Source organism: Vanellus vanellus (genome assembly GCF_965231255.1).
Source record: "Vanellus vanellus genome assembly, chromosome: 3".
Lineage (NCBI taxonomy): Eukaryota > Metazoa > Chordata > Aves > Charadriiformes > Charadriidae > Vanellus > Vanellus vanellus.
The window spans coordinates 117,917,003-117,989,091 of record NC_138907.1 but is presented as its reverse complement, the minus strand read 5'-3'; the positions used below and the strand labels follow the sequence as shown (position 1 = coordinate 117,989,091).

Genomic DNA, 72,089 nt, shown 5'->3' with positions numbered 1-72,089 from the left:
ATAGTACATGATGTCCACAGACGATAGGTGTCTTCCCATTCTCTCCACACTCCATCTGCCCATGAAGACTCTAAGGGTTGCAGGAGACATGATTCTCCCACTCTTCCCACGACAGATTCTCTTCCATCCTGTCATTTACACTTACAGCCTGACTCCGAGCCCGTTCATAGCCAGAGAAGTCTTTTCATTGACTTCTGTGGGCTTTGAATCAAGCCTTTATAAGCCACACATGTACCCAACAGGTATTTATTAACACGAGCTGGCCATGTACTCTATGCCATGAGTGTGGAAAAAACTAACAATAACTTTACAATTACCCACCTAAGCCCTCTAACAGGCTCCAAAGGCATGTCTCTTCGCCAAGCAAGCATTGAATCAAGTTTGACATTTCTAGGGTAAATCATTTTTGTGTTCTAAAAACCAAAAAAAGGGTTAGGAAAAAGTCCAAAGAGTGAGAACATCCCCATTTTTGGACAATAATATCATCCAAATGTCCTATCCAAATGGCTTCAAATGTTCCAGAAACAAATGTGTATTCTGGGATAAGACCACTGACTGCTAGGTAAAATTTCAGGTGGGTCTGCTTGAGGTTGGCAAGATTAAGCAGGGGTTAAAATGAGATTAACAGTGCTACTTTTTTTTTTTTTCTTTTTAATTACCCATGGAGATATTAGTGTTATTCACAATCTTTCCAGAGTGCTTAGACAGCTCTGGATAGTAATGTCTTTATGTATTGACTTTACATTCTGTTACTTCAATTCTTTCACAGGCTTAGCCTAAATGTATCTTATTTTTGAGTTGCAGGACATGAAATCAGATGTTATTTTTTGGTCTCTGCTTGAATTGAGTGGATGGAGCCTGTACTGTCAGAGAGGACAGCCCAGCGCACTTGGAAAACCCTCAATCCACTGTGCGGGTGAGGTGTCACAAATGACTTTCCACACTTTTATCAGAAAGCAGCTCTAAGCCAAAAAGTTTGGATCCAGACCTAGATAAAAAGTGCCTCCAAGGACAAGTCTGATGAGCTCAAGGGTTTCCATCCAGGCCAATTTCTAGCTGTGATGTAAGACAAGGTTATTTCCCCGAACGTGTAAGTTTTGCATCATCCATTCTCTCGTGCTTTTACTTTTTCACTTTCTGCAGCAAATCAATCATTATAATTCTAGAAAAATATTAGTTTTGTTTTGTACATGTTATAGCTCAGTTGGGTTTGGTTCTGGTGAAATATACATCTCTGAGAGGGAGACAGATGTCTGCTAAAAAGTAGTTTTGTCTTGTTCACAAAGGCCAAATTTTTTTCAAAGTAGATGTCAAAATTGGAGTTTTCTGAGTCCTAAACAAGCATTTACATGAGTATAAGTGTCTTGCTTTTTAAAAAAAAAATGTTCAGTTACCTTGTGCCCATCTTTAGCAGTTGCTTTTGAAAGTCATGGCTGAAATATGTCATAGTGTTGTCCATAGATCTTGGTCACCTTTTCTTCACTGACTGCCCCCCCCCGCGAAGGCACATATACCTTGGTCATTTCTTCTACTGTTGCTTTAGTAACTCTATAGTTGCAAGGGTTAAACACAAGATCGTACGTTCACAGATGCGAAAATACATATTTTTTTGGCAGGGCAAATGCACTAGGCAACTTCTGCATGTTTGTGCTTTGAGTAAGGAGGCCACCTGCTTCTAATGTTACAGGAATATGTTGGCTAGTGGAAAGGCAGACACCATTTTTTACTAATTGAATAATCTGTGTATCTTATCCAAACGCCAGGAGATTACTTCTATCCCATGATTAGCTTGGAGCTTTGATGACACATTTAAAAAAAAAAAAATAAAAAAATAAAAAAATTTACATTCCAAAGTCAGTTTCCTGTTTGGTCCAAATCGTTTTATTCATAGTACGGAGTGAAGGGAAAATGGGTATTGGATGAAAGAAATGGTAAATAGGAAACAATCGTTTGCTTGGATTGCCAAGTGAGTTTCTAGGTAGGGTACTGTTTGGTGGGTAGGCATATTCCACTGTTTGGCACTCGCGCATGGAATAGCAAACACATGTAGCAGCTAAAATCAAGCTTGCATTAATGATTTCATTGCCTGAACTAAATTTGTAATGTAAATCATTCGGAGGTGCTCTAAGGCATTTCTATTCTTAGAAGAAAAGTCACAAACTGGAAAGTACGTCACCTTTGCAATCAGCACCCCCTTTAGCCTGTAATGTGGAACACATGGTGGTTGAAGAGGTTACAGTGTTACAGAAATGTCATTACAGAATTTCTCTGTGTTAACATGTATCATCTGTCACATAATTGTTTGTTTTACAACCCATACCTATAATGGGCTAAGTGGGGACTATTTATATCAGTTAACAATGAGTGCCTTTAATTAGTATTTCATGCAACTGGAACATGTTAAAGATTCTGACACAAATCTGGCTTGGGTTGCTAAATTCCATATGAATTTCATTATGAAATTGCTAAGACATTACAGTTGCGCAGGTATTGAGGTTTATAAGTGCACTTCATCTGTTACAAAACTAGAGTAAGTCATACGCGTGTTAAAGAAAAATCTTCAAAACAAAAGCTTGGTATCTGACAGCTGAATGAGAGTTTAAAGCAGGAAAGAAGAAAATCTTTTACAATTTGAAACGTGCCTGTATTCGCTCTAAAACTGCAAATTTACTAACATCTGCACAGCTAAAGCACTGTATAGAATGGAAAAATTATAACAATGGGGAACCCTATTGTACACAAAAATGATAATGAAAATTTATTGAAAATGGATCAGTCAACAGAGATATTCGCAAGCTGTTGCTAGACTGTGGAATGAAAAGATGGTCTTTCGCTGATGGTTGAGACCGAGTGGTTACAAACATATGTCCTATGCTTTCTGAGTGAACTTAATAAGCCAAATATTGAGACTGAGATCCTCACTCCCAGCCCAGCTTCTTTTCAGTGACTGAGGTGGTCAACAGAACACTGTGGAGCCATGGTTCACACCAAAGCAGACCCCCGGCCCCTGCGGGACTTTCCTCCATAGGCATTCGTGACTTTGCAGCATGAAGAATGTGCCAAGGAGCAGTGTAATATGCAGGGAGTGATGTGAGAGGAAAATGTGCCTGAGGTTACTGTTCTAAAATTTGGGTAGTGTCACGGTCCTTAAGACTGATCGAAAGAACATGCTAGAATCGGGTTTATGTCAAAATTAGAACAGTTCAGGAGATTAAGAGTGGGAGAGCAAAGGATGACAGGAAATCCCAACAGCTTCATGCCTCCACATTATTCTTCTCAGATGTATGGGCAGAGGCTCCATCCCTCTGTGTGCCTCAGTTCCTGAACCCAACACTATCTTTTTTTCTTCTGTGCCTATTATTAGACTTGTAAATTTACATAGTAATGACACACAAATTCAGCAACTGTCTCTAGAACCTGTCTCAAAGCTTTCTTCAAGATATCGAGATGCTGAATTAGGAAAGGGAAGAAGCTCAGGATGTCTTTTGTTTCCCTGCTTCCATCTGTATCAGCTACTTGTGACAGTACCTGGCGGATGTTATTGCTAGACCACTCTCCATCGTCTTTGAACGGTCATGGAGAACAGGAGAGGTGCCTGAGGACTGGAGGAAGGCTGACATCACTCCGATCTTCAAAAAAGGCAAGAAGGAGGACCCAGGGAACTACAGACAGTTAGTCTGTACTACACTACAGTGTTAGTCTCACCTCTGTCCCTGGGAAGGTAATGGAGTGACTCATTCTGGATGTCATCTCCAAACACGTTGAGGAACAGGAAGTTATTGGAAGTGGTCAACATGGATTTACCAAGGGTAAATCATGCTTGACCAATCTGATAGCTTTCTATGATGTTATAACTGGTTGGCTGGATGATGGGAGAGTCGTGAATGTCATCTACCTTGACTTTAGCAAGGCTTTTGACACTGTCTCCCATAACATCCTCATTAGGAAGCTGAGGAAGTATGGGCTAGATAACGTGACAGTGAGGTGGATTGAGAGTTGGCTGCGGGACAGAACTCAGAGGGTCGTGATCAGCGGCACAGAGTCTAGTTGGAGGCCTGTAACCAGTGGTGTCCCCCAGGGGTCAGTACTCGGTCCAATTTTGTTTAATATATTCATTAATGACCTGGATGAGGGGACAGAGTGTATCCTCAGCAAGTTTGCTGATGATACCAAACTGGGTGGGGTGGCTGACACCCCAGAGGGCCATGCTGCCATCCAGCATGACCTGGACAGGCTGGAGAGCTGGGCAGAGAAGAACCTAATGAGGTTCAACAAAACCAAGTGCAGGGTCCTGCACCTGGGGAGGAAGAATGCAAAGCACCAGTACAGGTTAGGGGCGGACCTGCTGGGAAGTGGCTCTGAAGAGAAAGATCTGGGGGTTATGGTAGACAGTAAATTATCCATGGCCCAGCAATGTGCCCTTGTTGCCAAAAAGGCCAATGGAATCCTGGGCTGCATAGGGAAGAGTGTGTCCGGTAGGTCGAGGGAGGTCATTCTCCCCCTCTACTCTGCACTGGTGAGGCCACAACTGGAATACTGTGTCCAGTTTTGGGCTCCCCAGTTCAAGAGGGACAGGGAACTGCTGGAGCGAGTCCAGTGAAGGGCAACTAAGATGATTAAGGGAGTGGAGCATCTGCCTTATGAGGAAAGGCTGAGAGAGCTGGGACTCTTTAGCCTGGAGAAGAGAAGGCTGAGGGGAGACCTTATTAATGCTCACAAGTCTCTAAAGGGTGGGTTGAAGGAGGATGGAGCCAGGCTCTTTTCAGTGTTTCCCAGTGACAGGACGAGGGGCAATGGGCACAAGTTAGAACACAGGAAGTTCCGTTCAAATACACGGAAACACTTCTTTACGGTGAGGGTGACAGAGCACTGGCACAGGCTGCCCAGGGAGGTGGTGGAGTCCCCTTCTCTGGAGATTTTCAAGACCCGCCTGGATGCAGTCCTGAGTAATGTGCTCTGGGCAATCCTGCTTTAGCAGGGGAGTTGGACTAGATGATCTCTAGAGGTCCCTTCCAACTCTGAAAATTCTGTGATTCTGTGATACCTACAATTTTCTGTCAAAACAGTTTCTGACAGGTAGCTACATTATCACGAAATTACTTTACAGATAACTTTAAATGGAGCTCTGTGGGTTATATCTGATCTATTAATTAGTATACAGATTAAAACCAGAAGCTGGTAGATTATTCTAAGTAAACTCACCCTAACTTCTTGTGAAATTACTAATTCAGAGTCCACCAACTACTCTCACAGTACAGCTGTTCATTTATCTTCTATTTTAATAGACAGAAAATCCCATTTTTCATTTTAGTTTTTCCACACAGAACATGCTAGCCATCCTGTCTCACTGGAGTAGACCTGGCAGTAGTAAAGATCTTCATGGTTTGTTACCTTTAATAAAAGAAAGGATCTAATTTCTGAAATGTGTTGTCAGTATTACAGATAGCAGTAAAGTAAGTCCTGCAATGCCATCTCTGATCTTTTCCTGTTAATAGTTTTTATCATTCTTTTAATTTATTTTTTTTTTTTTACTAGCAATTTGGTGCTGGAATTGCATTGGTTTTCTACTATGAGTTCTACAATTTGAAAAGCTGCTGTTAATCTGCAATCAGATTCTTCTCCTCTTTCTATTCACCTGATTCCTTATTGAATGTTTCAAAGATTTCTGTCACTCTTACTACTAGCAGTTGGGATAGTCAGAAAATATTTTTAACAAGAAATTACAAACAATGGAAAAAGAAAGAGGGATTCCAAAATCCTTATGTGATTGCCTTTGATACCCTCTTTTGCTCTGTCAGACTTACTTAAAGTTAATCCTTGGTTAAACTACATTTTTCAAGAATAATTATAGCAAGGTGTCTTACCAGGAGCCTCAGGCATAGGACATCATAAGAAAAAGTATCCAGGCTGTGTGTGCAATACATAGAAGTAGATAGGAATTTAAAGAACATCAGCTGCAATGATAGGACATATCAAAGTATCTGAAATAAAATATTCTGAATTCTGTGCATGAGACATTTTTGCTAGGTATTTACACTTATGTCCTCCTTTATTCTCTTCTCTGTCCTCTTCCCTCCCAAATAATTTTCTCTCAAAACCTTTTTTTTTGGACTAATTTTCTCTGTTACTCTGGAAAACAATAAAAAACTTCTAGACGTTTATGAAAGGAAAGTCCCTCCTCTGGAGAATTCTGGAAAACACATCATGATAAAAGACAAATTTTAAGGAAATGGCAGGGACAACAGACAATTCCAAAAAATATATAAATATCTATTTCTATATCTGTGTATAATTTCAGTAGTGTTTTTAAAAGCTTAATAACGAAGAGACATAAACTGATACTGATTAGCTGATTTTTGGATACTGGAAAAAATATTTCCCATAAAGGGTCAATTTGGGTACAGTACATTGAAGGAAAAGTGATCATAAAAGAAACTGGTGAGAAATCATGCGGCTGACTTACAAGAAAGGATTACAGACCAGCAGCAAGGCTTGCTCCCTCTCAATCTGATGAAGACTATGAGTGAGGAGGAACATGCTTGTTCAATAGGGATCTCAGTGTAAACCTTGAAGGGAGTTCCACCGGCAAAAAATAATTTCTGGACCACTGGGGGCTTTTTAGAGTTCCCTGCTGGTCACAGAAAAGCATTTGTGCTTTAAAGAAAAACTTCAAGATGTGATTCACCACCACGTGTTATAGCGCTTTCACAACGCTGTCACCCCTAAGAAGATCAGGATTTTTCCTAGCAAATGAGCTGAAATTGTACGGAGGTATCTAACTTGTTGATCCCAAGGACTGTCACCCAGTTTTAGCTGGGCCTTTGTGAGTGGCGGTGTGCTGATTTGGAATAGTATAGCGTAAGGCATTTATGTCCTCCCACACTGTCTGCTCTCTCATACATTTTTTTTTTTTTTTTCTCTTTTATGTGTGTGGTTACTTCGGTTTTTATACCTCTGATTTGAACACACACCCTTCCACGCATCTCAAAAGCCACTGGAAATATAATGTGCACAGTAGTTTGTAAATTAAATATGCTTAAGTAGCAGAAAACTGCAGTAACTAAGGCTGATATATGGACTTGGAAGACTAAATCTAACTTTGTGGATTCAATTATAATTACAGCTGTGTGAGCTGGCGCATTGGCAAGATGAACCTGCCAAGACTGGCTTACTAGAAACCGTAGGAAGGCTGACCACATCATCAAAGAATAGCTCTCTGATGACATAGTACCTGCAGCTCTCCAGCTGATGGCCCACAGGTCCATCTGAAGACACTGGCTGGTTTGGTGGGAGGCAAGTGAAGAGAAAGGATGATGGTTTGCTGCCAGGGTCAAAGGTAAGAGGGATGTTTCCTCTTAGAAAGTTCAGGGAGAAAACCTAAGTCTCCAGAACAAAGAAGGGGAAATTACAAAAATATATTGGATTTTGGAGGAATTTGGATAGCTGAGGTGTGTCAGAGCCAGATTACAGTTACTTATTAGGGAGGAAAGGTTCAGAAACGCAGTGCTTAACACTCTCTCCAGCTCTGCTAAACTATTTATGAAGAGCTAACTATAATTAGAAGTCCAAATTTAAAAAATAGTAAACCAAAAATTTACTTTAAAAAGTGGGCAGATAGCCAACTATTTTTACTGGGCAGCACTGGAATGTTAATGCGGAACATACGCAAAGCTGTTATGAAAAAAAAATACACCTCTTTAATGCTAATATCCAAATAGAATAAATGATAATTGCATTAAGCACCAATTGGGACTCAGCACAGGTCCCTGAGAACTGGAAACCTACTATATGTTACAGGATAAATTGTTACTGACAGAGCTAGTTTGAGATATTTTTCTGCACGAAAAAAAAAATATGAAAGGGAGGATGGAACACAATTTCTGTTGCAGAATGAATGAAACTGTTTTGTCAGTTAGGAGTAATCAAAATAATACCCGTCTAATTTTACCATTTCTAAAGTGCCTCTGATCTGGATTGCATGGGATGTGTATAACCTCATACCAAGTAGTGGAAGTTGTGAATAATCTACATAACTGCTTTCCCAACCTGGTTCATCCATTTGGTTAAGGTTTAAGAAAATAATCACCTAAATCGGCAGCCTGATTTTGTCCCTTAACACATACCCACATGGAACCACGGGGAGAATTTATGGTGGGTGGAATGTAATTATCTGACCTGGAATTTGCCCAGAACACATGAGGTCAATAACACGAGGCTTTCCAGGCACATATTTCAATTACCAATCACTATTTCTCTATGGTGGTCTTGATGATGGGTAAGCCAAAATCACTAGGGTAAGAATTAATGTAAAATATTTCAAAACCTGAATGCAAAGCTTACTGCCATATTTTGGCAACAGCCACATCAGAGCGGCTTGGGCCGCTTCTGGCTTCTTGGGCAGTGGTTTCTCCCGAGCGAAGGGGATCCCATTACAAAGAGTTGTGGCACAAAGCCCAGAGAGAAAAGCGCTGCTGGAGCTATGCTACTTCTCTCCAGAACCAGCCTGAGTGTCTCTGCATCCTGCTCCTAGAAAGGGCAACTGATGTGAGTGACTCTGGCTGGAGTCAAGCAGGTCCGGCCAGTGCATTTAGCCCTCTCTAAGCACTGATGTTATTAGAGCTAAAAGCAAAGCTGGTTATGGCAAGGACAAAGAGGATCTGTGTGAGTGGGAGGAAAGGAGAAAATGGAGAGGACATGCTTGTCGGGTGAGTCAGGAGAACATCAAGTCAAGAGCTAAAGGGAGAGGGGAATCAAGCTACAATTTATTTAAAATGAACTGGTGACACTCGAGCTAAAATATTAATCTTTGGTACATCACTCAATAAATGCACAGTGCATTCACATCTTTAATTGTATTTAGGTCTGGTGCTGCATCCACCAAAATCCATAGTAAAACTAAGGAAAATACAAAATACAAAAAAAAAAAAAAAAAAAAAACAGAAGTAATCAGAAATATGGAACAGTAACCACATGATGAAAAACCAAACCTTGAAAAAACTCAGCTGAGAGAGGACATAAAATCCTGTCCTATGTGAAATTTAGGTCAATAAAATGATGCATGCTGTAGAAGAGGGTTTGTAACTGTATTTCACAAATAGAGGTATCGGATGACACTGTCAGGTAGGAGATTCAGGACAAATATAAAGAAATTTTTTTCTAATGCAATTCACAATGTAACAGTGGAACTCAGTCACAGGATGCTAGACATGCCAAATATCAAGCGGGGTTCAAAAACTGGTGAGGCTCATCCGCTGAAGAAAATTACCAGGAGGGCTATTAAAGGCAAAGGTGTTAGCTCTAATTTGGGAAGTTCCAAATTCTCTAACAGCTGGAAGCGGGAGTGTCCTGCACGGGAAAGAGCACTTTGTGTTGCTCTGTTCATTCTCTTTTCTCTAGACTTCCTCTACTGTCAGAGGCAAGCTACTGGGCTGAAGATACTTTGGTCCAACCAAAAATTACCTTTTGTAATGTTCTCACTTTGATATTTCAGGGCAATGTGCGCACAGGCTGCTTGGGAAGGTCCAGTGCTGGGAAGTAGTAGACCTACTGTGCTGTTGTAGAGTGACTTTGGAGCCATTAAACTGAATACTTCCTATAAATAAAGGCACAGGCAGCTAGTCATCCCCACACGTATTTCTGGATATATAGCAGCAGAGTTGGAGATATCCAGCTAGTTAGGGCTACCAGCCATAGGGAAATCCCAGACAAATATATAATCCCCTCCCTGAGTCTGCCCAGACAAAACTTTCTGGCAGAGCAAGGAAGAAATGTCCAGGAAACCCAGCCTAAGGGTAGCCCGAAAAGTTATAATGTACTTAAAATGGATTAGTGAGCAAAAGGAAAAAGGAGGTGGTGATCTCCACCCACCTGTTTCTATGCCACATGCAAAAATAATCCTACGTGCTACTAAATCCATGCCCTTACAGGAAAATCACAGTGTGTAGTACCCAATCGACATGGGAAAGTGAATGATAGGTTTGTTCATGATCTATTGCACGCCAGAACAGAAGTGAGACGTCTTATCCTGGAGAACTTTAACACTTTTACTGGAAACCTCATATTCTCTGTTTGTAACACTCAATTTTTGAAAGTAAGATGTAATAATAAAAAAAATCTTGCATTCAAAAGGGAATTACCTAGTTCTCATCTTTCCACAAACCAAGCAAGCCATTGTAGAGGTAAAATCTAATAATTGCCTTGAAGTAAATATTCATGACTTCTTTCATTTAGGATGTGGCTACAGACTGGTGTTTCGGGAGAATTAATTTTACAAAGAATGAGGAATGCAAATGACCTGTAGAAAACAATGTTAAAAAAAAAAAAAAGAGATAATCAGGAAGTGTTTAAAAAAGTTTTCTCTCACTTATCCCACATTCACAACCCTAGAATTATAAGACATTTATGGTGATAACATAAAATAATCTAATGGGGGGAGAAATAATGGCGAATACAAAAATGAAAATTCTTCTAGAGGGAAGAGGAATAGAGTGAAAACCAGCAGCAAAGTACAGTAGTAGACAAGGAACTATGGCAAAAATTACAAAAGAAGCCAAAGTATGCAAGGAGGAACACTTTGCCAAAGCAGAGAAGTGTAATAGCACCAAAGAAAACCTGTGAGTGTCCATGTCATTACGTAGTTGGAAATATTATTCCAACTGCTACTAATGACACAAAGGAAGCAGTGTTCAATGGGTATTTCTGCTTTTTATTCAGGACAGAGCTGGAGGACACATTCTGATCAAAGAACAGTGCTGAAAATATTTCCAATCCTACAGCAAAGCGGGAAGCTGTTAAATCAATAGGTGAGGATTCTGGCATCTGCAAGTGGGAAGAGAGGAAGCACATCAGCTGTCTGAGCCACTGAAGAAACTGCAGAGATGTAGAAGGCAGTTACAACTGTTGTAACATTGTGAAAGCTTAACCATAAGAATGTCAGCTTTGGCATTAGTCCCTGGCAAAATAATGTAATGAGTTGTTCATAATTTCTTTAATAGAGAATTAAAGAACAATGTAATGAATATAAGAATGAAAAGTTAATGAAAACAGAGCTTGTCTGGGGTTTTTTTTTTTTTTTCATATAATGTCTGTACTTTCATATCTTTGATGAAATTAAGCATTTCAGTGATAATAATGTTGATATGGATTTCTGTAGGGTATCTGACTTGGCATTTTCTTTTACTTTGACCAAGAAACATATATGTTGTAGATTCAGAGTATCAGTCCATCAAATGAAGCACTGGTTAAGAAGCCATATGGAACTGTGAACAAGGAATCACTTGTGAGACATCTCTGATGGAGTCCTACAAACTTTAACTCATGGCCATCTGCTACTTAATGTTTTTATTGATTAACTGGAGGAAAACACAGATTTGTTATATGTAATATTTAGAGATGACCTAGATAGGAAAAAAATGGTTAATAACAAAGAGGATAAATCAGTTACATTGAATAATTAGGATTCTGTGGTCAGCTGCAGGCAACCGAAATGGTTTTCAATATAAGCAAACCGTATTTACAGACCAGGGAAGAAGTAGCTCTGCGAATGGCTTGTGAGTTGTAAAGGATAAACAGCTGAGCTCTAATTCCCAATATAGCACTGAAACAAAAAGGGTAATACAGTTCTTATATATATGAGGAGACAAAGCTGGAAGAAGCTAAAGGATGCTACATTGTCTCTGGATGCATTGATGGGAACAACTAGTGGGATGCTGTGCTCTGAGTTGGACCTTAAGTCCTGTAGCGTATCATGGAAATAGAAAGAACTTGGACATGAAATTATAGGATGGCAAAAGATATTTTACAACTAAGACCTGGGGACCCTACTCTGTCTGCAATATTTGTGGACAAGATTGTTGCCAAGAATCAGGTTTGGTATGAGCTGATGAACAGGCAAAGGCTGGTGACTGAAAATAAATACAGTCAAATTCAGCCTCAAAACAAAGTGGGAATTTTAGCCTTTTGTGAGTTAATCAATCACTGAAATGACTTACAAGGTTCAGTTTGTGTCCCTGGAAAGCATTAAATTATGAAAATAAGGGTTTTTTTTCTAGTTATAAAAATAATTTGAGGAAGATTTGTTGTATATTTTTTGAGTCAATGTAGCTAATCTTACCGTCTTGTCTCACACTGTAATGTCTAATAGTTCTCCTCTACTGATGTTATTTTCTGAGATATATTCCCAGTCATTTGCCCCACAGTGTGGATGCATGCCCAGTTTGGAACTTGGCTATAGTTATGGATATTTATTTGGGAGAGCATTTTGCTCCAAAATATTTGCAGACAATGCAAACCCAGAGTGACAGATGCCTAAATGACAATCGCCTGAAACAAGTCTGTTCTGTAATGTAAACCTGCCAGTGAGCACACAGGGTTCTTGTGAATAGCCCAATAGTAAATTTGGAGTGACCAACACAGCTTAGAGCAAAGACGACATCTTTTGACACCAAATTTTCTCCTTATCCCTTATGGGAACTCTCCACAGGTCCTCCTAGTGCTTACCAACAGCAGAGCTGAACTACTGTTTGCAATCTCCTGTGAGGTGTAACTGTTACCCCTCGTTACTTGAATGAAAAGCCACTAGTTGGAGTAAGATACATTTGACAGTTCGGTAGTTTTGATGCAATTCTGAGTTCTTGTAAAGACTCTATGAAATCTGTCTTTTCTGAATACCAAAGGGAAGTCAGAGAAGGAGTCCACACACTCACCTGCATGACGCTTTCAGAAAGTGGTCAGTGAGCAGTCTGTAGACCACCTCTCCAGGGTTTCCAGGACCTTTCTACACTGTCTCATTCAGAGAGGGAGCCCGTCAGGTGTAGGTCCTTAGGGAGGGCAAAGGTTTCTAGCTCCAAGCTGGTGCAGGCAGGGAATAAAAGAGAACAGAGAGGCCTTCTGATGTGTTGGGTATTGGGAGGCACTGGTGTGGGAAGAGAAAGCAGAAGGAAGCCAGGTGCACTGGAAACAGGATATAATAGAAGGTGTGAACAAACCAGACTCAGATGTGTCCAGGAGCAATATGCAGGGGTTTCTTCTTCTGGGTGCTTCTGGAGGCTACCAGGGCAGCTAAAAGGACTAAATCATCCAATATAGCTCCTTAGTCTTTTCAAATCAAGGTCAGCTTTACCCCAAAGTTGTAATCCCAGTTACGATTCCTTTAGGCTGTTGTTTTCAACTTAACCCTTCCTGACTGGCAGCTGATCCGGTCCTCTGCTCCCGATGAAAATTCCCTTTGTGCCAGTGCGACTGCTTCTGTAGCAACGCTCTCAACCAGGGAAATTATTTGGTTTGGCCAGGGGTAGGGGGGAGATAGAGAAATACTTTTTTTTCTTTAAAATAAGCTAGTATACAGATATGCCTGAGAACACAGCCACACGAATAGCTTCAATAGCAAAAGCGGATAGCTAATCAAGTCCAGAGAAGCAGAGGGGGTGCGTGGAGGGCAGCAAGCAGATAGGACAGGAGAGAAATGGAAAGGGATCTTTCACCCTAACTTTGCCACGACAAGCTTCAAAATGTGAACTCTGCACTTTGGTTGTTTTTTCCTCCCTCTCTCTCTGGCATACAGATACATGTATACACATACCCTTCTAAAACATATCCAGCAAAGCCTTCCTCCAAGATAGTTCAAATTCCTTAGTGGCCTTGGGTGTGCCTTTGTTTCAGTTTGAATGCTGCTATCACATTATAAATGAGCCTGTTTCTGCTATCTTAAATGAAGAGTGACGGTCACACCCAGCGGTTCCAACTAGATTTAACCCACCCTATAACAGTATTAATCCTAGATCACAACCATAAGCTTCTGCATATGTTTCAAATAAGGGAAACCAGCGTAAACCCAGCACAGTTTTACAAGACATTGTTTTAGTTCACGAGTGGATAAACTGCAGTTTCAAAAGCTATTTTAGCCTGAACAGGAAACCAAATTATAATAAAAATGACATGCAAATCCTGTTTTCACTACAATGCTTAAAGCAATAAAAGAATAAACCGAGTTTACCAAAGCACCCTGCAGTTAGCCCCCTTGATGGCAATGTCAGCCCCCATCCACACCAAGATCGGGTGCAGGAGTTGAACAGTCCTTCAGCAGTCCAAAAATAGCTTTTTTTTTCAAAGGAGGAGCTATCTCAGGAGGAGTGGAGGAAATGCAGCAGCAGCACCTACACAGGTTCCTTGGATAAATAGTTTCTTGGGCAAACAGAGACCTCTACATCAACCACTCTTCAATTTCCTTGTGGCTAGAATCAGTTAATTGACAGTATCAGTAAGTTATTAGGACTCCATGTGATTGTTTTTAGAGTAGCCTTCCTTTTCAGTGTACTTGGATTAAAACAGAGTACAGGCTATATTTTGTATGTCTATTTTCTAGAGTACACACTGTACAAAACAGCAGTAAAGACAGTAGGGCATAGACATCAGTATACTTAAACCACATAGGTGAACAAAACATATGCTTCTACATGCAGACATTTTAGCAAATATTCCCTCTGATTTGGGAATGAGGAAGCTCTTTTTTAATAAGGTTTTGAACAACTGCTTTTATACCCGGAAACAACCAATACAACCTGAAAAAACTGACACAAGCTAAAAAAGTCTCAGTGATAACACAATGTTTGAAACACTTTAAATTTGTGTTCGGTGAAGATCTATTTATTTTTATATCCTTATTTAATTAAGATGGTCAGAATCCTGTGGAAGCTGCTATTAGAAGCTGACACATTTAAAAGAATGAGATGAAGTAGAATTTGCAAGAAATTTTCAAAGGTGAAGTGAGGACTCCATTGATTTCAGGTTCTTACCCTTCGTTAATACTGGCAATCAACAGATTCACAGCTTTATGGTAATCTGGGATTTAGATGACTCCTGATTCTTTAGCTAAGATTGTTTGCTGGAGAATTTGAATTTCTCCCACCACTCTAGATCTTTGTTATTGTGTTAAGGTATTGATTGCAGCTTTCAGGCATTGGAGAAAAAGTTGAAGAAATGTACCAATGCAATGTTGATTTCCAACATAATCCCCTCACTCAGACTTTTCTGGAGAAACCAAGTGACAATTAAGATGTCTACATTTTTAACTATTTCATTGCTGACTGATTTAGCAGGAATGGACTGTTAGTGCAGTAATGCCACACTTCACCATTCTCCTGATCCTCAGCAGCCCACACGCATTCTCCCAAACCTCATGTTCCCACTTCAGTGACATACTTGTGCTCTTATGAATTCAAAATAGTAAGCACATTCCACATGGAAATTGTAGGAACAGCATAAAATTACATTTAGTATCAGAATAAATAACACGAGGACTATATTACAGGCTACATTGTTCATTTTACATTTAGTCATGAAAACTTCCATTATTCAATTTAAGTGAAACTGTCACGTAATTTCCAGCCTCCTGCCCCAGAACACTGGAGCATCCAAGCGCCTTATTTCAGAACTTAGGTCCAGCTTCCCATAGAGCGTTCAGGTCCTGGAGTGCACAGAAGATCTTGGGCAGCCTGTCGATGCTGTGGTAGCAGACACGGCCAGCCAAGAGGGTTTTTTTTCTTCCTGCTGTGTTTGGCAAGGAGAGCACAACCTTTCCTGTCACATGTGGTCCCTGTTCAAGTTATCCATACTTTTCTTACCACAAGGTTAGATTACTCTAATGCACTCCGTGTGAGGCTACATCTTGAGGCTATTTGGCAACTGAATCTAGTGTGCACAATTCAACCACCTGTTTATTAAGTGGAGCATCATGCAGAGAGGACATAAAGAAAAAACAGTCTCCAAAATCTGCAATGGCTGCCAATAAATTTCTGGGCTGAGTTCAGGGTGTTGGTTTTAACCTATAAAGACCTAAGTGGTTTGGGAGTTGGTTACCTGAGAGACTGGTTTTCTTTCCCCATGAAGCGGCGTTTTAAAAGTTGATATGAGGAGCGGAATCTGAGTTGGTATCGCTCAGGTAAAATAAGCATGCTGGCAGGACTTCTATGTGGAAGGCCCTCTGCAGTGTGTCCACATTATAATAGGTTTATCTATTGTGAAATGTCCCTGTTCATGGAAGAATTCAAAACTAACATGCCAGTCTGGGTCTGACCCAAGGCTAGAAACCCTCGTGCTGAAGCCTATTGCTATGTTCTGATTTTCCCCTTATCAAACTACAGTTGCTATTTACATTGCTTAACCTTAGAAAGGTGATTTGGTAATCTAAGTTAAACCTGATGTTAACAGCTGCTAACCCAGCTACGGCTCACATCGTGTGTTCAGCATCCCCCTCCGAGGCACCCATCTCTCCTGACCAGCAACGTAGGATAGTACAGAACCTAAAGAACTGCTGGAAGAGAGTAACGTGCTACTGCAATTCAGACATTTTTCTTGGTTAATTTGCCAATGTCCTTGAGTCTGAGTCAAGCTGCATTATTCCTGGCCTTCAGACCTGTGACTATATCTCCACTAGTAAATAAAATGGCACAGTGCCTCTTCTCCAGTGTTTAAGTGTCCTGGTAAAGTTCACATCTGTAAGTCCGAATTCCCAAAACTGACTGGTCTCACACATGCTGTTGAGAGCAGGTTCTGGACAATGAAATCCCTCACAGTGTGTCTGGGCACTGTGTGGGAGAGTGCTCATGAGCGTGGGCCAGAACCAGGCCAGGGACCATGCCAGCACTTAGGTTGTGTGTATGGTCATGGGAAAACCTTTGCGTTCAAGCCCTCGTGAGTTTAGTTTACTAGTATGGAAGTAGCCTGGAAATCTTGAAGTCATTGGCCTAAAACAGCCTCCTGTATGACCAAAGAACCAGGTTCCCAAATAACAAAAAATCACAAAGGCTGATATTCCTGGCACTGTTTTTGCCTGATGACCAGTGGGAAGAATGAATTTACAGGAGATATCTCGGGACTTTACTGGAAATTTATCAACAATGGGTCAATCTCCTTGAAGATGTTTCTCCTCCTTACACTTCCTGGTGGAATAGGAAGGTACTACTTTCATTACATTTCTGAGGAAAGAAAACACAGCAGAGATAGAGTTACCCAAGGTCATATTGGAAAGAGGATGCTGAGCCAGGAAATAAAATCTTGACCCCAAAGTTCCCGACTTGGAACATGATCTATATTGGACCTTCCAATACAATGCAGGTCACAAAAGAATGGGATAAGTCTGGCTTTTCATACATTAAACAACAAATATGACAACATTTACAGCCTTGTGTCAGTGGAAGCGAAAAATGAACTGTTTTGGTGTTTCTTAACCTGAGAAGACTCCAGACCTGAGAAGACTGAAGATCTTAGAGAGTAGCACATAGGTATAGATGACTCTGCTTTGGGCAGAGGTATGCGTTAGATGGCTACCAGAAGTATCTGAGCTGTATGACTCTATAAGTATATTTTGCTGAAGTACATTTCTATTACTTCAAAATATGACTGAACCCATATTATTGCATCAAAAGTTGTTTGCACACTGGGGTGACGGCTGGTATATAGTCTCGGTCTTCAGGTCCAAGAATAGCGGAGTTATTCTGGGAAAAGATGGAGTTTTCTGGGGAAATTAACTAGATTGTGGCATTAATGACCTTTATCAGCTCCCTTTGATCCAGTTAAACTTTTCCAAATATAATACCTAATATTAGGCTCATTAAGAATGATAGATTATACCAGTGTGTTTCACACCTTCTCTGCATAAATAAAACCCCTCATTATACATTTCTGAAGTCTCCTGCAGTTTGTTTTCAAGACCTCACCTTCATGACAATATCTCTTAATCTTGATTAGTGTCAAAGATCAAAAGCATCCATTGAGAGCAGACTGAGAAATTTCCACCTTGCTATTTTTGTTCTTGGAAAATGCTGATTTTTCAAAATGAAAACTTGTGTCCATAAAAATATCCATTTTCAAGAAACTTTCTTTGAAAATTTTTTCCAGTTTAAGAAATTTCTTATCCTTAGAAACCTGACTATTTATCTGAAGTAAATAGCCCTCTCCTGAGGAGCCTGAAGGATATGGGGAAATCCGTGTTCCACCTGATTGACATAGGAAATTTTAGTCTAATAGAAACTGGGGAAAATTATCTTAATTAAATAAACATTGAAGAGTCTTACTACATCCTGGAACAGGCAGCAAAACTTCTGATATATTAAAATTTGTCCTGCTTGATAGAATAATTCCCTTTTCTGTTCTGTGCTAAACTGGTATTTTTTGTGAGTTTTATAGAAAAATCAGCAACTGTTTTCCTTTTACTCAACTTTTATTCACATTTTAAAATCAAACAAATATTGCAAACTCTGGCAGTAACGCTTTTATTTGCATTATTGGAGGTTCTTTTCTCACTTGCCTCTACTATCCATATTACCAGACTTTTAAAGTGCCCCTGGCTGTAATGTTCAACAAGTCAGGAACCATTGCTATTTCCCTCTATGGCATTTATGCTGTCATTTGAGCTAGCAAAACATTGGAATTACTTTGACCCACAACTGTTTCTCTGTTGGGAACTAAACACCTTGCAAGCATCATCACTTATCTCATCGTGAGTTCTACCAGCTGTATTAGAGAGGTTCATGCTTCAAGAAATTGAGATATTTTGACACTAAGGAGCCTTACAAGCTCTGCCAGCTGTACCAACAGAAATGGTGATGTCTCTGAGCTGGTCAAACAGGACACTCAAATGCAATTCACTTTAACCATCAGTGATCCAAAGGATGCACCAAGCTCATCGGTGCTAGCAAAATTCAGTTCTCTGTTAAAGACTTTCAAGCTTTAATGGCACACTTCGCATTCCATTTCTGTGAGACTATGTGAGGCACAGATGGGACTCCAAATGATCCTCACCTCTGCTTGATTGGAAACAAATACAGTAGATTTGACAGGAAGAAGCCCCTCCCTTGCCTTCATAATGGGTTTCCTCTAGCAGTATTGTTATGGCTACTTCTATTTTGGTGATATGATTGGCTTGCAGATGCTGGTTTAATACTTGTTTTTCTACTTTGTGCTGCGAATAATTGGAATTTGATTCATTCAGATTTTAAAAGCTCTGAACAAAGCATGGTACTTAGCCTCAGTCTTGCCTTTGCATTTACACATGGATTGCACCTTTCTTGCTGTGCATCACTGAAGGTTTCTGAGCACAGGTGAAGTTCAGCTGTCATCAGACAGGTAGGCAGTAAGGGAGCCAGAGCTGTACACCCATATTGAGAACAAGTCTGCTCAGGTCAGGTAGTGATTAATGGGCAGTTTGAAGTCATTTGCTTATATTTACCTCTGCAGTTTCATTTGCGCTGCTGAGATCTGTAGTTGCAACTGAGATTGTGTCAAGAATTGTTTTTCCAGTGTTTTGGTTTAAAAGTTTTTTTTTTTTTATCTTGTCAAAAATTAAAACCCTTAAGCCACAGTGGATAACTCATTATTCACCATCCTATTCTAATCAAAGATGTTTAATTTTTACCTTTGAAAAATCTGTGCCTTTGATCAAAAATCAAGGTTTGTCAAATTCTAAATATTTTCTCAAAATGAAATGGTTAGTAGTCATTTTGGGTTTTTTGGGGGGAGGGGGATATGCACTAAGAAAAAGTTTAAAATATTTTTTACTGTTTTGCTAAAAGCTTTTACAACAGAAACTATTTTATTAAATTCATATTGGTGTCAGTGAAAATTGTGGTCAGTTGAGTTGCATTTTTCAGTCATTTTGATAAAATATTTCCTTAAATTAATTATTATTACTCTTATTATTATTTGGACACATTAGGCGTCCTTCTATTCCTCAAGATTTTCTGTTGTGAATCTCTGAGGTGTCTGCCCTCATGCAATGCTTTTAGTACTTTTTCCTCCAAACTGCCCAAACCTTGCTGACGAACACAAAGCGTATTGTCTGATTCTTGGGTCAAATGTATGTCTTTTTTTTTTTTTTTTTGTTACATGAACTTTTGATTGGTCTGTAAATGGCCACACTGCCTCTCGAGGTAGAGTAGCTTCTTGCTTTTTTGTCTCCAGCCAGCTGAGGTAAATAAATGTAAGACACCTCCCCGGACAGTGTTAGCTTTCCACTTTCACAGAGCTCTCTTCTTCCCCTACTCTTCCTTCCTACCTCTGTATAGTTTCCTGCTCTGTATTGCTGTACTTTATGTGAATATACTAATTTAGCTGCTCATACTCTCAGTGGGGGTTTTGCTACTGAGAAGAAACCCAGCCTTATCGCAGGTAACGGCACTAAGCATTTTTAAAGGATTCATCTGAAGTTCATTAGGTGAAAGGAACTTTATTGAGTCATTTTTTTTTTCTCTCAGAACTGAGCCTGAGTAAACTTGTTTATTCCTTGATAACAAGAATAGAGTTCTGATTTGGGTGTCTCAAATGGGAACACTGAGATGACCTGCTAGTCAAGGTGGACTGTCTCTGTCCTCTTGGTGAATATGTCGGGAGGTAAAATTTTAAGCTATAGTCCAGACATCATTGAACCTTTCTATTTTTGTGAACAACAACTGAGGTTTAATAATGAGACTTTTTTTTTTGTTGAGTTAAATAAAGAACTTTGAAACATCTGTGTACCAGAACAAAGAACAAGTGCATTACAGATAGGAAAAATAATGGGACTGTATTCAGCAGATGAGGCATTACAGATTATGGACTCTGTTAATGTTGTATATCCCTTTTCTAGGCATCAGGATAAGGCGTTCTTCAAGATAAAGTTTCTTAAGACAAGCAAGACAAACCAGAAGATCTCGTAGGTCCCTTCTGGCTCTAAACGTTCTACACATCAGTCAGAGTATAATAACTTTGCTCCCAAGGTTCAAGGAATAAATTGTTCCTTCCTCTTTAATTGTGGCTGCTGGAGTCAAAGGGACACCTGTGGGCTCTAGTGGGTAAGAGTGTTACTGAAGGAAAGTAGGTTATTCACTTCAGATAATTAAGTTTTGGGTTGTGTAGAAATGATCTAAGATGAGACATCAAGAATATATGGCAGTAATCTTCAGTAATGCACTGCCCAGTAGTCAACGTGCTCTTAGGCTCTTACAAGGTTTGCAGTTTATGAAAAACATTTAAGTGTTTCTGTTACACATTTTGGTTGCCATGTTAACTTGGCTTCCATCGGACTGCAACAAACCCAAAACACCTCCTTACATACTTGCTTTATGACATTTTATTAGAATGCCAATATAACAGTTTTATAGTAAATGTAGGATATGGCAGGAGACTAAAATAACACCATATTCTCTGAACACTTTAATCTAGGTTTAATAATTTTAAGGTTTTTTAGACATTTGTAACTTAACCTGTAGGCATAATCTAGTAGTAACAGTGCTTGAGAGAAGTTATGAGCGCTGCGCTCTGAGATTACAGTGGCTCAAATAACATAGTGGTTCCAAGGGAAACTAAATCTTTTTAAAACCCCTCAAACATCAGTTTAAACTGTTAACTTTAATTTTATTTTAAATTCATGTTAGAGTAATTGCATCAAGCTGGGATTATGTGCATTCTATGATTCTGTCTTACAGCACTTCTGCCTCTTTTAACCATTTCCTCTACGGGTGATTCTTACTTTTTGCTTAATAATGGAGGTTTCTCCCTCACAGGGTGTATTCAGTTAAAACAATGACTTACCAATGAGAGCTTTGCTGGAGCATTACTGGCCCACATGTAATTTATACATTATGAAGGGGTGTAATTCTTACTGTATGTGAGGATATTTTTTTTTTCCAGATGATTTGTCAATTAAAAAATATGTCTTCTATATTAGAAGAATGGAAGATTTCCATTATTATTGAAATATACATTTCTCTCTTATACGGGAGAAGATTGCTACTTTTTACTGATTTGGATAAATCTTCTTCTCAAACACCCAGCAAGAATGGCAAACGCAGCAATTTTTACAAGTTTTGCATGTCAATGTGTGTCCATGTTGCGGTGCTTAACAGGACACACCTCACAGGAGTCCAAGATGTAGAAATTGTTGGGCAAGCACCTCTGAAAATCACACATCCCCTTTAGCCAAATATTTGTAGCTTGAGGGAACTAGAATTGTTCTGCAAATTACTATAGAACTCAAAATCATCTTAGGGAGAAAACCCCCTAAACTTTATTACCTTTGTTATACAGCAGAGGAAACTAAGAGACAGAAAGGATATAGCCAAAAATGTCACAGAAGGACTCAACAGAGGATGTGGCTTCTTGTTTGAGCACTTTGAGAAAACTCCCATTGCAAAGAGGTTGAGGAGCCTACAGCGAGAGAAACAAGAAGCTTTATATATGCTTATATACATGTTTTTGTCTAGTGAGTTTAGTCATAGCTGCCTCCCTGCTTAACAGGGACATTTTCTAAAAGGGCAGACCATCAAGACCAAGAAAACCTTTTTTCAACAAACGAAGGCAGGGAACCTTAATTGTGTTAGCAGAAGAGGAAATAGCACCAGGGAAATCTAAGTCTTTGGCAAAGTAAGATAGGGCAAACGACAAACACCAGTACCACGGTCCAGCACCGAGGATGCTGTTTGTGTAGGAAGCACTTAGTTAAGCTGTTGTCCAATTTTTTCCATCCTGTTTTAACAGCCTTAATTCAACTTGATTTTACTTGGAGAGGAATTGATATATGAGACGTCCTTCAAAAAAACAATATGAAATATTGCTAGTTAATAGCTGAGAAGATAGACAAGTGTCTGGAAGAAGTTTTTCAAATAGCACAGTCTAGCTCTTAAAGGAACCTGAATATGATTTGGACTTCCTTCAGTCCCAAATTCATGTACAATTCATGTATATGTTTACAACTCATTTAGTACCTTGCACATAGATGTTTGACGTTTTAGATTTCTCATGCCTTGCAACTTTTAAGTGTTTTCCTCAGCTGCTGAGCTAAGATAATAAAGGATTTATCATAAAAGCAAATGCATTGATCCTACATGGGTCCTGTGTCCCAGTACTGGTGGATTTTGTTATGATTTAGTTTTTTATATTTCTTAAGCTGTATTTCTTCCACTTATATATCAAGCACTATACCACCTTAACCGTAAGTAATTTGCCTTTCTATGGAACTCTCAGCCCCAGAAAAAAATGTCCAGTGACCCTATACATAGATAATTGACTGAGAAAACACTGCTTTCTGGGTATAATTGCCTGGACTAATGAAAAAAAAAAAGAAATAAAATAAAATAGGAAAAAGAGTAGCTGGCTTCTCCTTCCATTTTATCAGGGAGTTATAGCCTCCCTCCATACCACAGCACCAATCCGAGACTTCTCAGAAACTTGCTCCAAATGAGAGGTGCCATTTCAAAGAGAAGAATGGGCTGCTCTGCTGAGGAAGGGGATAAAGGGAACTGGACACAAGACAGAGGAAAAAGAAAAGCCCGGATGCCTGGGCTCTGCCATAGACAAAGTAGGTAGAATGAGCCCTGGGTTTTGGGTTTTTTATCAATTTCCAGCCTTCAGCTGCTGCCCTGCTCCATCTGTAGTTTAAGTCAACCTCTGGCTTTATGACTGAATACTCACCTGAAGTTACGTGCCTAATACATATTGTGCCTTTCTCACAAGGAATAACCCAATGGTATTATGACCGGCAGGGCAGAGATTAGACCAGTCATTTGGTGAACAAGAGCCCCGTATATCCTCCTCTTTCTGATTTATAACAGGAATCTGAATCAAAGTATTTCACTCCAGGGAGGAGGCACCTTTGCTCTGTAGGTGAATGTGGGCTGAGGCTCTCTTGTTAGCTTGCTTGATAAAATGTTCTGGTTTGGGTTGTAGCCTGTATATTAACTTGAAAAAGCTGGACTCCAGAACGTCCTCCAAAAAATATTTGTTAAAGAATGGCTGGGAGCTGTGTATGTGTGCAGAAGACACATTTTACTGAAACTGTGTGTGTGCAAGCATGGACACATTTTACTGACAAAAACCTGGATGTCTCCAGGATTCATCTAAGCAGGCACCCTGGAGTTACAGCTGGATTTAAGTGTCTAAAGTGGCAGTTTTTCTGGATTATTCCCCACCTTTTTTCCTCCCAGTGTCTCTTTGAATCTCCCCTTTTACTGGAAAATCTGTATGTTACAAACAAGCATATTCCCAGCAGCTGGAAGTATGTTAAAGAACACCCACCCTGTAGTGTTTCAGGTCTTAATAAAGCCACTGACCCAAGAAAAAGAAACCTATAAACTTCAGTGCTGGCAGGTGAAGAGCTTTTCACTGAACCTGTCTTCTTAGATCACAGATTTTGGCTATGCTGTGTTTATACGCTCCCCAGCCATGATACAATATATGTGTATGGGCCACCCTCTATTCCGGGTCCTGTCCAACCAGGCTACAAGAAGAAAGGATCACAATTTGTCCCCCTCAGCCCTGGTGGGCATGCTAATTTCTGTCCAAACAGCCTAAAACACACACACAAAAACTTTCTCTCTAACACATGCACAGTTTTGTGGGGAGCTACTCCCCTGCCTGATGGAGAGAATTCACTTTGTAAACACTTTTACTGTCAAAACTTGGCTATGGAATCTCTGCACAAACTCCCCCTTAAATTGCCTTTGACTCTGCTCCCATCACAGACAGCTTCCTCAACACATCCACAGTTTCTTCACTGCCTGAGCAGAAACCCTCTTGCCAAAGATAGCCCACTGAAGGCAAATGGTGAGAAACAAAATTGCTATTGTGAGGTTGTGAGTGTATCAGTGCAAAGAGCACAAAACTAACAGAAGTCTGAACAGCTCTAGAATGGAGGGGGAAAACGTTTTTCCTACTTGTTCCTGCAGGAAGTAAAGACAGACTCAGACTGACTGTGTCCGCTTAAGCTCCAACTAAGTATTCTGGGTTTCAGAGAATGATTCCAGCTCTATTAATTCCCAAAAGCATGTAAAATCAATGTTTTGACTTTGGAGTGCTTCTGTGAGTAACCAAGACACCTGAGTGTTGAGTCCAGCCTAAGCACTGTTGACCTGTTGACATAATGTCTAGGACCTGAAAGGGGAGATAATCTGAGCATATTTATGCTCAATGCACTGCCACTTTTCTTAAAAAGTAGATGGGAACTAGACCAGCATCTTTTATTATATTGCTTGTAGCTGTGACAGTGATTCAGAACTACCCCAGCCTGAAGAATTTTGAACCTTCTGCTCCCAACCCTGTGTGAAAGTACCCAAAGTATTAGACCACCAACAAAAGAAAACAATGTGTGTTATTTTGTGTGTGTACACAAAATGTACACACATGGCTACACACATGTATGCACAAACATGTGTACACATGCACACACACAAACACCCAAGTTTATGTTTGTGCATCCACAAATGGTGTTTGATCATGAAACCATGTGCTAGGACCGTTCCCTGAGAACTGTGGAAATCCTTCCTTTTGGTCCTTTTTTCCTAACATTTGTAAGAAATGTTGTCCTTTGACCTTAAATGCACAAAACACAGCCTCTAATGGCATGGGACCAGGGTGGTGGTTCACATGCTGGGAGATATGTATAGTCAATGCAGGGTTAGTGAAAGCAGTGTAGCCCAAGGCTCAAACTCCAAACTTCAGCCTTGGCTACAACCAGTCTATCCATTGAGGCTGCTCCCACCTGCCATGAATGCAGGAAGGTACGCCCCCTCCTTCTGACACCTTGTTTCCTCTCCTGTGATGTGGTGGTGGCAAAACTCATGTTCCCACTGCTTTGGTAATGTGAGAAACACCTAATCCTACAGCAGGGAATAGGTGATAGCGATTAATATTTCATGTCAAGAGAACCCCTGACTCCAACCCTCCAGGAAATCTGTACCTGCTTAAAATGCAACTGCATAATCAAGGAGCAGAGGTCACAGGAACTTTGGACATCTTGGACATCTGTTCTTCTTAGCTATGAGAGCTGGTAAAGAAGGTTAGTCAGAACCGTTCATCCTCCCATCCCCAACACATACCCCTTTCAAGAATGAATTCTGCACATTCTGCCCTTACACCGATTAGTTCTGTTTTCATGATGAATGAATGGTGGTTGTGATCCTTGCCAAAAAGAAAACCCCTTCAAATGATTAATCTTTAGTAAAACTTAAAAGGCTCAAGCATGTTCATGTGTTATTTGGAAAAATACGGTTAACAGAAGTCATCGAGTCATAATGTCACCTTCACTTAACTAAACGTGAAATCAACAGATTTGGTGGGTTCAGGCCAAGTCTGACTAGACAGTAATGTGCATTGCAAAGGCTACACCCTACCCACTGGTATTGCTTGGCAAGGCTTGCTGGAAGCATCAACAGAGAAACCCTAGATCGAATGAGGGGAGGATAGGGCTATCTTTTTTACCACCTTGTATCCTGAAAGCCTGAAGGCCACAAGCAATATGAGAAAGTGACTCTGTGCCAAATGTATTTGTGCACAGTAGATGCGAAAGGAACGGAGTCTAAAATAAGTTACATGAATAGCACTCTGCGATTGCCTGCTTCTTCCAACCGATTCCAAGGCAGCCAGCTCCAGAGGCAAACTTCTACACTGCAGCTTTCCAAAACTGAATAAGATGGTGCTCTTCCCTGTTGTTTTTTGCACTTCCTCCTGAGAAAACAGAATCATTTCAGTTATAATTGCTAGTGATTACTAGTGATCACTCTGTTGGCAACTCAAGTTAAAAAAATCAACCAAACAAATATAAACTTTATAAAAAAATTGTGGTTAATTTCTCTGTATCATCTGGGGGTTTTTGTACCATACTAAACCCTGTGCATATATCAGAGTGGTAAAAGCTCATTGTGTATCTGCAGAGTCCATTGCACACAGAGTTTAAGTCCACTGCAATTCAATGATAACAGCTCTTAAAAAGTCATAGAGACTGAAGGAAAACTCCACTGCAGAAAGTTGCTTTGAAGTGAATCTTCAGCCTAACAGTCACAGTCCGGCTGTGCAAATGATGCAAAAATAATATCTGAGAAGAAGGATTCAGCTAAAGATTCTTACTCATTTTTTGTCGTGTTATTCTGTAAGAAGTTTTTGGACAGAAATTCTATCTTCATGCAAATCTGGGGAATGTAGGGGTGCTGTAAAATGTCTGCAGTTTACACACCCATGCTGAGAGCTCTAACACAAAGTATTGAGACAAAGAAAAACAAGAATATATAATCATAAAGTTAATGAATGTGTGAAAACACAAAGCAGTCTCCCTTGCAAGCAGTTTGCAAGACACTCATTGCCAGACAAATAAGTTAATGTGACATCCATCAAATAATTTAAAATAAAGACAGATTAGGAAGAGATTCAATTCAGAATCCATAAGTAAAATGTCATGAAGTATGACATTTAAAGCTTCGTCTGATCTGAAAAGTTAAGCTCAGTCAGTTATTCACAGCACCTGCTCTGTATTTAGCAATACAGTAGTTCAGCTAATTCTACCAATAATTGACTTAAAAACTGCCTTTAATAGTCTACAGAATGCAAGTAAGAACAAAAAAGTATAGATTCAGTCTTTATGCAAAAAAAAAAAAAAAAAAGAAACCAAAACAAACCAACCCCAAAAAAAACTTTGCTGCAGAAAAAAGAAATATAACGGGAAGATCTTTGACAATGACAAAAAAGGTGAAAAGGATACTATAGTCCTGTAAGACAGGAAGCCGGGACTGTATGGTCACTGGAATGCAATACTGTTAGTTCCTGTGAGAAGTAGATGGAAAATATCTAAACTCAACCACAGCTACAAACATCTGGATGCTCAGCTGCCCTGTTGGCTGAGAGGAAGCAGGTGCAGTTATCCTCTTGGTTTGAATTAGCCTTACTCTGTTCAAGGTAGACATCACTGGAAGAGGCTAATGGCCCCCAGACGGAAACAAGACCAGTCCCCACACAGTGGACAGGACTGTCCAGATTTCAGTGGAAGAAACAGAGCTTGGGTACAGCCACAATAAGGATCTCATCTTTGAAGATCATAACCTTTTCCTTACTTTCTTTCCTCAGTAGACCCTCTCCCTTGAGCCAACCAGAGAGAGATGAGAGAGCCTCAAAAGATCTCTGTTAAGAGGAAGAGACTCAGCTGGCCTGCGTACAACAAGGCTTCAAGTACGGAGGTGTGTACTGATAGGATGTATCTGTTCAGCAAGCAGATTTGTAACTAACAACATTGTTTAGGTCAACTGAATTGGAAAAAAACAGCTAAATTGTACAACTGCCTGGTTTGTGAAGAGCACAGTCTTACTCCAAAGGAGGCTATATTTCAGATGGTGTGTGTTAATCAAGCTTATTTGTACGGAGGAGTGGGACTGTACATACAAACACTGCATACCCTGTCTTGGGTACCAAGTAGCTTTGACGCGTAATTGCTGTGGAAGCCACCAGGCTGCCCAGGAAAGTGGTGGAATTGCCATCCCTGGAGGTATTTAAAAGACGGGTAGACGTGGAGCTTAGAGACATGGTTGAGTGGTGGTTTTGGCAGTGTTAGGTTGGTGGTTGGACTCAGTGATCTTAAAGGTCCCTTCCAACCTTGACAGTTCTATGATTCTATGATTCTATGATTCTATGATAAGGAACTCATCTGTACCATTTGCCTATGTAAGAATTCAAAATGAAACAGATGCAGAAGAAGGTTCGTCAAAAGGAAGCTGAACATGAAGCATCCATCTTTCTGAACAGGGTTTGTTTACCTTAGAACACAAAAGCCAAGGGGAAGGAACACCAAGGAAGAAAAACAGTTTAAATTAGCACAAGAACACATGGGTATAATAAAATGCCCATGGGATGTAAGATGTGGGATGTTAAGAGTTTGAAATTAATTTCTAATAGGGATAAATAAACAAAACCCAAAAATAATTCTCCATAGCTTTACAATGATGCATAAGAAATTAATGAAAAGACAATACAAAACCGGATGCCCAGTGAACAGAGGCCCAAACTGCCTTGACTCAGAAAAACTGTTCAAATTCATCTTCCAGCCTTAGTTCATTCCCGTAACTATAGATCCCAGGGTAGTAACTGGCCAGAAGAAGTTGTGATGTCTGACCAGAGAACAGCTGTTAGTGAAGAGGTAAGGTTCAATTTTGTGGCTCGACTCTTAGCTCTGAGACATATGTAATGTCTTCAGCTGGTTGAGTTAGGCATACTTTTCCATCAGAGTCAGAAAGAATAGATAAAGTTATTTGGGATAATAAGGTCACCGGCCTAATTTTGGGTATGCTCAGCTGAGATATGACATGCACTTACTCAGATCTTCCATCCTATTCTGTCAGATTTTATATAAAGCTTCCTTGACCAACCACAGATGCCCTAGCACTGCTTATTCTTTAATTTCTTTCTCTAGCATTTGAATGTAGATGGGATGAAGATATGGATAGGTTACCTCCAGGTTATGAGCTTACAGCAGCTGCTGTTTCTGCTGTTTTGTAGATCTGCTTCAGCATACCGCTTTCCTTGTGCTCCATGTCATATACGGTTATACTGCAAGTAAAAGAATGCAAGTTAAAAATCAAAGTTAAAAATTTTCTATACAGCAAGTTAAAGCATGCACGTAAGTAATTGCTACAGAGGAACTAGTCATCATAGGACAACCTAGCTTGTGCCACAGTAACTGATTTCTGTGTCCTATCTTCTCATCCAAACCCCGATACTCATTAATTCAGGGCTCTGCTGGAGTTTGTTTGATCAGATGTGGAAGGACATTAAAATCACAGGCAGCTAGCACTGCCAGCAATCCCTGTTCTCTGGACACCACTGCCACCTGCTCGAAGGACAGATGACTATATTCAGTTTGACATGAGACCTCCTCAGCTCTTTTCTTTCATTCATTTATGCTTAAAGTCAGAAATACATGTCTCTAGTCCTGCCCTAAATCTGCCCCAAAGAAACACTCGCTGTTTAGCAGCTCACCGCTGCTTTATGTGAGCAAGGTTTTGTGAAAACACGTACAATTTAGGAAGTCATTTTGGCAAACTGACAGTTCCAGACAAATGCTCCCCAAATTGCGCTGTGACTACACCGGGACAGAATAGATCAGTAGCTGAGACGAGGCCAAGTCAAAGAAAATGCAGACTGCTAGCAGCTATTTTCCCCTCTGTGAAATACGATATCTAATATTTCTCTTTACATAATCCCTGGCAGTTTGGTGAGTGAGTTTCACCTACCTTTTACAGATGGGGGCACCAGAGCAGAGAATTGGTCAAGTGATTTGAACAAAGCTATAGATGAGTTTGGTAGAAGCGGTTGACCTAATCCCAAGCCTCTTCATTCATAAGCCCATTTGCCCCTTTCTTGGGTAGAGAAGCATGGGTTTAGTGCTCCCATTCACCATCACACTGGTGACATCCTCAGTTGCTTCGGTTGTTTGTTCTGCTGGTGTTCTCTGATCATCCTTATTACCACAAACTGAGCAGAAATTGTTGGTTTGGAGTTCATCTTTTTGTTAGACTATGTTCCTATTGTTTTCTAAATGAGCTCACAGGAATGTCTTTTAATTCTTTTGGCTCTTCTAACCAATACGTCCATTTTGGATTCTCAGCATTATACTTACCTTTTATGTTATACACATCTTTTTTTTTTTTTTAATTATTCCACTGTTCCTGCTTCCTGCTTTTTTTTTTTAACTTCAGTACTATTGTCAGTTTTGTGATATAGAGCGTTGAATTGAAATTCAAATGTAATGTAAATTGGAAGTAAGGGGGTTTAATAGTCTCTCATGTTTCTTTATTGCTGCCTTCCATTTTGGAGAACTAGTCATGTTTTCCTTTCCTTCTCTGCTTTGTTGGCTGCATTGATGGGTGAATTCCTATACCTTGCTCCGTGCTAGCCTCACACTGAGTGCTGTCCCCTTCCATGGGACTCTTGGTCACTGAGTCTGGATGAACCCAGACTTCATTGCCTTTCCCACTGCTGAGTCCAGAACCTGCTGGCTGTGAATCTTTTTCCTGTGGCTTGTGCATTCACAATCCTCACCAAGAAAACTTAAATCCATATTAGCTCTGAAGAATGGACCCATTGGGTTTTGGGTTAAGGTGTAATGGTCTACCCAAAGCAGATTGGGATCTTTTGTCTGGCTCAGCTGACTATAGTGCAGAAACTAAGAAAAAAAGGTAACAACATTTACCTGACTTATTCATTTGTTGCAAAAATCTATTATCTCTACTAAACTGTGTAGTGTTGCTTACCAAAATGTCTAAAAAAGGTAAGTCATAAGATGGTGAGCTTTAGAATTGAGAGGTGTTCCCTTTCCCATTACAGGAATAAGAACTATTTCTAATGAGATGTAAAAATCTCCAGTTACTATTTAGTAACAGCAAATAAAAGTAGTAACAGCAAATAAAAGACTCCGTGGCAACACAGATATCACAAAGGAAACCACAAAGATTCCTGGTACAAACATAAGGGAAAGAAAGAGGATATATACATTTTAAAATAGCATTTAACAAAACTTACCCATACAAAAACATTGAAGCCTCGGGAGACTATTATTCATGTTGAAATATTTGATTAGTATTATTTTCAAACATCAGTGCAAAACGGTGTCACACAGACATTTTCACATGAAAATTATTTTTTCCTTGCAGGCAGAAGCTCCCACAATCAACGCTTTAACTGGAGAGAGCATGGACTGCGGGCGATTTCAGCCGCGGTAAACTGATGAATAATGACTTTAGCAAACGCTGGGTAGAAAAGCGCAGCACTAAGAGGGTTTTGGCCAGCAGGTGGCGAGTTTTCTTCAGGATTGCACTTTCAAGAAAAGATTTTTATGGTCCCGACTATTCAATAATGCCCTGACCGTATTATTCCTGCAGTTTTACATACAAAAGCCTATCTCAAAATAACCTTAAGGGTCTGACCCCAAACCACAAATAGCAGGAAGTTCTCGGTTAGAGTTGAAACTCTGTCAGTACTTAACCATCCCCTTGGGCCAAGGTATTACAGCATATTTGGTATTTAGGATCACCTGACGGCACAAAGCCCCCCCCTGTTAGATGACCTTTATCTCTAACCCTTCAGCATAGATGGCTATGATAGAAAATCGTCTTTCCGACTTGACTCTTAACTTCCTTTGCTTTTGTGACTTTTAGCTGATCCCTCGCCTTTATTTCCATGTAGTTTCAGTGGGAATTTATATCCTTTTTGAAAGCTAACACTAAAAAAAAAAAAAAAGGGAAAAACAAAGGGCATGCCATTTTTTCTATAGTGATGGTATATATTTAGAAACTACTAAAAACAGGAAAGGCATTGTGTGAGATTATACAACTAAAATTCTGATTTCTTATATATTGTCCTCAATAAACCTCATTTTAGGGTTGTTCTAAATAATAAAACCCTTGCCAGACTAGTATTTCTATGTAGTTTAGCCAGACACTAGTTCTATATTAGTAACAATAATACTTTGTGTTAAAATAACACCTTTCCAGTGAGTACAAGCCAAGAAATTGAATTTACAGTGATACGGTACTGCAGTTGTTAGATATTACTGTCACTGAAGTCAATTGTAAAAAATCATATAGATTTCTGTAGAGGAAAACTGGAACTCCACAACTGCTTCAAAATCACACAGTCATGTCAGCAATGTGTACGGCCAGCGATCGACTAGCCTCTGGCAATCATCATATCATAGAGGAGAGGGGGCGTGGATGTGATTTAGAGGACTGGGGACTGATGTCACTGAATTAAAAATGTCCTTGTCCCCTGTGGAGGGTTGGCCATCGCGCCTGCCAGCAGTGCTGGTCAATTAGCTGCAGAGCTGCAGCCAACTGAAGGGGAAGCGGTGCTGGGGGAAGCGGTGCTGGGGGAAGCGGTGCTGGGGTCACCAGCTATCGACAACACATTTGTGTGCAGCAGGGAAGGTGACCCCAGCGCACGAGCCTTTAGTCCTGCAGCGGATTCCTCTGTCACTCCACAGGAGCTGAAAGAGCGGCAGTCCCACATATTCACTGAAATAGTGAATGCCCCAAACCTGTTGTTAAAGTTGACTCCCACTGCCTACTGGGCCAGGCTCAGTAGTCCTGAGCCCTTGAAGGCTTTCCAAGGCCCAGGCCCAGGATATTTAAAATACCACCCACATTTCTCAGCTGTAGTCTGTGAGTCAACAGATCTGACCCAACAGAGCTGCCCCAGGAGCCCGTCCAAGGCTGCAGAGTGGGTTTGCACAGGATCTTCACAATCTTCAGTGCCTCGTCACTCTGCTTTCTGTTCTGGACAGGCACGGCAGTTGGTGCATCAAAGCCATGGAAATGAAATGCCTTAATGCCCACAGCACTGGGAAGAGGGTTGGAGTTCTGTGGCACAAACATTGGTCAAATCTCCCCTCATGCTTCTGCATGTGGACTGAATGTGCCTTTGGGCTCTGGTGCCCAGTCCATTGGGGCGAAGAGATATGAGTATTGGCAAGTGAATGAACTTAGAGCCTTGTTTCATCACTTATCCCGGGATCTATGCAGTGAACAAAGCCATAACAAGATCCCAAATAATTAGGATGTAAAACCGGGAGTCCTGTTTGTGTTGCCGTCTCCAGTACTGCTAAGCCCAAAGGAGATGCTGAATTGCTGCCACAAAGTGTTGCTGTGATAAATTCCAGGAAAAGCTTTTCCAACCACTTCTTGCACAAGAAAAAGGTTTCATTTTTCAGTCATAACAAGATTCTTGTCACGTAGGTGTGTCATCTATCAACTACTGCAGGTAAGTACTTTGTTAACTACTGAAGATAAAACCTGATAAAAATGCAGAAATAGAGAAGACGTATCTATCCCACCTATGTTCAGGCAATGAATTGAGATGCCTAAAATAGGGACCATTGGCTCTGTGTACGTACCATCGTGTAGTCAATCAAAAAAAGATAAGTTTCTCTGAAAAGTGAATGAGATCTCAACATGGGTTGGCTTTACCTCTGCTCTCTGAAGAATCTGGGAGTTGACACTCCTAAATTAGGTGCAACAGTTTAATTGGAAGAGTAACACATCTGGACTGAGTTACAGGTGTAAGTGAAGACAGAGAATGAGTTTCCTTTGCTTTCGGGAAGTGCTGGATCCACTGGAGGTTACTAGCTCAACGTCACTGTGATGAAATCCCTCAAGGGAATATAAATCTTGTGGAATGCTGATTCCAGTCCTGCGTTTGACAGACCATGGCAAGCAAATGCTGCCTTCATTCCCTAAAAGTTATGGAGGCGTCCTTTAACCATTAGCTATAGTAAATATTAGCCTTATCAAATACACGTTGTTCCAAAAATTTCAAAAGAAAAAGGTGGCTCACATTCCCTGAATCAATATACTTGTGCCCCTAATTCTAGGCTATCTGTCTTAATCTTTCTCTGTGTCTACATATACATACAAAAGTAATTTCCTTTCCTATGTGTACATATATATATGTATACATATGTACCTCTAATTCCACACATACCTTTTTTTAACACCTAGAAATAATTCTTTCACTTCTGTGAGGTATCATTCTTTGTGATCCTTTTTCATAGCCAAACCTGAGCTGGGTGAGTTGGAGGATACTCCTGCTAAGTTTCCAGGCTAGTAGAAACGTGTATTTTATAGCAGTAGAGAAAGGACTTCTCTGTAAAACATGTGGCATAGGCATAATCCACAGCAAAATGATGCGATGTCCAGGCTTTGCTGGCATTCCACTTGAGCGTCCCAATTCGCACTGGTCTTTGTCTCATAGGCCCATTCTGAGCTCATGTCACCAAAAACTTCAGTTCCTGTGGGGTCATTAAATCTTTACTCAATTTCCAGCAGATATGGGAATTGTATGAGAGCGAATGCAATGTACACAAATCATTCCAGCCACCCTTGTATTAAATGAACTTTTTTAAGAAGCTGGTTTTGACCTGATAGAATATAATGGTTTCAAGGGAACCATATAGCCATTACAATCCATCATATAAATGAATACTTAGGGACACCTAAATCCAAAGATTATTTGACTGTTATACATATACTTGCACAAAGGGGCCTGGAGGATAGACCCCTCAAATCTGCAGTGAAAACATCTGTACTTTTAGGAAATTTTTCTTAAATATGAGCACATACATAAACTTCCTCAGATTTCCAAAATGATCAGTTCATTTTAAATCAAAGTGACCCCCAGCATCAAATTGCATTTTGGATGTATTGCTAGCAAATTATCAGTTTAGAAAAGCAAAGGAGTTTAGAATGATAAAGGGTATTTTATATGACCAGTTCTGATTGCAGACCCTGGCTTCTCCATGACCTGATGGTTTTTCATGTGTTATTAATTATTGTGTACTGTACTCCTTTAACATCTATGGCAGATACTGTAAAGCTGAGGAAAAGCAAGCAATATAAAATAGAAAAATGTTCTCCAAACCCTGCTTTCGCTTCCTTTTGTTGCTCTCTTGTAATGTAAAAACAGATAAATGGTTTCCTCTTTCAAATACAACAAAAAGAAATGACTCCTGGGAGGAGCCCTGGGATGCCAAGTTTGAGCCTGGATTGAATTTTTATGACCACTGTAAAAACTCCTGAAAATAGGAAATTATAATGGAAATGCTGACTCTTGCTGCAGCAGTGTGAGCAGCACCAACTCGGCATTATTAGTGATCTAAAGGGGCTGGACGTTAAAGTGGAATCATTTACACAACCGACTTCACACCCCTTTGCAAACAAGGGGTGTGTGTATGGGGGGGGGGGGTGGTGGTGAGGGGAGATCTTGCACTTAATTAGTTGCTTGCAAAATCCATTGTGATTCTTGAAGAAGACAAATCCCCTATCGCTCTATTCCGTGCTCTGGATTTTCTTTTCCAGTCCGCAAAAATTGCTGGCAGAGGTCTGTCTCCGCTGGGTGACCAGCCCACGATGCGAAGGGGACGCAGGGCCACGCCGCGCCGTGACTCTGCGCAGGCACAGGGAGGCTGTGCTCAGCGCCGGCGGATCGCTCCCCCTCTGCAGTAGCTCCCTGGCGAAGGGCAGCAGTAGAGAAAGGCGCTGGGTCACATCTCAGCACCGCACTAAAAATCAAGCAAACGATTTCCCCCTCGCTAACAAAATGGAGATGCTCCTAAGTTTGGCTTTTATTTTCGGGGAGCCCTAGAAATAGAAGTGGGGTTTAAAAAAAAAGGGGGCAAAAGTTGGCGGAACAACGTTATATCCATCTCTGTGCCGATTTTTTTTTTGGGAGGGGGGATGGGGGCGGGGGCGGGAGTTGCTATCCAGAAGAGCGTTTACTCGCATCGCGGGAGCAGTTTCCACCCGCGTTGTTTGCCGCTATTCTTCTGTTCTTTCGCCTCTTGTCATTAGCAGCTACTAAAATAATAAGGCTACGTGGGACCTGAGGGGCGAACTGGGGGCGGGGGGGCGGGGGGGCGGGACGACACCAGTTTCGGAAAGGGGGTGAGGGAGCGCCCGCGCTGCCGCTGGCGCCCGACTCCGCACCCCGCCGCCCCCCGCGCTCCCCGTCCGCGCTCCAGCGCGCTTCGGGCTCAGCCTCGACGGGCCCGTGGCTCTTTCTGGCCTTTTCTGACTTTCCCGTTTCCATCCGAGTCCGGTTTATCCCGAGAAGGGGGAGGGCGGGGGGGGGGGGGCGGTCAGAGCCCGCAGACTCTAATCCCTCACCTCCGTCGACACCAAGCCCACAAGAAGACGAAAAACTAGGCAAAAACTAAGCAAAGCAAAAATAAAATAAATTAAAAATATAGAGATAGATAACCCCCAGGTGCCACTGATAACCAGGGGGGCTGTCTCGGGGGGGGACACACCTCGCCCCGTGTGGGCGTGAGGGCGAAGGGGGGGAACGCTGCAGTGCACTTGTGCCTGCCCTTCCCCGCGTCCCTCCCAGCCGAGCTCCGGGAGCGGAGAGGTTTTGGAAAAGCCGCCGAGCAGAGCCGGCAGCTCTGCCCTGCTCCCCTCTCCCTTCCCCCGGGAGCTTTGGGAACTGCAGGGCTGCCGACCGGAGGCAGCTTTGACCAGGCATCTCCCACCCACTGCCGCGTTGCGGGGGGCGAGATGTTTGCTGGACTCCGGGCGGCCAAACAGCCCTTGAAACCCGCCGAGCACACAAACATCCCCACCCTGCCCCGCCGGACCCGCTTCTCCTCGCAACCCCAGCGAGGCGCCTGCGGCTGATGCTTCGCAAGTGGCGCGGTTGTTTCTCCTCAATAAAAGCTTTTTCAAGGCACAAGCGCCCTTCCCCGGTGGGGAGAAAGTCCCACGGAAGCAAAAGGGAGTTTTCTCCTCCACACGGCTACGGGCTGGGGCCGGGAATCGTTATTCTGCCAAGGTTTAAGTGGGTCCCGAAAGTGAAGCCGGGTGCCCCAGCTGAGGGAGGGAAGAGGAACACCAGTCAGCCTTCTCCCAGCAGACGTGTAGGTGCATCCAGGGATGCCCGGCATTCACACGACCTTAAACCAGAGGAGGAGCGATCCCCAGTACCTGCGCTGCGCAGGATTAGCCTTTGAACCCAGAACTCGTTGGAGACGAGGTGACAAGCGCAGCGGGCTCCCTAAGCGAGGGAAGGGGAAATGCCCTCAGATGCGCTCCCCGTGTCCCCCAGTCTGCTCCGCAGGTGGGACACGAAGCCGCCTCTCCCGCACCGGCACGGGCACCGGCACCAGCCCCGGCGGCCGCGGGGAGAGGCGGCAGCGTTCGGTGCCGGCCCCGGCGCTGCGGGAGCGGAGCGGGGAAGGCAGCCCCGGTGTGGTGGCCGGCTGGTGCCGTCCGGGATGCTACTCCCCGAAAAAAGGGGGACACAGCCGCGGGGGAGGGGCTTCACCTTGCCGATACGAGGGGCAGGATAGGGACGGGGATGGTTTTGGGAAGGGGATGCAGGTGGGAAATAGGGATGGGGGCTCCGGTCTCCCCAGTCACCCCACAGATTTCTCGTGAAACGAATTGGGTTTCGCTGTCACGTCTAAATCCTACAAACGTGGCTGGCTTTGGGAGCAGATGCCTTCATTTTTTACGAGTCTCTTGAAGTTGTAACATTCCTAATCGACAGCAGATCTTCGCTGTGGAAAAGCGCAGCGTATTCCCTGCGTGTCAGTGCTAATAGTGGTTTTGTATCCCGTTCCCGGTATTAGGTTCCCCACCGTTACAAGTTGACATAATGCAAATTAGCAAGGGACATCATAAAAATCCATCCGAGAATAAAGGTTTTGGAACAGCATACCCTTCATAACTTAAACACCAGATATTTAAACCAAATGCACTTAACAAGACAGTTAACCTGAAACTTCAGTTCAGTCGCCAGTGGGTTGACAAGTCCAAATATTTTTATTTTTTAACAAATACGTAAATATCAGACTATACGTTATCCAGGAAGCTTTCAGCTGCAGCTTCCAGTAATACTCTGGGATGGAATAATATTCCAACGACCCGCTTTGATTATAAACTATTTTCGCGTGGGAATCATTTTCTGTGTCTCCCTCCCCCGTATACACTGAGATCTTTTACTGCCCTTTATTTCGATGTTTAACTATATATTTCGGAATGATAGTTTCTGTAACTGGAGGAGTATTTTTTGGGTTTGTTTTTTTTTTTTTTTTTTGTTCCCTTAAAAGGCAGCACGTGCAGGTATTGTTGATGTTGTCGTGTTTATCATGTCAACTAATCTGCTACTTCTCTAAAGAGAATTGCGATTTTTGTTTTACTAATGCGTTCACCCACCCCCAGCTATACCAAGATTCTTCCTACCGGAGAAGAGAAAACTCCAGTTAGAAGAGAGTATCTCCGGTCTGTTTCTTGGTTTAGGAACACTTGGGGATCTTACATTCGTCTTCTGACAACAGGACTTGAAAACAATTTTTGAAAATACAAACTTATTCGAAGGCATCAACTTACAGTATCGGGCACAGAATCACACTCTCGACATTCAGACTCCCGGAACAGGAATAAAAGTGCTAAGTTTTGGGTTTGGGATTTTTTTTTTTTTTTGGGGGGGGGGTAATAAGAAAGAAAAAGAAAGAAAGAAAATAACAGCATGAAATGAGAGAGAACTGAAGAAGCCGGGATGAGGGAACGTCTTTGCTTCGCCTCCGCCTCATAAAAATGCCACTCGTTTACAAAAGGAGGGAACGAAAATCTCTTCCCCTGCCCAAAGCAGTGAGCAGTATTGGACCCCCGACTCTCCCCAGAAATAGGGGTGTTTTGGGGAAGAAATGGCAGTGCTAAGGCTTGCTTCGCCACGCTACTGTCGTGTTCATGAACGCTTATTCTACAGGATGATAACACAGTCTTTTCTTATTGCTGTTTTGTTGATGATATTTATTTATTTATTTATTTATTTGCTTGTTTGTTTGTTTTTCCTTCGGAGATGGGCAAAAAACAGTGTAACAACGGCAGTGACATGAACAATAAAAAAAACGCATGTGTGTCCCCGAGCACGGTACCATGTTATCCTGATGGATCTGTCTTCGCTAGCGTATTATATTACCCTGGTTCCTCGGGACAATGTAATACACCCAAGCAATTTTTCCCCCTTCACGGATCTAAAGGAGTGTGAATGGATGGATGAATAGAAAAACAAATAAGCAAGGAGATTATGGCCTCGGGATTAATTATAAAGCACGTTTAACCTTTTTCTTTCGAGGGTTATTTTGCTTTGCCTGCTTCGCCCGGGTAGGCTGACTCCCCCCGGAGGGCTAAGCCGGGCTCAGCGGCTTCCGATCCGCGGCGGATCCGCGGGACTTCGCATGCCGCGGAACCCCTCCCGAGGTGCGGGGAGAGCCTGTCCCGGGCCGTGGGAGGAGGGAAGGGAGGAAGGCACGGAGGTCAGGGGCGCTGGGGCGGCAAGTGGGGACCGGGAGGGATGCTGGGGCGGGGGGAGGTAGCGGCTCTAACCCGGGGGTGGACCCCTCACAGGTAAGCGGCTCCTGGGATCCTCTCGCAGGATCTTCTCAGAGAGGGATAATAACTTGCGATCCCCAAATCCTGCCGGAGGGAGCAGATCCCTCCCTCCATCCTCCCCCCAATTTTCTTTTTTCTTTGTTTTCCCCCCTTTCCTTTCTTTCTGCCTTTCTCCCGCTCCCTCCCAGGGCAGGTCCCGGTGAGTCCTGTCCCGCGGCTCGGCGGGGGCCAGCCGGGAGCGGAGCGGTGCGGAGCGATGCGGAGCGGTGCGGAGCGGAGCAGCGGGACGGGCTCTATGCCGGAGCGCGCTCCGCCAGCGCGAAGCTGCACCGGGACCCCCCCTAAGCCCCCCCACGGGAGGCCGCTCCGCCGCGGGGACCCTGGGGAGATGCCCCGGGGGAGGCTGCGGAGGGGCGGGGGGGGGGGGGGGGGGAGATCACACGTTTGCGGGCTGCGAGCCCCGAGCTGCTGCGCCTCCAGGAGAAGCGGGTTGAAAAGTTGGTTCTTCCCAGCCAGAAACTTTCTCCCTGCCTGCGCATGCCCGGAGTGTGGTGGGAGGTTGAGGGGGGAGCTGGGAGGGAGTGGGGGGGGTTGAAATAAGGAGGAGGCTGGAGGGAAGGGATCGGTTCAGTCTGAGCTCGGCTGCTCCCGGGCGCGTTTGCACTCCGGCAGAGGCAGACGGCGCCGGGAGCAGGAGGAGGCAGAGCACCTCCGGCCCCATCGGCCAGAGCACCTGGACGCCCGGCCCCGCTGCTCGCTCGGATCTGCCTGTACCCGCTGGAGGAGCAGTGGGGTGGGGTGGGGAGAGAGCTGTGCCCCCCAGGGCCAGCAGTGACACTGACCTAGCCCAACCTCTCTCTTTTTTTTTTTTTTTTAATTATTATTTTTTTCCCCTTCTATTATTTTTTTTTCCATTATTTTATTTTACCAGCTCCAACTTAGCCCAGGATCTTTTAATTGCTGCCAGCGGTGGAGCACAGATCGGGATTAGGTAAATAAAAAGAACAACTCATTTTGTTTGTTTTTTTGTTTTGTTTTGCCAAGCCTTGGGGGTTGGGGATATCTATCCAAACACCTCCTTTTCTCTCCTTCCTTCCTTTCTTTCTTTCTTTCTTTCCCCTTATCCCCTCCCACCATCCCCTGGACGGTGCAGAAGAAGTGGGGAAACTGTTGTTCACGTGAGGAGGACTGTTCTCCTTGGGGCGGGCGGAGGGCTGGGGGAAGCCTTCACACGGGGCTCGGCTATTTTGATGCTATTTAAAGATTTGCCTTCCCCTTTCAAAGTTGCTTACCCCCCTTGCGGGGAAGCTGTGTTTTTAACCCGAGCTAAAAATGACACATACGAGCTGCAAACCAGAAGCCTGAATGTCCTTTATGGACTTGAACGTTCAGCTTCTCTCCTCTCTATTCTTTCCTTTTCTTTTCTTTCCTTTCCTATTCTTTCCTTTCATTTTCTTTCATTTTCTTTCCTTTTTCTCTTCTTTCTGTTCTTTCTTTCTTTTCAGCTCAATTTTTAGTGTTTTAGGGTCCGAGCGGTCTTCTCTGTTTCCTCTCAAGGCCATAACAGAAATCTGGTGTTTATATTTGTCTGAATGGATCAAAACAAGTTCACCGCAGAAGAGACCGAGCTTCTCTCGAGGCAGAGCCTATAAAGTGTCAGTGCAAAGCCGAGGATTAGGGTATAGTTGTTATAGTTGGCTTTTGGGAGGGAAACTATAAAAATCGAGCATTTTGGAGATTACCATAGCGCTGCGGGAATTGTCCGATCAAACGCGAGAAGGGCAGGAGGGCGAAAGCCGCGTCCCGGACAGGTGCACAGTAGGTCCAGTTTTGCAAATCCGAAGCCAATTGAGAAAAAAGGGCCAACCCCTTAACCAGCGCGGAGCTGGGGACCCTGCGGCGGCAACACCGCGTTGCTCCGCGGCGCTGCGCGGCGGGAGCCCGGCTGCGGCTGCGGCTGCGGGGCGGCCGGGGACGGCCGGGCCGGGGATGCGCCTCGGGGGCCCCGCGGGGGTGTCACCGTAAAGGTTTTGCCACCGTGGCCGTGCGTGTCGTGGCCGTGGGAAGTAAGGAGCACAGAAGGAAGGAATCCTCCCTGCCGCCGGGAGAGGGGAAGGACGATTTATTCGTGCGCAGGGGGAGGCAGCGGGAGTTTCTCTAGGGAGCAAGCAAGAATGAATCTTGTGCTGGGGACCTTTCTACACCCGAGGGGATTTAAAAACCACACACGCAAGAAGTCCTAACCAACCTAAAAACTTCTGCAGGGAGAGGCCGGAGGAGCCTGGCCCCTGCGGCCGCCCCGCCGGCACCCACCCGCGCCCGCCTCCCGCCCGCCGAGCCCGCCCGTGGCCCTCCTAGCCACGGTCCCGCCAGGATGCGGGCCCGGGGATATTTTTGTTGTTGTTGTTTCGGATAAAGGCTGCCCCGGGCAGTGTAGAAATCGCTGGTGCAGTCGGACTCCGGTTGTTATTATTATTAATTATTATTATTGCGAGACTAAAATCCGCCGCATTCATCCGCCTTCGCGATGGTGGTCTGGAGGAACTTGTCAACACCGATTTCGTGATAAAATGTGAACGATGATTTTATAAGGATTGAGCGGAGATATCCAAGGCATATGCTGACTGAGTCCTTCCAGTCCTCATTAATGTTAGCAATTAACTCTTTCACGCTCAATTAGCCCCGAATAAACCTGCTTTAATAGATTCTGCACACTTCATTAATACTTTGAATAAATCTGTACTGAACAATGCACTTTATTCCTCAAGAGCACCACGCTCGAATAATGCGGAGCAAAAGGGCAATTTTATTCCCTTTCCAGTTAGTTTCCCAAACACAGACAAATTGTAAGCTCTATTTCCTCGCTTAAACTGATAGGAAGGGAAAATCTCGTCCCCTCAAAGGGGACAAAATAAGTAGCCGACCTGGTGGCAAAATGCTACACACCGATGTGATGCAGCCGAAAGGACAGAGCTGGAAGACTTTAAAGGATTCAGGCGAAACAGGGGACTTTTTTTGACAGATGAACCTGATTGCTGTATTTTGAGCCTATCCCAAGAATGCGGGATCTTATGCCCACTACTTTATCATGTTTGTAAAAATAAGCAACATTCTCAGGGTAATTTACCTCCTTCATTCTCCCATGTGGAACTAATTAGCAAACCTCATTATTTATGAGTCAGGTATTTAATGTAACAAATATCCCTTTCAAAAGACACATCGGAAATTGATAATTCAAGGTAGAAAGGAAAAATACCGACTAGCCACAAGATTACTTAAAAATCCATTTAATTTCGCCCCTTGCTATGCTACCAGCAAAAAGGCGGCTGGATTTTTCTTTCTTTTTTTTTTTTTTTTTTTTTTTTTGGCGTATAGGGGAGGTAAAATTTAATCTGGAAGGTTAAGATTACAATGGTGTTAAAACAATGGCAACTGGACAATAGCATTACCGTATCTTCAAACAGGACAAAGGGTAAGAAAGCTGGAGACAGATGTAGTCTTTCAAGTTTATGATCCTATTTTGCAGGGTAAATTTATCTTGGCATGAGTGGGTTTTGTTTCAGTTAGAACACAAGTGGTTTGTTCTTAATTACTCACCGAGCTAGTTTGTGTTAAAAAAGAAAACCCCGCACAGTTTTATTGTGATGGGGGAATTCAAGCAGAGAACTCGCGGGGTCTTCTTCTTTAAAAAAATAAAAATAAAAAAGGAGCCCCGATAACGATCTGTTTACATGAAACAGAATTAAAGGTGGAGGTGACACCGAAATCAAAGAAACGTTGATCTCTCTGCGGGCAAGCGGGAGAGCGGAGAGTTACTACGCCGTGAAATACATTCGCTTTGATGTCCCGAAGAGAGGGGACTTTTTTATGAAATACTCTGCTCTTCATCTACATTTTTGACTATCCCGGTCGCACAGAGCAAAAGCGTAGCTTACATTTCTGGAAAAGTGCCAAGAAACTTGTAGTAACGTGAACACTCTGCTCCCACCTCCCCTTTTCCTCTTTTTTTTTTCTCTCACTTTTTCTTTTCCCCATGTTTTCTTTCTTTTTATTTTCTTTTTCCTTTTTTTTTTTTTTTTTTTTTTTAAATAATAGAATTGCTCTAGAAAAAAAAACCGCGAGTGCAAAGCATGCTATTGTGGCCCGACTGTATTTCTCCTTGGTTTCTGCCCCCTTCTTCATCAGGGAAATCGAAAGAGATTTTTTTTAAAATGTTATCAAGCAAGAATTTATGCAACTTGGCATAGTAGATTTTTGCTTATATATTCCATATTAGATGTTTTCTAAGGATACAAAGAAAGAAAGGTTGTTAAGCCCAGAAATTAACTCAGTTTGCATTAGCATGTTTCATGCTTCAGAGATCTAGGGCTACCTAGACAGGAAAACAGACACGGAGCCGTTGTGACAGACAGAAACAGACAGTTCAGGTATCCGACCAAGAGTGTTTTCTGCGTACTTTGCTCTCGGGGTCATCGATTGAGGCATTTGTGCTGTGAAGTGGACATGCCTAGTGTATGGGCAGCACTAACAGACTAAAGAGCATTTCCCCAATTGAACAACAAAACAGTCCGTTTGGTTCATCGTCCCTAAATAGTTTTTTTTTAAAAAAAAAGGGGGGGGGGGGGGGGAAGAGAGGAGAGGGAGGAGAATGCAATGTGTGCACTTTTCAATCAGCCACTATCCAAAATGTATCCAATTAAAAAAGGCAAAATGTCACAATCTCTTATTCTGGGTCATTGCGATGGAATTCCTCTAAGGTTTGGGTCTCTCTTCCTGCTTCTGATTTATGTAGAGCAGTGTGAAAGGTGGACCCGGCATATAGAGCTGCTCAGAGTAAACTTCTCCCTCTCACACCCTCCCAGCCGCAGTTCCTTGGTCCAGGCAACAGCTCACATATAAATCAGATTTGTTTCCCTGGTCTTTAGACCTCTTCTGCCACCAGTTTCCACCCCTCCAGCCCAGAGGGACAATTAGTGCTCTGCAGCACTTTGCTGTCTCCTTTTCTCCAAAGAGAGGCCTTTTTACTCTTCATATGGGGATGAACTGACCCTCCAGGCTGTGTGCTTCGAGGATCCGGCTGGGACCCTGTGGGGATGTTGTGGCGATTCTACAGTGACTCAGCAGGAACCCTATAGGGGATCTTACGGGGACCCTATATGCACCCTGCGGGAACCCTGCAGCAGACCTGTGGAGATCTTATGAGCACCCTGTGTGGACTCTACGGGCGCTCTATGGGGATCCTGCTGGAAAACAGTCCCACTGACAGCAAATCCCGGAGCTGACTGGGGGAAAAGTTCATAATATATAAGCTCTGAGCCATGGGGTATGGAGGAGGCTCCCTGCGCTGCAGCCAGAGGGGGCAACTGCGGCCCCACCACCAGCACTCGGGAGGCATCTCCTGCCAAATGGTTGATAGCAGCCGGGGCTGAATTTGCAGACAGGGCCAGATGCGCTTCAATGCTGCTGCCTGGTAGCGTTTTCTCTTTCACCTTGTGGGGTGGAATGGGTAGGGATCTGGCCCGGAGGAGAGGCTGGGGTCTTGGTGGGACCCTGAAACACAGAGCAAAGTGGTGGCACCCGGGCCAGGGAAGGGCTGCAGCCCTGCGGCGCTGCAGCTGGTGGGCTGGGTGTCCCCATGGGAAGTGTCCCTCCAGCCTTCGCCTTTTTGCCGTTTGAAGCGTTCTAATTAAGCGATTGCCTAGATTAGGATGTGGGCTTAAAGCCAGGCACTTCCCCCTGGGGAGAGCAAATGGCACTTCAGATTTGTCACCCGAACCCAGCATTTTCCCATTTCTTTTTGCAGTACGTAAGAGGGAAGGCTGTTGGCTGGTATTTTCTCCCCTAAAAAAAGTTCGTGGATTTTCTTTTCTTGAATGAGGGAGGACGTGCAGTTCTGAGTACCCAACTGCCTCCACCACCCCAGAGGCAGAGGTTTGGCCAAGGCCAGATCGCAGGGAGCTGAGCGACCCAGGGGCAGCCAGCTCTCTGCACCCTCTCCCCATGTCACCTCAAGGGTCAGGGCTAAAGGCAGATTTTGTGGACAGAAGTAGTGGGCTATTATATATTATATTATATATTATGTATTATATTATACAATGAGCACTACTCTCTAAAGGCTGAGGGTGCCCAGGAAGGGATTTTAAATTACATGAGAGAAGCCTGAGCTTTGTAGGCCAAACCAGCATCTCTTTGCTCTCCCTGGACAGAAGATCATCAGAGGTCTACCTAGCACAGGGATGCTGTTGAGGGGGGGGTGAATGCTTGTGGATGGGGTATAACTTTTGTGTGCAAGAGACAGGGAGGGGGAGAGTCTAGAGACCTCTGGGGATACACTCACAGCCAAGAGCTTGTCAGGCCTCTCCAAGTCCAAGGCAGCCTCTTCCTGTGGCTTTGGAGAAGGGCATTAATGAGGGGTGAGGTAAGAAATTCCCTCTGCTTTTATCTTCATATAAATCCACCTCTCCCTCTTCCCCCCTCCATCTTTATTTTCCAGATCTTTTCCTCCCCTGTTCCCAAGATCCTCCTCCTGAGCGGCCACCATGGGAAGTAAGACCCTGCCGGCCCCAGTGCCTATCCATCCTTCCCTCCAGCTCACCAACTACTCCTTCCTGCAAGCGTTCAACGGGCTGCCTGCCGTGCCCTCTGACCACCTCTCCAACCTCTATGGCTTCAGCGCCCTACACGCTGTACACCTGCACCAGTGGACTTTGGGGTACCCGGCCATGCATCTGCCCCGCTCCTCCTTCTCCAAAGTGCCCAGCGTGTCAAGCCTGGTGGATGCACGGTTCCAGCTGCCGACCTTCCCGCTCTTCCCACATGTCATCCAGCCCAAGCAAGAGGCCACTAACGTGACCCTCAAAGCCAAACCCCGCTTCGACTTTGCCAATTTAGCAGTGGCTGCCACACAAGAGGACCATTCTAAACTGGGACAGGGAGACAATCAGGGCTCACCCCCAGGGCTGGGGTCTTTGCTTGAGGTGACTAAACTCTCTCCAGAGAAGAAACCCACACGGGGAAGGTTACCATCCAAAACCAAGAAGGAGTTTGTGTGTAAATTCTGTGGCAGGCACTTCACCAAGTCCTACAACCTTTTGATCCATGAAAGAACCCACACCGATGAACGGCCCTACACGTGTGACATTTGCCACAAGGCCTTCAGAAGACAGGATCACCTGAGGGATCACAGGTAATGCTTCTTTTTCTCCTGTCCATTTTTCCTTGTGTATCTGTACCCTCTTGGTTAGTCACCTAGACTCATGAAGGTGCTTGTATGAAAAGTCATGTCCCTGGCCAGCCAGCGGTTTTCCCTCTAGGTTTTCCTCTGCTGATTGCTGGTGGAGGAGCCCAGATATCTCACTTTGGAAGACAAGCCTATTGTTGTACTCACTCACCCTGCAAAAATAACTTGCACAGCCTTCTCCTTAGCTTCCACAGACATTGTCACCCTCCATTTGCATTGTCTTGTGTCCTCTGCCTTTGTGATCATTCAGGAGGGTCATGAAGACACGCAGACTGATGATCCTCATGTTAGAGAGAAGCTCTTTATCCCTAAGAAAGGTACCCTTGTGAGCCTCCAGCACTACTTTCTCTTCTTGCACATACGTACGGATGATTGCCCGAGTGCCGCACTCCAGCATTCACGGTCTCAGCAGTAGGTGTAAATAGCTCCAGCGTGTTGTCCGTCAGGTAGCTCACTGCTGAGGTCAGGCCGGTGATTTCTGATATCTCAACTGTTTTTCTCTCCCTAGATATATCCATTCTAAAGAAAAACCCTTTAAGTGTCAAGAATGCGGGAAAGGATTTTGCCAGTCCAGAACGCTAGCTGTCCACAAGACACTGCACACGCAAGTAAAGGAACTGAAACCCGCCAAACTTAAGTGCTGAATCTCCAGCTTCTATGAACTTTTCCTCCCCTTCAGACTTTACACCAAAACCAGAGCAGAAACAAAACTTTCAGGATGGGAGCACTGAACTTTGTGTTTTGTTTTTGTTTGTACTTTAAAAAGAGCAAAATCCGTGCCGTCGTCCGTACCCCTCATCCCCCCGCCCAAGCAACTAACTTCCTAAGTCGTGGGTGAAAATATTAATTTGCATTTTAAATATACATGAAAGATGCAGAGAGTGCTAGCTGACTTGTGTGGCTTTGATAAACTTTATGCCAAAAGGTGGTGCTCATGTGTTGGACAGGAATCTCTTCAAAACCAAACAACAACCCACAACCCCCCCTCCACTGAATCCTAATAAAAAACCCCAAAATCGTAGCTTCCAAAAGTATTACTTTAAAAAAAAAAAAACAACCTCTTATTTTATACTTTTTTTTTTTTTTTGACTGTATAAAGCTTCTTATTTTTACACTTCAGGAAATACAGAGAGTTCCAGAAGACAATTAAGAACTGAAATGATGGTTTCTCGTCACAGCACCATTAGGACAAGGAGAAGGGCAACTTGCAAATCTCATTTGCTAGTTTGTTTTCTGAAAAGGAGAAGAAAATTAATGTTTGGAAATGACCTAAATCTCTCAAGTGAGGAGTCCTATCATGCGCTAGCGAATGCATCCAGATCTTAGACCTGCAGGTCCCCGGTGTGCGGGACAAATCAGTGTTCATGGGACATGGAGACCTTTTTTTGGCCTTGTGGTCTAGTGCGCTGTGAGGAGGTTTGTACCTTGTGGACTTATTTAAAAAACCCAGAGGAAAGAAGAGATGGCAATACGTCAAACTGACGGTATGCACAACTTGGTTTTAGTGGTACTTTACAGTCTTCGTGCGTCCTGATGACAGAGAACAAATCTCAACCTGAGAGCGTATTTTTTTAAATGCTGGCTTTCTGAACAGTGTATTCAAATTAAGAGACATTCCAATAAGTTTTGTTTATTAAAAAAAAAAAAAAGTTGTATGGCTGTTTGGCACTTTATGCTGATTATTGGTAATTGACATTTATCACTGGATTGTGTGTGTTTTTTAAGTATTAAAATAAATGGATATTTTACAGGCAAGTCTGCACGGACTACATATGTGTTCATTTGGTTTCTGGTCTCTTCCCTAGCAAACCCCCTCTGTCAATATTCAGAACCTTTTATTTCTTAATTTTTTTTTTTTTTTAATTAGTTTGGTATTTCCTCAGTGCTTGTTTCTACCAGCCTTGGAAAGTCTGGATCTTTCTTCCTTTATGCTTAAGCTTTCCCCTTCCTCTTTTCCTTTTTTTTTTCCTTTTTTTTTTTTTTTTTTTTGAGGCTGACAAATGTAAACAAATTTGCAGGGAGTCAAATAATTTCGCTGGCAGTGTGGAAAAAAAAAATCGTCTTGGGTAACTAAATCTTGGGTATTAGCTGATAAGATTAGGTGTCAGGAGTGTTATAAAACAAATCAGATGAATAATGGGCACACTGTTGCTGCTTTCACAGCCTGAAGGCGCTGCGGGGAGGGCCGCCTTCGCACACCCTTCCCTTCGCTTGTCAGGAGCGGGCATTTTTCAGTCGCATCTTCGGCCGGTTCAGCGCTGATTGGGGCGGCCTTTGATTCCCGGCAGCTGTCTTAGATCAGAGATGTTTATTCCACTGCGAAACCGCTTTGGATCGAGACGGGGGAGAGCGCTCAGGGTTGGGGGATCCGCCTCAGCCTTTGAAGCGCCTCTTGCCCTCCTTTCTCGTCCCCTCGGCAAACCCTAAACCATCTCCCCCCCCCCCCGCCCCGCCCCGGCACAAGCCAGTGCCCCCCACGATAAGAAAAGCCTCCCGCAAATTAGCGCGGTCGCACGTCCCGAGTAACATCGGACCTACCCCCGCGGCTCCTGCGCGGCCGAAGCGCGGATGCTTTGACGCCGCAAAAGCCGCTCGGTCCAAAGCGGTTCCTTTCCCCGCTTACCCCGCTCGGTTTTTAGAAAATATTTCTTTATTTGGTCAAGGAATCCTATCAACGACAGGGAAAAAGTTGCGGTTGTAAGTCCTTTAATGTAAGGGGAGGGGAGAGACCCCTCTCCCCCCCCTCCCCCGTTTTTTTTATTAGACACCGGTTCGAGCGCATCGTAACTGATTTTAACGCACTTGCTGGGCGGGCTGCGGAGTCCACCTTCAGCGGGGGAAGGCCCTTGCGAAGCGCAGGGTGCCCAGATGACACCTCCGCGTCCACCCCGCTCCTCAGGCTGTGACAATGCGCAGGGGTCGAAGCCGCCTTGCTTTTGCTTTGCTTCCCACCCGCCACTCGCGTTCCGCACCGCGTAAGGGCTTTTTTCTTTTTATTTTTGGTTTTGTCTTGAAAGGCATCTGAAAACCAACCGCTCGGTACAAGCAAGGAACGCGGGGGTGAAACCACCCAAGCCCGGGGTGGCCCTCCCGCGCTTCGACGGCGTGTAGCCGCCACCGTGGGGCGTGCGCGGAGCTCTGCGCGGCGCTCCGCCGGGCGCGTTTTTGCGCGGAGGCCGGCAGGAGCGAGGAGAATCCTTTTGCTGAGCGGGCCTCGCGTTGCCGTGCCGGATCGGGCTGCGTTTTATTTTCTCGGCAGCATCTCTCGGGGGCAATTTGCGCTGCCTGTGAAGGTTTCCCCCTCCCACACACACACACACACCCCGCACACCCCCTTCTGGGCTCCTCCGTTGGGGTTTCGCTGCATCGCCTTGCGCAAGTCCAGCGGGAGCGGCCGCCTCACCCCGCGCGGGTCGCTGCCTGCGGGGCTCTCCTTGGAAAAGGCCACCCGCCCCCGCCAGCGCGCCGGGCGGTCCCCGCCTGCCGCCGGCGTGCGCCGCTGCCGGGACAAGGGGCACGGCATCCCGCGCCTCTCCGAGGAGGGACCTGCAGCCCCCAGCACTGAGACGGCGTGAACTGCCAGCCTAAGGGCTGGGTGGGTCACTCCCCCCTCCACCGCCGTACGTGTCTTCTAAAGGGAGATTCGGAGAGAAAATCCCCGATGAACTTCCCCGTCCCTCTTGTGTGGTTCGTGGCACGGAGTAAAGGAACAGGGATGTTCCCGGGGTCCTGCCCTGGAGGGAGAGAGTAAAGGGCTTTGTCGCTCGGAGCCAGTCGTTTTTTAGAGGTCGTGACTACAAGGCAGAAATCCGAGTCGGGTCCAAAGGGAGGGAGGAAGGGATGCAGGGAGGGTCACTCCACTGAGGCTTTCCCACGGTCGCTCCACCATCTCCCTAACACCGGCATACTGAAACACCCGTGGCGAGGTAAGAAACCGTGTCAGTTACTGGTTCCTGGGAACCATTATAACTGTGGGGTTGCAAAGGTGGAGAAACTGCTCCTCCCAGCTGGGCACGAGAAGCGTTTCATTTGTAAAGGCTGAAGCCTGGTGATCTGCCTGCCAAGAATTTCCTTGGACATGTATTTTTATGTGCAATTAAAAAAAAAAAAAAACAACCAACAAACAACCCAAAACAAAACCCAGAATTGACATAATCAGAATTACAGATGTATTAAAACTACATGTACATACTGAGCACAGGATGCAGTCACAGCCTCTTAATGTCATTGGCACTACTCATATATGCATTTGTATTTCCTCTTCCCAGAAAGCCACTTTCGACCTCGTGCAAACAAAGGCTATCTCTCTGGTCACGCTCTCAGCTGCACCGGTGAACAGTTTGCCTGTTCCCTCCAGTGTTTTGAATTTTGCTAGGCAGTATCAGTTCAGCGATTCCAAGGAAAGCAAAGAAGAGATGAAATCATGACAGTCGGAAGAGATAAGTCGTACCAACCCCCAAAATAAATGAAAGGAATTACATGGGAAATGTGCCATTTGAATCAGGATCACAAATAATTTAAATGATTAATTACCTCCCCTTTATTTCTTTTTCTTTTCTCTCTTTGCATGTGTTTTAATCTGACATTCATGCAGTGAATAAAACTTACTTAGGCCTCTGTCTGCCAATTGAGAGCTGATTCTGTTTTCACAGTTGCTTTAAATTTTGCATTTTCATCATAAAAACATCACTGAATGGGAGTTTGCAAGAGTGAAAAGCAAGGCACCTGACTCTAGTTGTCTCTTTCTGCAAGATTTACAAGGGAAACAAAGATTTTTTTGTCTTTTTTTTTTTAATTATTATTTTTTTAACCATTTCCAGTTACAGGAGAAAATGTAAAGATGTCTTGGCACATCTCTCTCTCTTCCCCCCCCCCCCCTTTGCATTCCAGTCATTCTTTTTCTGCCCATAAACTGTTACTACTCCACAAGAGCCTGATTCTGCACAGCCTACTCAGCCTGTTTTTTTGTTGGATGCAGGAAGAAATCCTGTCAGACGGGGTCTTCAGTGTACATTCATAAAACAGAGCAAAAGCTGCTCTCAGAATGTGCACTGGAACAGCAAATAGTTACTTTTCAGCTGTGGATTACATGTGCATCTGAAAAGGGAACCACAAATCACTGGGTTTTTAAAGGTTCCGCATGAGTTGTATATTAATCCCAGTTTCCCTAGGGATGGATTAATCCCAGCTTCCCAGTTGTGTGGCTACAGAAAATGTTGATGGGGTTGGGGGCAGGGGAGAAGGGAGATGGGGAAAGGAGAGGGAAATTAAAAAGATATATCACAGGAATACATGGCCTAAGTGGCGAGGAGCCATAAGTACTTAAGTTTCAATACCTCTTCTACCTCTGTCACCACATGTGAGCTGAAGCAAATCACTTCAGCTCCCTGTTTTGGTTTCTTCACCTGTAAATTGGGGATAATGCTGCTGCTTTTGCTCCCAAGAGGCCTGGCACACTCGTGTAAAAACTCCTCCTCAGCCCTCAGTAGTGAAAAGAGATATTCAGATTTGTACCTGGGCAGCTGAAAGCAGTGGCTGACCTGGGAGATCTAATGGAGTGTGCAAGACAAATTTATATTCACGTGTAATTCTTTTTCAGCCCTGGCAGTTTTGTTGAGAGATGGAGTCCTAGAGCCCAGCATGCATTTCTTCTCTACATTCCTATCCAATGACTAAACAGGAGGAATGGCATGGGCCAAATTCATCCCTGGTGGGACTCCAATGACATCAGTCATCTTTATAGGAGTTTTTTGAATGAAGTCAATTGGGTTTTACGAGGACTGAGTTTGGCCACATGCATATTTAACTGCTCAGAGAGCTGCAGCAGTGAAGGAAGCTTTCCTTGTCTTAGAAAGAATCACTTCTGAGTCTGGGGGACACAAGTTAAGCCATTGACCTGTTTTACACAGTCAAGTTTACCTTATTTAAACTCAAGGAGCAGCTGAAGTGTGCTCAGCATCCAGCAGATTTTTTTTTTAAAAAACCCCACAACCCAGCTGCCCCCAAATGTTCATAGCTTTCCATGAAATTTTGTGTTTGTCCATACTGCTCGGTGCAGCACCGTGCCACGGATACCCAGCAGACATGTTTAGACGGCACAGGGCAGCGCCCTGCAGGGATACTGGCATGAGGCCTGCTAGCAGAACAGGGGCTTCAGCACGGTGCTGTGCTGGAGCTGTTTGGCTCTGCCCTTTATTAGGCCAAGCTCTTCCAGAATCCCTGTCATGCTCATACGGCTCTGCCACTTCCAGCCATCTCCCTTTAGACTGCTCTCTGGGGCTGTAATTCCACTGCCAGTTATACCTGATGGGAAGATGGTAAATCACTAAGAAGGTCTGTTCCTTTCTCCACCAGTGCCTTAGCTGCTGGTGCTGACTCCCCCTGCACCTTATGCTTGTACTTCACTGGAGTCTGATACCAAACCTATAAAAATGTTTATACTAGTATTATAGTTCCTGACACAAAAGCTATTGAAAAATAAAACAATAACTTGATCAGTTGCAGTGGTTAGCAAAGGTTTGTCTACAGAACTTGTCACCATTAATGAGTTAAATTATTTGCAAGGTCTATTGATTCTGCATTCTTATTGTACCTTCTAAGGAACGAGTCAACTTGAGCAGTTAAAGAACTGTATTGCTAAGTTTGAGTAGCAGAATGTGAGCTCTGGTCATATGAGGCATCTCAACTATTTTCCAAGGGATGAATGTCATATCTCTTTTCCCAATTTCCGACCTGCCTTCTGTCTTTACTAGATCGTTGGTGATGGAACTTGCATTTCATTTTCAATATTTTTACATTATACACGTAGAATAAAGAAATCTGAGTTTATGGGCTTGTTCATCTCTTTTACAGCAATTTGACTTGGCTGAATCAAGTGGAGCTATCCTAGTTTTACAGCAGAAGGTGTGAGAAGAGAATTAGGCCTTCTGATGGTTTTGCTGCAGCCACAAAATCCACATTGCTGACACCCACTATCACTTTTTGTCTGTATTTAATTTTCCTAAGTTTTATTTTACCTTTTTGTCTTCTGTCCCCATTTGTCTGTATTTCATACTATGGTAAATTGAAGAGAAAATTGTTTCTGGCTTTTCAACACATATATTGGCTTGTACCAGAGACCTCGTATCCATTTTTCCTCTTTTTTTTTGCTTCTTCAATCCTTATTTCTCAGGCAATATTCCTCCTCCCTCTCCCCCATGTGTTAATAATACTTCTTTCTGACTTCTTTTTGCTTCCTCAATGTTGCTAGATTTCTTGCCCTGCCCATCTCATTTCTCAATTTGTATTTCTGCCTCTTATTCAGCTCCATTTTAGTTTGCCTACATGTTGCTGCAACTGTAATTTTATTTGTCACATCACGGGAGCTGTTGATTTTATTTCAGTCTGGCCTCTTTTTGGCTACCCTTTGGCCTTCTGCATCAAGTTCAAGTTAGCTTCTTCCAGAATAAAACTCACCTCAAATCTTTCTCTGTCTCTGTCTTTCTCTGAGTCTCTGAATTGGTTCATCTCTTCATCCTCCTGCTTCCTTCCCTTGTTCCAAGCAACTGCATAATTACCACCTTTCTCTCATCATGTCACCTTTTCTCTTTCTGGCCTTTTGGCTTCTAACTGGGGCTGCTCAAATCACATGTTTTGGGTGAATGATTAATCTATTTAACAACCTTTTTTCCATTCAAGAGTTGTCCAGACACACCATGGCTTTCTTCCAAATGGATGTGGAGATATTTCAGTTTATATATGTCTTGTAAATTCTTTGGAGGCTGTTTCTTTATCTATTTATTCTCCAGGAGTTCAGCACCAGGCTACAGAAGAGTCTCAGGTACATTTTCAGAGAGCAGAGGAGAAAATTTCCCAATAAGGAAATATTAAAGTAGGTAAAGTTATATTAGGTAGGAGGGGTCTGTGTGCTAAATGCTATCCTTAGGGAATAAGCACATACTGATGAGTGTGCTCGTGACCCTGCTGTCCTTCCTCACCTGCTGTAGTCAGTGAGGTTGGTCAGACACACGTCCAGAGGAAGTACTGTACTGCACTTCAGAGAATGAAGCAGGACATCAGCGATACACAACTCTACAGGGCCGTGGGGCTCTTCCTCTGCTCAGGAAGTCTCTTTCAGGCTCTTCTATCCCTTATTAGTTGAACTCTCAAACCTCACAAATAACGACCTCCCATGTCTCTTCCCAAACTTACATAGGCTGCTGAGGCCACTTCAGTGCTCCAGGCACTCTGTCCTGCAGGTTTTTGTCTCTGATGGTTGTCTCCACTGCGTACAGAGACCACCTGTAGCCTCACACAGGTGACTCTTCCAGTCTGACACTCAGGTGGTCTCACTGGGATGTACTCATGGGTTAATGCGGCTGCCCAGAGTGCCATGAGGCCTTAAGGATGGATTTTTCCATGTGAGGTGAGTTTCATTTTAACTGAGCATGGTGACAGGACAGCTAATTACACACTTTTTATTTCAGAATTGTTCTATCTGAACTTTATCGAAATTTCTTATTGCACCCAGGATGATTTTTTTCCACTTCAGATGGGAAATTTTATGTTATGAGTAAAACTGTACTGGTTATGGGATTACAGGTTCTTCTCCCTATTTCTTTACACACATGAAACTTGGTTTATGTAAGCATTCTTGAAAAGGACATGAAAAATAACATCCTCAGTGGCCGAAGGAGAAATCACAGACTTTCAAGAACGTCTTTCACCACTTTCCTGGAACTGCCAGTCAATTCTTTTGGTGTCTATTGTGTACTCCTTTTCGTGTTCTTCCTTAAAATGCATTTCTCTTGGAAAATAACTTCTCTAGCACTTTACAAACAGCTCTGGCTTTCACCACCCATCAAGTGCATTGCTGGATGTCTACTGAATGTCCAGTGAGTTGCTGGATACTGCTGCTATGCCAAATTTAGACTGTGTGGTGACGGCTGCCCTGTACAGCACTGAGCACAGTGTTGGCTGCTGGTCTTAGCAACCAATAAATAATTAAGAAGCTGAATATTTGATGATCCTTAAAGAAGAATGACTCAGCTAGCCCTCTACTGTTGATTTCTTCATTAGCACAGGCATAGATCCAGGCCAAGAACTGGTTTTCCCTTATGCATTTATTTGGTGACCACTTGGATATGGTTTAGGAAACAGTTAGTATTTCTCCAGCAGTTGGGAAATGTTTACTTCCAGCTGTTTATTTCCCTCAGTGGATTAATAAGCCTATTTCAAAGTGCTGCAAAAAGGAAAACTACATTTTCAAAATGGGGAAGGAAGAATATTCATAGTGACACACTGTTTTCAAACTCCCTTTTTCCTGCACCGCAAAGGAAATGTTTAAAGGAATGGCTCAGAGTTTCCTTAACTTTGCAATGTACCTAATCAAATATATAAACTACATAAAACATAATAAAAACAATTGCATCAGTTGGGGAAAATGGAAGGGGAAAGCAGATGGAATTGTTAATATCCCTGAACACAACCTTTCCACTGAACTGATATGAGCTCGATAATCACATTATGGAAACAGCACTAACTCCGTAAAGATTTCACTTGGTATAAAATAGTCAGCAAGGAGGACTCAAGCGCTTGGTGCCATTTACTCAGAATCCCTGTGATCCATGAAGTCACCTGCTCTTTTCCTCTGGCACATAATAGTTTAAGACTTTTTGTCTTTTTTCCTGAGATCTTGTATTACTCACAAGGTGGGGATTTTGTGTCTTCTGAATTTGGGGGAAACATCTATTATATGGTTACCTGTGATTTTAATGAGACAGAATGTTTGTTCCTAGGTGGATGGCACATACTATCCTGTTCTCCTGGGATGCAGTGGGTAGGTTCCCTTCGATGGTGATCTTGCTAAAGTAGATGAACATGGATAAAATTGATCTTAAGGGCAAAGCTCTCATTACTGCTGGCAGTCCTGCAAGAGCAATGAGATGTATCAGAAGGGACTGAACAGTGAACAAGAGAACAAGTCCACCTGCTAGGAATACCAGTTTGCATGCAATCCCATGGCCAAGCAATGAAGCAGATACGTTGGGTACAATTCTGTCCAGCACTGGCATATTTCTCTGACCCATTCCTGCCACTGCGGAGAATATGGGAGACAAAAGATCAAGAGGGGTTTGGCTAAACCTGGAGTTGTGAATATGGATTTCAAATTCAGAACTCCAAAGCCAAACTTCTAAACCTAACATGTCAGCACCAAACTCATGGTGTCCCAATTTTCAGAGATACAGAGTGCCAGAAAGTCCCAACTGAAGTCTTTGTCGGCTGCAAGTTCATAGCATTTACAACATTGATTTTGGCACTTAAATTCAAGATTGCTAGTTGACTTTAGTAGGGTTACCCAGTTTATAAATCACTCCTTGCATTTGGCCCAATGTTTGTAGATCTCCAGATGGAGAAGAGTGTGACCCAAAGGTGGATTTGGCAACTCCAATATGCCTTGGGTCAAACATCTGTAGGGAACATGCGTCTGATTTCCTTACGACTTCATTGTTTCAGTAGATGGTGTATTCAGTGCAGTGTTATATCTGCTACTGAAATAGCTGAACGCAAATACCAGGAACCTCTGGGAAATTTTAGTTAATAGGAAAATAATCTAAAACAAATTCATCCAGTTATACAGCCAGGAGAAAAGAAATGAAAATAAAAGGAATTACTGATCCAAACAAGTAGGCACAGAAATGAAACCCCTCTAGGATTTTCTTTTTAGTTTCTCCAGCTTCCATTAATTTAACGAGCAAACTAGGTCAGCAGCACAGTCTTGTTACGAATAAATGAATGCCATAGATTCACTAATATTAAAGCGTCCAGGCATTCAGCATCATTCACTGCTCTGCTGAGGGAGCTGTGGCACAGCAGCTCTATATTTGGCTTTAATCCTAATTTAGATATTCAGCCCTATGAGTCAATGTGACACAACTGCGGTAATGAAAACCTCACTATAGAGAAGGCAAGCTGCGGTATCACAAAACATCAATTAGCCCCAGTTTCAAGTAAGGGTAAGAGAAGTCACGTGAACTGCATTTTAAGCTCCTACATTTGGATTTTACACTAATGAAAAATGGGGGGTTCGAACTGAGATGTGGAAAGTTTTGTATCTCACTGTCATTACAATAGCAATGTATTTGCTTGTACTCTTCAATAACATCATCAATAATGAAATTAGTTGCAGAATTCAAAGATCACAGATGCTGTTTTCTCCATGTGCTGTCTCTTGCTTTGAGGAAGGAAAGTGTATTCACTGTCAGTTTAAACTGGTTACTGAAAATCTCAGTGGACCACAAACTGGTAGCAGCCCTTAATATAAATAGTATTTTATTTCTTATGTGGTGGGTGGGGATCTTCATGGGACATTCTCTCCCCACCCCCTATTTTTGTTGGGTGTTTTTTTGGTATCTAGATACAAAACCACAAAAATATGCAATTAAATCCAGTTGATTTAATATAGCCATAAATGCCTTAGGTTCGATCCTAACAAAGGTTGCTTTCCTGATTCAGAGCCAAAAAATCCTTGCAGAATAACTTCTTGGAACACAGGTAAGAAATTTTATATAACAGATTGAAAGGGAACAGGTTACAAAAAGTTCAAATACTGAAATGTCTTTGCATGAACCATCTGAGTATTTATATAAACAGAAATACATTGCATAAATGAAAGAAACATACAGAAATATAGCTTAAATATACTTATGGTGAAATTATTCACTTCATGTGGAGATTTGAGCAGTGTTTAGAATACTGTAGTATTTCTTCCTACAGGCATAAAAAGGACTTTTAAATCAACTCATCCTGAAGTTATAACTTGTCTTTTTGTACATCTGGTTAAAAAAAAATAAAATTATTGGACACTGAAAGGTGATTAAGACATACTAAGTTTGGCTCTTGATTTCCAAAATAGTACGTATCTGTCTTCGAGTTTTTTTATGTTGCTACTGTCAGGAGCAAGAGCTACAAAGTCCTGTTGAGGGTATGTGCTAACCTCGAAACTGGCATTGCTAAGGGCAGTAATTCCTGCCTGAATATGCAGATGTGAAGAGGTGTACACATGGCTCCTTGGCTGCATTCGTGTACCATCTTGTGACCAGTGGGGAACTCCTGGTCTAGATGCTAGAACTTACAGTTTTTCTCAACTATCCAAGGGATAGTTTCATGATTTTTCGGATCTTGCAAAGGATTAATGCCTCAAAATGCTGACAAACTAGTTGGGGGAAGTAATTTGAGATTTAACTCTTCCACCTCTTCTGCTGCTGTGAAGTGAGGAATAATTTGCTGAAGGGGAATTTGCTCCAAAATGGGAGTTTCCTTTCATATAGGGAGGTGGTTGACTATAAAGTGTCTGACCACTTTATAGTACAGGCCACCTCATAATATTTCAAATTAAGAACATTTTCTTGCTTTCTTTTATTCTTAATCTCTTTGTGATGGAAACAGATCACGGTGACAACAGCCACATATCTGCCCACTTGAAGATAGTGTTCTAGATACAATGTCTTGAAAAGACACCAAAATCAAAAGCGCTTGTGATCTAGGATGAATAAGAAAATTAATCAAACCCCTTTATTCAAACCAGCCACTGTTTTTACTTACCACTGATGTTTCTATACCCACAGCATATAAAGACACTCACTATTTGGCTTAGTGGTTTACATCTGTAACTTAGATACACCAATCTGTAACTGAAGTTTGGGCAAAAGCTGAGAAAATAAAAATATATTCAGAATGTTTGTTTAAAGCATAATACAAAATCAGTCAAATTAATGAACAAAGGTTTGCTATATGAGAGTATTATAGTGTTTATGCTGTCCAGATGATCTTTGCTATGTAAATTGTTTGTGGACAGCCAATATTTGCTTTTCAAACTATCAGTGGTTGGACTGGCTGCCTGGCAGTATTCCTTTTTCCTGATTAGATGTGTGAGTAGTACTTCCAATGAATATTTTTGCAACTCTGGATTTCACAAATACCCACATATCCGTCCTTCAAATCTGCTGTCTGAATCCTTTGTGCCAGCAAAATTCATGGAAATTGTGCCTCGGAGATGCTAATTAATGAAAAAAAGCAAAAGGATATTTCTATTCAAAATAAATTGCACTGTTTTCCCCAGACTAACAAGCAGACACCCGTTCTCTGGTGACAGACAATGCAAATACTTATAAAAAAATAAATATACATAAATAAAACAACTGAATTTTATTTCCTGCTTGCAAACTATGTGTGGGTGGCAGTTTATTCTCTTCTCTTATTCCAGTTGGGTCAGATTCAAGTTGGATTTGAACAAAGTTTGCATCTTGCCCTTTTTCTTGTGAAACTTGGGAACTTGTGGAAAGGGGTCTTTCGGCAGGAGAAAGTGCAGTGTTTAGAGTTAGACTTTGCAGCAGTGGTGAAGCTTAGCTTAATGTATTTATATGGTGGCTAGACGGTGCTTGGTTGCTCTTCTCGTGTCAGCAAATCGGAAGACAGATGTCTTAATTTTTTTTCTTTCTTTCCAGACATTGAGCAGTGAGTGTCTTGCAAGGGTCAAACAAATATCCATGTATTCAGAAGCAAAACCCATGATTCCGCTGAAGGGTTTACAGTCAAGTCTGAATGTTTCAGAATTTGGTTTTGAGTCAATGTGCACACCCAGGCTTTTGTTGTGAAAACCAGCTTGAAAATAAGGGATAAATACTTTAATATTGATGGATTTTTCAAAATAAATTTTTATGTATAGATATTTTCAAATGTTCATTTATACTATACACAAATACAAATTGTTCTGCTTCATTTTGTATTGATATTCTGTAGCCACAACATCTGTGTAGGCTGGCTGGAGTATGAGTTCCATGTTGCACGTATGAATGTGTTGGTTTTCCCTATTGCAAAGGTCAAACTACAGGTTTGAGCTCGAGAGAGCCTAGCTTCGATGTCTTGGATTGGCCAGGACCACAGGCACCATATATGGCTTAAGGGTAACATCTGAACTGCTCATGACTGGTAGACTATTATCCCTTTAGCTAACACGCTTCTGAAGCCACATCTGTGCCAGTGTGCAAAGTGGGTCAAGGACTGCTCTCTGACTGTAAGACCAGCTGGACCTTACAAATATGCAGTTGAAACAAACAAAGTTTATGTTTATGCAATGAAAAGGTCTTGTCTCACATGCTGTTAAAAAACCAGCAGTGTTAGGAATACAATTATTTCAACCTTTTGTGATATCTGTAGGACACTGTTTAAAATTGAGAAGTATGGGTGCTGTATCATGAATACATTCCTCAGAAAGATAATCATCCTGACTTTTACAGCCTCATGCTAAAAGGAAGCCTGGTGGAAGTTTCATTTGGAAGTCTCCTCTGTGACAGTTTGGTGTGGTATGGAACTAGGCCAATGCAGTATGCTGGCATAGTAGTAGTATCTGGAAGTGATGGAACAGAGGAAAACAGGGAAAGTCTTTTTAGAACAGAGAACATAAACCAAGCAATAGGTATGACATTTGCCCAAAGAACAAATGACCCAGCAATTAGATGATCACCACAGATTATCTGGCTTTGCCTCACTCTGCTCGTCCGAGCTTCCTTCCACCACTCCCAATGACTAGAAGAATGGGATTAGAAAAGCATCACCTCCTCCTCCTTCCCAGATGAATTTGCTGTCTGAAGCTGTCCTGCATCTAACAGTGGTTTTAGATTGACTTCAACACTAACCTTAGCTACCTGGCTCTTCTGTATTTTTTCTACTGAGGAGTTAGGTAGCTGATCCCGTTAATCTATCTGCCTGAACATTTGTTTGGGAGCCTGTTTTGGGGTTTTCCAGTTTCCTTAGAACTGTGGTCATAGGATTCTAACAAAGTTCAAAGTCCCTTGCTTGACTGAAACTGTGTAACCACATCAACACTGAAGTCCATCTGAAACCTGGAGGTTTTGCTCTGTTCCCTGGGAGTTTGGATGCACTACTGCTAAGAGAGTAGCTAAGAGAGTAGTAGGAGATGAGTCTCTTGTTTCTAGAGAGTCAGAAATAATCCTTGAAAGATATTCCCCTTCTCATGCAGGCTGTTAAGGCATGACTGAGTCCAGATTTAATAACTTTTGCAAAATTTATCCTTAGCATGTTTACCCAGTGGGAGAGAGAAAGACCTCCTTCTTAGAAAGGCATCATACACCACTGTAATTGGCAACATGTGCATTACACACACAACCTAAAATTAAATTGACATGCCTCAGGGATTCCATCTGCTGTCAGATCTAACCTACCACAAAGTGAGCAGCAGAATTACGTTCACTCAGAGTCTCGGTCTCTCCCCCAAAGCTGCAATGATATGAAAAAGTGGGAGTCAAGTCACAAGATTTGTCACCATAATTCTGCTAAGTATTCTGAAGAAAGATATGATCATCAAGATGAGCAATAATGACCAAAAACTAGAAGTCCACTCTGTCCTGCATAATGATTTCTTATTATTTCTTACATCTTCTTCTGATGCATCTAGTGCTACTCATTGCTGAGGGAGGTTACTGGGCAACTGATTCACCAGTTGACCTGACTTACCATGCAAAATGTTTCTAGAAATGGACCTGACAACAAAATCAAATAAAATGGATCTTTAATGGGAATTAAAAGGACAGCTGGCGTCTAAAGGAACGTAAAAATCTGTAAGCCAACAGAGTGACTTCTAAAGCAAATATGACAAAACAGAGTTGATCCTGTAGATGTCTGTTAAGCGCTGGGATTACAAACCAAAAAAGTCTCATTGGCTTCAATCATTCCTTCCTTATGGTTAAAATGGCTCGTGGTAGCGGGCAATATGTTGCAGGACTAAATCTTCATTTTCTTCTGTAGTGTCAAAAAGAAGTCCACTTGTGTAGAGATCGCAATATTGATTTTAAAGGGAACAGGAGTGGGCATTTGCAGTTCATCTGTCAGTAACAGACAGAAAACATTTTCTTGACTTAGAAGATACTTATTTTTAAAATATTTTTAGCTGTAATAGTAATCCCTAACTATTTAAAAAAAACCAACAAACTAATTGGAAAGAACTGTTTATCACAGCACAGCATTCCCAGAAGGGGAATCAATTTATATAAACATGCTAAAACTGACCTATTTATGAAATGTTATGGAGAGCTGAGAAAAGAACCACAACAGATCTTTATCTTGTGTTCACTGTTTTAAAAGATCAACGGTAGGGTGAAGGCTGAGGCTAGTTATCGCATATGTTTTAGATGTGAATGTTAAGGTCATCTAAAATCCATTGCCAAAGCCACTGTGATTGCCAGTAAAATGTAAACCAATGTTCCAGGGCTCTCATTATATACTTAATGTGAATATACTTCCCTTTCCACATAAATCACTATGAATGCAGCAATCAGTTGCTCCTGTGAAAGTCACTAAATACAAATGTAGATGAAAGGCTGAAAATTCTAAAGAAACCATCTTAAGTAGTTGATGTAGCCCCTAAGAAAAAAAAGCACAAGAAGGATATATTTGTAACTTAATATATGGGAAATATTTTATCTAAAAAGTAGCATTAATATGCATATGGGCAGATTTATTTTTAAGGCGGTTTAATCTAGTAAATGAATATGCATGTCAGAAAAATAACTGAAAAGACCAAATATGGTCTGCAAGTTCTATTTTGTCCATAACATGTCTGTCACCTTCAGAGAACTTTCTGCAGGCCTCATTTATCTTAACCAAAGAGGAATATCTCAATGCAGTTGAGATCAGTTGCAAAATTACCATGGAAATCAGCAGAGCAGCGATTTCTCCCAGCCTTATTTTCACCAGGCAAAGATTCCTTTGGATAAGGACTGCAATATTTCTTTTTCACCAAATAAGATGTCCTTATGCATGGCCAAGTACACATAAGAAAGACTGAGAAAGTGCAAAACAGCCTCCTTCTGTCATGACCTTTGTGTAACAGGTTGGCAAAGTTCATTTACATCATTTGTTCAACTCCATTATATCCAGAGGCTTGAAGATATAAGGGCTATATTCAGAGTTCTTCCAGGAGATTTGGCACATACTGCAGAATGCTCTCAGTTAGGAGTGGGGCTGCCTGAAGTATCATTCAGCAGCTCCTCGTCTGTCTGCATTGATATTCCTGATGTTGATACAGAAGTTTCTTCTGAGCACCTGGTGACCACAGAAAGATTTCAAAAGTACTTTCTCCTTGCTGGAGGTCGCAGCTTTCAGGCTCAAGTTCTAAAGTTTCCCTAAGTCAACGCAAAAGCGAGGCAAAGCCTTAAGCAGCACCATTATTACAAACCTACAAAATTAGAACAGATGGGAATGTTGACATGGAGTAAAACAATTTTCCAAATGAGTGAAGCACATGAAAATTTTGGAAAGTGCAAGATAGAGATTATCTAGCAATGCCCCAGAAAAGTGTTTTATTTATGGTGTTGCCCAGTAGCATTGCTCTGAGCTAAGACAATCACCATATAAACATGAATTTTTCTAAGAGTGTTAGCTTTTTCCATGGAGGAATTGAGTGAGATAGAGGGAAGGTAGACATAGCAAAGAGGAAGGGAGGGGAAAAGGCTGACAGAAAAAACAAGGAGAGTGCCAAAGCAAGGAAGATAATGTTTGTGTTTAAAAGAAGAACTTGAGGTTGTGCCAAATCAGAATTTGCTTTAGGAACTTGAGAGCTGAAAAACTTTCATGAGTGTGCACAGATCATGGGCAGAGGGAGACACTGCAAGTTCACTGTAACGTACTGTTACAAGACTGAGGAGATAAAAGAGAGAAAAGAAATAAATGGCCTTTGGTCATCGCTGTAATGGACCAAGGAAGGTTCATTGGATAGAACATGAACCTTAGCAATTCCTTCAGTAAGCCCGGCTCAAGCAGATGGTGTTTAACAAAACCCAGTAGCAGGGAGGTGATTTCGTACCCCTTCTATTCTAGGACCAATATATAAATCAATGAAACACATGTATAAATAAATACATAAACAAATGAGATTCAGCTGGTGGATATGGTTTAGCTCTGAGTTTGTGGGGGGAGGTTTCTGGAAGCTGAAACTCTTTGAAACTCAGGCCTATAAATGGCTGAACTAACAAGGGCTTGCAGAAACTCTGTGCAAGTTCATAAGTTGTTGGAATGGCCCAAATGCATTTTGGCTAGATTTATAGTGGAACTGAGTTCATCTCAGGGAGTTCAGAGCTTTTAATTTTGATGCACTGAGATCAGATCTACATGAGACAGTCTTGTTGGTAAAATACGGTTGATGTGGGAAGTGACTTTGAAATTTTATTTCCAGCTCAGCCTAAGTCTGGATAGTTTGCGTGTGGACTGTGACTCTATCAATAAAATTGCAAGAAACCACATTTTTTTTCACTGCCATAAGCTACTAGAAATGTAATCTGTTTTAATATAGGCCTATAATATGGCATCTCATTTATGGGATTTGTAAGGCAGGTGATAGTCCTAGACAGAAACTAAGGATCCCCTCTCTATGCAAAGAAATAATGAGAGCCAGGGATGCAGGGTCTCAACATAAAAGGTTTCAAACATTTAATAAGGGATGTTATCTCACTACATTTTACTTTCTTACTGTCATTGGAATTGTTCATGTTTCTACCAAAAAGGATGAGAGAGTTGGGCCATCGTTTCTCCTCTGTCCATCTTTCCCAAAATGGATTTCGACATGAGCCAGTATGGTGCACTACAGTATGGTGCACTACAGTGAAAGAAACTAAATGGACTGGAAAAGGTCTTTAAAATCTTGTGAAGCAAGGAAAAAGTGAGTAGGCGATGACTGTTCACTGTGGTCATCTGTTCTTCTGCGGGCATCTCCCTACTGGGCACCACTGGAGTCCATATACTGGACTAGCTGGATCTTTGGTTGACTTGGTACTGTGGTTGCTGTCGTGTAGGAAGCATCACTATTCAAAGTGCTGGATGGCAGTGCTCTGCTTCTACACTTGCAGAGAACTGAGAAAAAAAAGTCTTGGCCAAAACACTGCTGTTTTCTTTAATGAAAAACAATAATGATATTTTCTCCAATATGAAACCAGACAAACTTTGCAGACACCACTGTAAGTGGGACACTCAGAGCATCCCATTTCCTCCTCCAAGCACCAACATATTAACTGCTTACAGAATCACAGAGCTGGGAGGGATCTCAAGAAATCACCTACATTTCTCCTGCCTTAAAGTGCTGTATTTCTGTCATTTCCCACAGAAGTTCTAATATATTTTAGAGACCTTCAATGATGGAGAGTTCACAAGTTCCCCAGATATTCTGTTTCTGTCAGTGGTATCTCCTAAGGCCCAACATGAGTCTTCCGTGTTTCAGTTTCATCATACATAGGAGGTGATTCTGCCTCTCTACTTCACTCTTGTGAGACCCCACCTGGAGTACTGCATCCAGCTCTGGAGTCCCCAACACAGGAAGGACATGGACCTGCTGGAGCATGTCCAGAGGAGAGCCATGAGGATGATGTGAGGGCTGGAGCACCTCTCCTATGAGGAGAGGCTGAAAGAGTTGGGGCTGTTCAGCCTGGAGAAGAGAAGGCTCCGGGGAGATCTTATTGTGGCCTTCCAGTACCTCAAGGGGGCCTACAGGAGAGCTGGGAAGGACTTTTACTAGGGCATGTAGCGATAGGACGAGGGGGAATGGGATTAAACTGGAAGAGGACAGGTTTAGGTTAAACATTAGGAAGAAATTTTTCACTCTGAGGGTGGTAAGGCACTGGCACAGGTTGCCCAGAGAGGTTGTTGAGGCCCCATCCCTGGAGGTGTTCAAGGCCAGGCTCGATGTGGCCTTGGGCAACCTGGTCTAGTGGGAGGTGTCCCTGCCTATGGCAGGGAGGTTTGAACTCGATGATCTCCAAGGTCCTTCCCAACCTAAACCATTCTATGATTCTATGAGTCTATGATAGTTTTTTTTGGTCTGTTCAGCCTCAGCAGGAAGTGTATTATTCTCATTTTCTTGGTGGCAGTCTTTTATATGTTATTATGTCCTTCTTCTAGTCTTTTATTTTGTAGACTGAGTCCTAGTTTACATTTGGGATCAGACCTTACTCTGGTTCTTCCATTCCATCTTTAGTAAATGAAAATTGTATGTCATGTTAGTGGTGAAAAAAATCTATTAAAAGTAATGACAACAGCAGAGACTTGTACGTGTGCACTGCTTCATCCATGCAGATCACAGCTTTGGATTGGATTCGAGGGCTCTGTGTAACCACAATGTTCAGGTGCTTGATAAAGAGCAGGGTGGCAGGAGTAGTCTTTACTATTTTACATTTTATTTAAATATTTCACCAAATATTTGGTAAATGTCATGGTCACTTGAAAGTTCCTGATATTACAGCTGATCTACTACTGCATTCATGTTGCTCCAAACAGAGAAAAAAACAATAGAAAATTAGTTCTTACTATCAAACTCTACACACATTTTTTTCTGTAGAAATAATATTAACCTCCACAAGAATCTCTGTATCTCAGACATGAGACACTCAGACCTGATTAACTAGATGAGGAATTTGTATTAAAAGGACAGATTTTTCTTAGGTATTTTCTTTGAAGTATACACATTTTAATACAAATACTTACAACTTTTCAGTGCTGTGATAAACTTGATCTGTGAAAGGGACTTTCATGCTCTCAAAATAATTCAGAGTTAAAGGTCTCTCTAACTTGCTTCACTGGATATCTGTTTACTCTTAGGAATACTGAAGATTTAAAACAGTATGACTCTGTCCCTTGTCCCTGATTACTGATTCAGCAGAAGTGTCATAAAAAAAAAATCAAAGAAATGAAAATAAGTGGCATGACACAGTAGACCCCATTCTAGCAATGTTGCAGCTCATGCTGGAAATGGAATCTCCAGTTTCATTTGTTTTGATGTACTGTATAAATATTTAAAGAATGCAAGCTGCAATTTTATCCAGCCTTCTCTCAATTTCAGTGTCATGTCTTGGTGGGGGTTTTAATGCTGATACTAATTAGTGTTAGAATTGCTGGTTCAGCAGACCAATGAGGGATGTACGTAAATCCAATTCTGCTCAGAAAAACACTTCAGCACAAGTTTGACTTGAAGCAATGGTCCAAGTCTAGTTGAAATACATTGGAAGACAGTGAACCTTATACATATATTGTGAAGTTCAATGAATGATGAACCTCATCTAACTTTACTCTGCACATAAACCTTTATTGCATTTCAGGGCATTTTGGCATAGAAAGGATACTTTCATATGCAATGGAGTAATTTATAAGTGACTAATTTTAAATAGCTGAATAACTTCAGGAAAGTCACAGTGTCATTAATTATGATTTTGTGATCATTTTATCTAGAATGTGCATATGCATATGAAAGTCTCATAAGCTGCTTATTGAGAAATCAGATACTTGTAAGATTAGAGAGCCAAAACACTTCATCTCTCCAATTAACAGTAGTGTAAGATCAGCAGTTGAAGATCAGTACACTAATGTGACAGCTGCAATGCTGCTTAATGCACTGTGGATTAAATTAAGGACCTCCAGAACTAAAAATATGAAGGGAAGAGCCTAGAATTTCTAGCATGGGTTAATAATAGACTCACATCCACCAATAAAATATGTACCATGGAGAAATGTAGTCTATCCTGGAGAATGAAAAATTGCCACATAAAAATTTATCAGACTCACAGGGTAATTATTCTGAGCTGTGACATGAAAACTTGGGGGAAACAATAAAATACGCGGGGTCATTTGGTTGTCAATTCAGCACACTTTCTAACTGTGTGTTTGCTGAGGAGTGTCCTGAGTATCTGAACAGAAGACCACATGAAGTGGGAGGATACTCCTGTGGGGTCAATCATTTAATCATAGAATCATAGAATCATAGAATCAGTGAGGTTGGAAGGGACCTTTAAGATCATCAAGTCCAACCATTAACCTACCCTGATAAAAACACCACCACTTCTAAACCATGTCCCTAAGCACCTCATCTACCCTTTTCTTAAACACCTCCAGGGATGGTGAATCCACCACCTCTCTGGGCAGCTTATTCCAATGTTTAATAACCCTTTCAGTGAAAAAATGCTTCCTAATATCCAATCTAAACCTGCCCTGACATAACTTGAACCCATTTCCTCTCGTCCTATCACTTGTCGCCAGGGAGAAGAGGTCAGCTCCCATCTCTCTAAAACCTCCTTTCAGGTAGTTGTAGAGGGTGATAAGGTCTCCCCTCAGCCTCCTCTTCTCCAGGCTAAACAACCCCACATCCCTCAGTCGTTCCTCATAAGGTTTGTCCTCCAGACCCTTCACCAGCTTTGTAGCCCTTCTCTGGACACGCTCCAACACCTCAATGTCCTTCTTGTAGTGAGGGGCCCAAAACTGAACACAGTACTCGAGGTGAGGCCTCACCAGTGCCGAGTACAGGGGGATGATTACTTCCCTAGTCCGGCTCACCACACTATTCCTGATGCAGGCCAGGATGGTGTTGGCCTTCTTGGCTGCCTGGGCACACTGCTGGCTCATGCTCAGCCGGCTGTCCACCAACACCCCCAGGTCCTTTTCTGCCAGGCAGCTTTCGAGCCACTCCGCCCCCAGTCTGTAGCGCTGCATGGGGTTGTTGTGACCCAAGTGCAGGACCCGACTCTTGGCCTTGTTGAACCTCATACCATTGGCCTCAGCCCATCTGTCCAGCCTGTCCAGATCCCTCTGCAGAGCCAATCTACCCTCAAGCAGATCAACACGCCCCCCCAGTTTAGTGTCGTCTGCGAACTTACTGAGGGTGCATTCGATCCCCTCATCCAGATCATTGATAAAGATATTAAAGAGAACGGGCCCCAGCACCGATCCCTGGGGGACACCACTCGTGACTGGACACCAACTGGATTTAACTCCATTTACCACCACTCTCTGGACATGGCCATCCAGCCAGTTTTTTACCCAACGAAGAGTATACCTGTCCAGGCCATGAGCAGCCAGTTTCTCCAGGAGAATGCTATGGGAAATGGTGTCAAAAGCCTTGCAAAAATCCAGGTAGATAACATCCACAGCTTTTCCCTCATCCACCAAGTGGGTCACTTTGTCATAGAAGGAGATCAGGTTTGACAGGCATGACCTGCCTTTCACAAACCCATGCTGACTGGGCCTGATCACCCTGTTCTCTTGCATGTGCCGTGTGATGGCACTGAGGATGATCTGCTCCATGACCTTCCCAGGCACCGATGTCAGACTGACTGGCCTGTAGTTCCCTGGATCCTCCTTCCGGCCCTTCTTATGGATGATCATTATGACTACATCCATATTCTTAAAAAAAAAAATAAGTCAGGGCTGCTTGTCTGGCCCTGAAGCTAAGTGGAAGAACATGATTCCTGTCCATGTGTCCAGCCTGGCTTGTCCCATCAAAGAGGGTGGTTCTGTGCCGGCTCCTGGTTGGGAGCTTTGCTTGGTTTGTGCTGTCTGATCTGTATTCTGGCACCACGAGTCAATACAACCAAAGCTATGCCTTGAAGCATCCCAGTAATTCAACAGCAGGGACAGTCACAGGACAGAGCTTGCTCCTGTACGTGGCCCTGTTTTATCAGGAATGCATGTGAAATTCATGGACAAGGACTTTAATCTATCCAGCCTCTATACCGATAGGGATAGTAGTAATGGGAAGGGGGTATGTGACTTGTCTCCAGCTCACCAGCTGCTGGATGACTGTCTCAGAGAACAAGGTTCAAAGTTAAGTAGGGAAAGACTTGGTTAGTTCTGATGAACTTTGCCACCCTGTGTGATTCATCAAAAATCTCCCAGACTAATACTTTCAAGCCTTTGGTCCCTAACTGTAGCCCTGTAAGAGAAAGTGTTGGCTTTTCCTGTAAAATTATGGCTTTTCGTTTAAAGAGTAGCTCAGGAAACAGAGAAAAATATTGTTAAATGTTGCTGAGGTATTTCTGGGAGGTTAGGAGCCTCAAGTCTTTATTATTCTATAGGAACTAGATTGCTCATGAGCGCATTATCACTTAAAATCACAGTGACCGGTGACTCCCATACTGCAACTCTCCTCTTCTCTCTGAGCTACTCTCAGGGAGAAGAGGAAATAAGGGGTTATAATAAAATATATAGCCCAGTTCTGGAGTCTGAGGGAAGGGAAGGCAGGAGGCATCCGAACGGCAGGTTTTTGAGCCTCCAAAAAGCATTTCAGAGGAAATTTTTCTCTTAAAATGTCTTTTTTTTTTTTTCTTGGCTAATTGATTTCCTTTGAAAAACTAGATTAAAAAATTTTGTTTTCATTAACATTTTCCAAAAGCAACCCTCTCCCTGAAATATTTGTCTGTTCACTTCAGGGCGAACATATTTTATATGATCTTCACCCTGAGAAAGCTGTCCCATGTTTAAACATGCCTGTACAAAAATATGAGGAATGTACCGTGCTCAATTGCTTTATATGTAGACAAACCTAACACTGAACTGGAGTTACTAATCTCAGTTCTAAGCAAAGTTATATTTTCTCCACATGATAGGACTGTCCTTTCTGGACTTTGCAAAAATATACTGGTTTATGCTCTGTGTCTGATTGTCTTTAAGGCTAGGCAATACATTATGGAGAGTCTCCTCATTCTGCTCCATAAGACTTAGGTAATTCATAGTTCTGCTTAAATAGCTCTTGAAATTTGGCCCATGGGAGATATGTAACTCTAATACCCTTCTGTCTGTGTTATCTCTGACCTGCAATTTACTTCCTTCAAGGAGTCTTCCGTTTTCAAAGACTGGCCTCCATTTCGGTTTTGGTGCAAGGAAGTCTTGCAAAGAAAGCACGCAATGTTCCCTCTTGTAGTCTTCACTGTCAGTTTTTCTTATTTTGCAATTTCTTGCAAAATTTTTCCATGCCTCAGGATCCTGATAAGAACACCAGGAGTAACCAAGAAAAAGTTCAAAGGGGAGAAGAGGAGAAGAAAATTCCTGATTAGCAAGAAACATAAGGATTGAATGGCCAATATTATAACAGATCTGCAATACATGTCCAGTTAAAAAAAAAAAAAAAAGTTGGAAATATTTATACAAAGGTATAACAGATCTGTAATTACATTTGCCCTAAACTGTTGTGTATAAACCTATTCACAGATGATAGTTTATGAACATGCTCTGGGACTCTTCTGGTGGAAAGAAAGTGTATATATATAAAATCATTCTCATGCAACCGTGACCACATTATATACTGTAAGTTGGATGACCGGAGAAATTAAAAACATGATGGACCATAGAGTGTACTGCTAAATAGAAATTAATGA

General features: G+C 42.6%; 1 protein-coding gene across 1 annotated transcript; it reads left to right on the top strand.

The window, feature by feature from the left end:
* Positions 1–46,207: 46,207 nt before the first annotated feature.
* On the top strand, positions 46,208–47,752 carry OSR1 (odd-skipped related transcription factor 1; the record flags this gene model as incomplete). Its single annotated transcript, XM_082480550.1, has 2 exons — positions 46,208–46,854; positions 47,417–47,752. The coding sequence occupies 2 exons, from the start codon at positions 46,208–46,210 to the stop codon at positions 47,550–47,552; spliced, it is 783 nt and encodes a 260-aa protein (XP_082336676.1). The 3' UTR covers positions 47,553–47,752.
* Between the last annotated feature and the right edge of the window lie 24,337 nt (positions 47,753–72,089).